This window comes from Xenopus tropicalis, chromosome 7 (genome assembly GCF_000004195.4).
Source record: "Xenopus tropicalis strain Nigerian chromosome 7, UCB_Xtro_10.0, whole genome shotgun sequence".
Lineage (NCBI taxonomy): Eukaryota > Metazoa > Chordata > Amphibia > Anura > Pipidae > Xenopus > Xenopus tropicalis.
In genome coordinates, this window is record NC_030683.2 from 78,911,566 (window position 1) to 78,983,654 (window position 72,089).

The 72,089-nt window shown below is 39.4% G+C and overlaps 3 protein-coding genes across 15 annotated transcripts in view; all 3 read right to left on the reverse strand.

Moving 5' to 3' along the window:
- arhgef12 (Rho guanine nucleotide exchange factor 12) overlaps positions 1 to 10,388 on the reverse strand; it is a 105,854-nt gene extending 95,466 nt beyond the window's left edge. For 6 of the 7 annotated variants that reach the window (XM_031905189.1, XM_031905188.1, XM_031905187.1 and 3 more), the window contains exon 1: positions 9,579 to 10,388. In XM_031905189.1, coding sequence (XP_031761049.1) covers positions 9,579 to 9,610 — 32 coding nt within the window. In that variant the 5' untranslated portion in view covers positions 9,611 to 10,388. 7 annotated transcript variants of the gene reach the window in all.
- Positions 10,389 to 19,099: 8,711 nt separating this feature from the next.
- On the reverse strand, positions 19,100 to 56,048 carry pou2f3 (POU class 2 homeobox 3). Of its 4 annotated transcripts, none has more exons than XM_031906323.1 (13): positions 55,783 to 56,048; positions 44,232 to 44,309; positions 38,673 to 38,707; positions 34,003 to 34,104; positions 29,933 to 30,035; positions 28,572 to 28,657; positions 28,256 to 28,429; positions 27,070 to 27,211; positions 25,493 to 25,629; positions 24,371 to 24,532; positions 24,206 to 24,269; positions 23,761 to 23,893; positions 19,100 to 19,664 (listed from the first exon to the last, which is right to left on the reverse strand). In XM_031906323.1, exons 1-13 carry the CDS (start codon positions 56,045 to 56,047, stop codon positions 19,625 to 19,627), a joined length of 1,521 nt encoding a protein of 506 aa, XP_031762183.1. In that variant the 5' UTR covers position 56,048; the 3' UTR covers positions 19,100 to 19,624. The 4 variants fall into 4 exon arrangements, with proteins under 4 accessions (XP_031762183.1, XP_031762184.1, XP_031762186.1 ...); XM_031906324.1 differs by lacking the exon at positions 55,783 to 56,048 and adding an exon at positions 44,703 to 44,835; XM_031906326.1 differs by lacking the exon at positions 38,673 to 38,707 and having other exon boundaries at positions 55,783 to 55,871.
- Positions 56,049 to 61,923: 5,875 nt separating this feature from the next.
- The window catches only part of oaf (out at first homolog), a 24,027-nt gene continuing 13,861 nt past the window's right edge, over positions 61,924 to 72,089 (reverse strand). For all 4 annotated transcript variants that reach the window (XM_002935011.5, XM_004916120.4, XM_012967081.3 and 1 more), the window contains exons 4-5: positions 65,613 to 65,793; positions 61,924 to 62,828 (exon numbers count right to left, since the gene is read on the reverse strand). In XM_002935011.5, coding sequence (XP_002935057.1) covers positions 62,554 to 62,828; positions 65,613 to 65,793 — 456 coding nt within the window. In that variant the 3' untranslated portion in view covers positions 61,924 to 62,553. The remainder of the gene's footprint in view (positions 62,829 to 65,612; positions 65,794 to 72,089) is intronic.

The window sequence follows — 72,089 nt, forward strand, 5'->3', positions numbered from 1 at the left end:
GGGCAGGGAATTTTAGTGAAGCAGTGATTCTAGCACGATTTCTATCATTGACAGGTATACAGATTTGCTAGACATGCACACTATATGGCAGACGCACACTTTGGTCTACTTTTACGATCACCTCATGTGTTAAGGTGCCCATACACGGGCCGATCTGGCAGGTTAAAAAATCTAGTCGGATCGGGGAACGTATCGGCTCGTTGATGCGGTCCCCGGACTGACTTTGCCTATACCCGCCTTAATAATTTGATCGTTTGGCCCCAGGGCCAAACAATAAAATTATCCTGGATTCTCCCGATATCCCCCGACATTGCCAAGCGAGCAAATCTTAAGGTGTATGGGCACCTTTACTCTGCTTCAAACAAATTGACTTTACTGCATAATACTGAAAAAACAAAAACAAAACAAAACACATAGGAGCGGATTTATTATTGCTCAAGCCTCCAGGTTCACCTTTAAGATACATTTTAGTATGTTATAGAATGTACTATTCCTAGCAACTTTGCAATTGGTCTTCTTTCATTTTTTTAATAGTTTCTGAATTATTTGCCTTCTTTGGCTACATCTTTCCAGCTTTCATATTCTTTATATTTCTGTTCAGTCCCTCCTCTACTCATGTTCCAGTCTCTCATTCACAGCACGGCCCGTTTGCTAAAGTAAAAACCCTAGCAACCAGAAAATCGCTGAAATTCAAAAAAGATAAACAAATAGCGAAATAACTGAAAAACCACGAAAAAAAATGAAAACAATTACAATTTGTATCAGAATATCAATGTCTATATCATACTAAAAGTTAGTTTAAAGGGATTCTTCACCTTGAAATGATGTGCAAGTTCCTAAACTCACGCGTAGTTACGCGTAATTACCTCAGCTTGCACCCAAACTTTTTTCCTCTAATTGGGTGGGTTTTTGGAAAAAATAAATGTAGCACCTTGAATCTGCCATGCTTGGAGGCTCAAGCAATGATTGACCTACCCCACATTGTGGTATTTTCTTGACCAATAATCATTTTCAAAACCATATTATTTAAATAATCAAATACTCAAAAGGGTGCTATAATACAATAGTTTCAGCAGGCTGTTGCATTCTGCTGAAAGAAAGCTTTGGGCAACTGTACTATGTTATAATGCTAATAAAGTGGGTCTAATCTACACAAAGATCACTTTTTTGATGCATCAGACCTAACCAAACTAAAGGTGCCTATGGTGGGCAATATCAGGCTAATTCCATCGTGTGGCCCCCGATCCGATGGAAAACTCAAACCTGCCCGACAGAGATACTGGTCAGTAGGCTCATCGGGGACGCCCATACACGGGGCAGATAAGCTGCCAATTTGGTCTGAAGGACCCGAATTGGCAGCTGAAACCTGCCAGTGTATGGCCACCATAAAGTGAAGATATATGTGTTCAGTGCCAAGCAGCACTCCAAAGCCTGCTCTACTTTCCAATTACTCACTAAGTAAGCCAGAATCACTCAAGTTTTTTTATTGAGACTTGACACTTGAAAAGTCACCAGGAAAAAATGTAAGGAAATTATCATGACTCTATTTATAAAACACCAGCTAGTTACACAACCCTTTATTAATTTATAACAAACGGGGTCTAACAGTTTAACAAATAAGCTTTACAGAAGAAATTGGTACCTAAGAAACATGTATATTATCCTCACATAGGTGATTACATATAACACATAATTATGGGTGCCATATTTTTGTCCTCTTTAGCCACTTTTTCCCCTTTAATCTTAATGCCACACAATTTGTATACCACTTGGACATGTATGTATGTGTATAAATATATATTTAATATGCAAACCTTAAAAAACGGCAAACAGCAAACTGCAGGCCTTACTTTTATAAATAGGATCACTTATATCAGTTATTCCTAATCTTATCACACACTTTTACTGTTTAAGATAAGAAGTTCTTTATTGTGTTTTTCATGACGGCACAGAAAAGCTGCCAGACATGAAAACATCATGACCTTCATACAATTAATGATTTTAAAAACCCCACACACAGCACTAGTGCAGCACTAATACTCACTGGGTAGACAATATAGTAACACAGTAGTTATGTTGGGGGGAAAAAAAGAGACATGCGTCCATTGAGTTTTTTTTTTTTTTGGTCTACATGAACTACATGAAATCTTCCTGTTAGCTGATCCAGAGAAAGGAAAAAAAAACCTTCCCCAATTTGCCTTAGAGGGGAAAAAAATTCCTTAATAAATACAATATGGAAACTGGCCCTGTCCCTTAATCAACTTGCGCTAAAGCTATTTTTAGAAACCCTGAATTTTCTTACTTACTAAAAAGCCACCCAACCCTTCCTTGAAGCTATGCAATAACAGTACAACCACTTAAGGGAGAGAATTCCACAATTTCATAACTTTTTTGAATATTATGATGGAACATATCCATGAATGCCTGAACTATTTTACAGGCAATTGAAAAAGACACATTGTGAGCCTCTGGAAGTAACCCAATTGAAAAGATTGCAAATACAAGTGTACTGTACTTTGCCAACTGTGTACTCTACAAAAGTAAATAGCACTCTGTTGTTAATATGTAGGAAGGTATAACTTCAGGCAAACGGAAGGACCTGAGGGGTCAGCCTGCCCTGGGCATACTCTATGTATGCTGCAGGGCACATAAAGGATCCACATTAACCTTTTCTTCACTTGTGACAGAAGTGTTGTTCCCAATTATGTTTTCTTTAATGAAGTGTATGTAAGACTTGTTGCTACAAGCTGACAAGTTTGTGCAAATCTTCTAAAACTGACTTAACAAAAGCATTTTAAAAGTGTATTGTTTTATTTTGTCTTTTGCTAAAAAAAAACGGACTTATTTTAGGTGGCAATTTTTACTAGAGTCTGCTAAGAATGGTATGTTGAAATTACCATTCACCTGCAGGGCAGCATATAAATTCTGCACAACAGCTGGTATGTACAGCTACTCCTCCTAATTTCAGCTTGCTTTCATGCCTAGAGTTGTACAGTCACTTGCCAGCTACATCTTTGCCTCCATTATTCTTTTCCTGCCTTCAAACAATAAGGAAGACGTAACAGCTCACAATTTCTGTTGGTGCTACTGCAGACAGGTCAACTCCTCCTATTTTACTGGGGGCCAGCCTCCCCCCATTCTCCCAAGTTTTCTCCGTTTCTCCCTGAAGTTGTGTGCGCATGCACGAAAATCCATTATTAAAGCACATGTAAAGCCTACATTTGCCTACAATGTATATCAGTTGAGCATGCCTCCCCCACCCAAATGGCATCATTTATACTGCATATATCCCCTCCACTTGCCAGCACCATCACATTTTAAATCTTAAAGGTATTAACAGAATCAGGCAACACAAGATCAATAGGAAGGGCATTACACAACCTCACTGCCCTCACTGTGAAAAACCACCGCTTTTTAAAGTGTAAATATGGGAAAAACACCTCCTTTCCTGACAATTACTGTGCAGAATATTTTGCAAAATGGTAACGCATTTCAACCTGTTAGAATCATACTAAGGATTTGTCATCTGAAGTTGGGAAGATCGAGAATAGGTGCCAAAATGAAAAAGTCATCACACTTTAATACAAGATTCTCACTTAACATTATTTACAATAAATCCATCGACTTTAAGCATCAGTAAGACACAAAAAGAATGCTTAAAACTGCTTGTATTATAGCGCAGCACACTGCATCATAACAGAATACTGCATGCTATATGCAAGAATTTTTATATTGTGGTCTCTTGCACTGTGTTTTATGTCAAGAATAATGTATGAAATAAAACAAGCTCACAAACACTGGCACTGGTCCCTTGTAGCACTATTTAGCACTCACTTCTTTAATATGCTAGTGGCATTATTTGCTTTATTTTCCCAAGACTCCCACATTGAGAAACAAGATGAATCAGTGTTTGTACAAATTAATAGCAGATTGGATAGGCCACAGGTGGACATCTAGCCACTGCAAAAACCGTTTTACACAATTCCAAAAGCTTTCACACAAAGGTTACAAATCATGCGGAGAAGCAATCACTGTAGGAGACCAATCCCTTTGGCAAACAGCTGTCTTACAGGGTTACATTGTGAAAGCTCAACTTTCTCTGAGACATACAACTAATGCACACGACAAACTGTTTCAAAGACTAGATATTCTAGACCCGTAATGATAGAATCTATAACGGGCTGACTATATTAATTATGCCGCGTGATTCCCTTTTCATGCTAGTTTATTACAAGCTTATAAGAAATCCACATGCTGAAGGGCTATTAAAAATTCATATAGAAGCTTAAAACCCCAATGTCTTGTTTTAAGAGAGGGATAACCTGTCAACCCCGACATGCCAAACCAGCATACAAGTAGAGCACCGTTGTCGGATACCCTGGATGCATGATATACTTAAAGAAGAAGGAAAGGCAAAGTCACTTGGGGGTGCCAAAATGTTAGGCACCCCCAAGTGACTAACCGCTTACCTTGTACCCCGGGCTGGTGCCCCTGTTCGCAGAAAACAGCACCAGCCCGGGGTACCTGGAGCGGATCGCATCCTGCTTCCTGCTTCCGTTGGCTGAAATGCCAGCGGTCGGCGCATGCGCGGTAGAGTGAAAAGCCGGCTTTAATGTTTAAGTTCGGCTTTTCACTCTACTGCGCATGCGCACGCGCACGCAGCGAATAACAAAGGAGGAAGCGATCACTGCTACCCCGGGCTGGTGCTGTTTTCTGCGAACAGGGGCACTAGCCCGGGGTAAAAGGTAGGCGGTTAAAGTCACTTGGGGGTGCCTTTTACTTTATTTCTCCTTTAAAAGTTTGCGCCTCCCTAAAACTTTCCATAGGCACAAGTCACATAAAAAGGTGGCTCCAAATGTCAGGAACAGGCTTAAGCGAGCCTCAAGCATGTTCCTCAATTTAGAGACTTATTTTGTGTGTTTTATGCAACAAAACAAAATCATTTGAATATTTTGTATATCAATTAAATATTTAGATTACATATAGCTGTATAGTTTGGCTAACTGGTTAGAGAATAATGTGTATTAGGGTACTGCAAGAACTGATAATTTTACTGATGTGATTAAATTAACTTAAAGGAACTTGCTCCCATGTTGCTCAAATGATATTTGTTGCCTAGATTCTAACACAACAATAAAAGGACCATCCAGCTAATGGAGCAATAGCCAAACGTGAACCTTCAACAGCCTGTCACCATTTTATATAATCAGGTTTCTGTACATGTGGTATAAAAGACAATTAATAATACTAATATTGGGTCCCTTATCCAGAAACCTCAATTATAGAAGGTCTTTCCTCACAGAGTACACTGTAAGCAAATAATTGTAATTGTTTTATACCATTTCATTTATTAAAATTCAACACCCTGCAGTTTAGTAAATGTAATAAAGAAGAAAGGAGGATCGCTCTGTGTTGCTCTCTGAAAAGCCAACAGGAGCACCGGCCTGGGGTATCACATCAGGTAAGTGATTACAAATAATATTTGGTATCCTAACTAATTACACCTTCCTTCTTTTTTATTAGACTTGTACCTGTGTACACATTAGAGCATCATTTCAAATTTGAGAGTTTAGGTCCCCATACACCATAAGACCCGCCCGTTTAGCGATGTCGCCAAGCAAGCGGGTCTTCTCCCGATATCCCCCACCTATGGGTGGGCGATATTGGGAGAATCCAGGGTAATTGTAACGGCAGGTATAGGAAAAGTCGGTCCGGGGACCGCATCAACTAGCTGACGTGGTCCCCGATCCGACTAGATTTTCTAACCTGCCCGATCGAGATCTGGCCGATTTGAGGCCAGATATCGGTTGGGCAGGCCCGTCGGGAGCGCCCATACACGGGCTGATTAGCTGCCGAATCGGTCCAAGGGATCTTATAGTAAAGGCCTGTCTACTATCAGCTCCTGGTAACAATGCATTATAAAGCATTTGTCAGGACTATTTCATCCCTAAGCACATCTACCAAAAAATACCTACCCAGTGCAGTCTGAAACAAACATTTGTACTTTTCAGAGTGTAATATATCTAAAAACAATTTTACTGCAGTTCCCAAAGATACATTAAAAAATAAAAGGGGTAAAGTTATGGTTTGAATAACCAACCTTTAGGCTGAATCGTTATAAAGAGACATACATCTTTTATTGCTGCCCTTCTTTTGTGCCAGACAAGTAGGAAATAAAAGTAGCTGCTCTTCATCTCCTCACATGTGCCATTCACTTGGAGATCTGGTATATCGGCAGATTAGATTTAACTGAATCGCCGGTACAGGTATGGAAAGCTTTATGGTGGATACTGAATACAAGATGTTGGACAAAAACACAATTCCAACATTCCTAAAAAAGTGACACATGCTTGTTTTGCAACAGATACCTTACATTTTAATAGGTTTGAATTATACTGCCACCATTCTGAGAAAAGGAAATTCTTTACTGAACAATGCACCAGTGTGACTTTTTTTTATTTAGATTGTTGGATTGTTATACATCAATCTCACTAGGAAACAGTAACAAACATAAATTATTAGCTACTATGTAAGAATTCTTTCCAAAAAATGCAAAGAACATGGTAAAAAATACATTCTTTACTGCCAAATTATGTAATATACACTAGCCTATACTGCTAAGAATATTTCAGTATCTTTTACTGGAAAGTATTGTGCTGCATACATTTCAATATTGCTACATTAACCATTGTGCCTTAAACACACAAAAGTATATGAAAGTGCAGCAAATTTTATTCATGAGTGAATGCTGTCATGTTACTTCCCTGTGCTAAAGAATTCTTAATACAAAAAAAATAACACCATCAACTAACATCGACCAACAGAGCTGCATTATTTAAGTAAAGCTTAACATACATTTAAAGATTTGTTGTTTTGGCAAAGTCGAACTCATCATTTGATAAAAATACTTCTTATATAAAATACCTCATACTCCCACAGCAATAAATAGACCATGGGTGGGTTTTAAAACTCTAAACTCACATTTTGATAAATTTGCCACTAAATCTGTGAATACAGTAATGAACATATATTGTCATTGAAAGGGAAAGATATGAAGTACAGGTATCAGATCTATAATTGAAAATGCTTGTTATGTGGGGTTTTCTGTAATTTTTAAGTTTTTACTTGATTGAAAAAAAAAAATATATGAAAATAACACAAAAAAAAAAACTTCTCGTCAAAATATTACATTAAAAGTTACCTATAGGTCATGATTGTTACTTGAAGTTCCTAAACCTGACTGTTTTGCTGACCTGACTGTCCCTACTCAACCTGTCAATTAGTGCTAATGGACAACTGCTCCACCAATATGGCATCCCCCTCAAAGAGGAACATAGGGGATCACAGAGGTAATATAAAAGCATCTGGCAAATACTGTTATCCTTAAATTATAAACACCATGCAAAGATATAGTTGTAAAAAAAGTTTAATTTCTGATGTCATTATCTCTTCAAGGCAAGGAGAAAAATGGGCTCAAGTATTTTCGGAAACCTTGGTCTGGGTTTTTTAAAGGGGAACTCCTGCATCAGAACCACAATTTGTTAAAGAGCACCACACAACAACAAAAGCCCTAATATATCACTGTAATCTGTTTCTTCAAAAAGTATGAATAAATACAATTTGGGGAGGAGGGAGTAAAACATTGATATTTCAATTGGTAACAACTTCTCCGCAGTTTACAGACAGTATGCAGGAACTTTATAACCCACAATGTTTACTTTTAAAAATGGTTAAGATGTGTTTAGGTGGAGTTCCCATTTAAAAAAAAAAAACAAACAAAATCACAAGTAAAACTTAAAAACTTATTATTTTATTTTTCCAATTTATTAATACATTCAAGATTTTCAGCCTCATTGAAAATGAATTGAACAATGTGATGACATGCAACTCTTTTTTTTTCCACGACAAAACGAGAACTCAACCCAGAGGGGGGAAAAACCCAAGATCACAGAAAAAAAGTTGGCCATATTTTGATTTTTGTCACCACGCTCAGTGGAACCTTCAGGTTCAGCCTGAAGGTCATTTAAGTTTAAAGATGATTGTTTCATAGCTGAACTATAGAAGTGTAATTGTTTTGACAGTAATATTAAGCCTACAAGAGTTAACTGCATTTTGGTTTGCATGTATTATCATTCCAAAGAACAATAATACAGTTTTATTAATTATCCCTATGCTTTGCTATGAATGTGTTTTTCACTCGCCCAAAACCCTGAAATGAAACAGACAGGTCTATGCATATGTGTGTTTGGTCTTAGCAAGTTTTTTTAAGGTGTAGAATGCGACCACAGGTTTGGGATGCATTATCCAAAATCCAATTATGCAAAAATCTCCAAGGGATGGCCATCTCCCATAGAAGCCATTTTAAGCAAATAATTTTAATTTTTAAAAGTAATGTCCTATTTCTCTGTAATAATAAAACAGTACCATGTACTTAGTCTTGCTGCATGAATGCTTTGGTGGAAAACAATCATATTGGGTTTATTTAATGTTTAAATTATTTTTTTTGGAGACAATGCATGGCGATTTAAATTATAAAATGACCCCTTATACAGAAAACCACAGGCCCCACGCATTCCAGGTAATAGTACAGTACCTGTACTGTAAATGGGTAAGTTCTAATTTGCTCCCTTGCATCATCAAGCATGCATGAGGCCCAATAGTCAAGGTTTGGAAAATTTGGGACAACATAAAAGCATGATGTTCTGTTTACAGTACCAAATTGGCCTTCCTTTAAACAATGCGCTACTGCTAGCACTTTCACCAAAGGATATAACTAGTTATTTCCTGTGTACGGAAGCTAGAAATGTAGGGGTGAAGACACAGTGGGCTACTAGAGCAGCAAGTTTTTCAAGGCTACTAAACTCCAGAAAATACCCTGCCATAGACAATACTGAGTATTGCCTCTGCTAAAACACACGTAGAGACAATTATCAGTAAATGATCAGCGTTGCCTTTTTAGTAGCCACAACAAGTAGCTGCGTCTTCACCCTAAGGGTTCTGGCACACGGGGAGATTAGTCACCCGAGACTAATCTCCCCGAATTGCCATCCCACCGGCGAAAATGTAAGTCGCCCGTGGGATGGCACAAGATTTCGGCAAATCGGCAAAGTTGCCTTGCGAGGCATTTTTGGCGATTTTCCAAAATCGCGCTGCCACGTGTGCCATCCCACCGGCGACTTACATTGTCGCCGGTGGGATGGCAACTGATGGCAACTCGCCCGCGACAAATCTCCCTATTCGCGGGCGACTAATCTCCCCGTGTGCCAGAACCCTAAATGTTACAAATCTCAGCATGCGAAATACAGATTAATGAAAAAAATGGCAAATAAACCATGACATAATTACCATAGCAAAGACTCCTTAGTATGAAATGGGAACAGTACAGAAAGAACAAATTTTAAGCATCTTTTATATACATATATATGAAAGATGCTAACAATTTCATGTTTCAAATTTAGAACACACATATATATATATATATATATATATATATATATATATATATATATATATATATATATTTTAATATGTTCTTTAAAAAAAAAAGTATCTGTTAAACATAACCATGTGCAACTCACCTGTCGGAAGCTGCAGACTGTGTTCCACTCATTGGGTCCCTCTGGGATGGTATTATTTTTTACTTCACCAAGCAAACTTACATCTTATTTTAAATGTCATTAATTCTTCAATTTTGGAAAGTGTACACCTGCCTTAAAATAGAGTCTGAAAAAGAGTAAGTTGGGCTGTTGAGGATTCCAAGTTGCCATAAAGAACACTAGGCACCGGTAAGATGATGAAGATCTACAGCATGATTTGCCAGCGTCTCTCAGTGTGTTGTACTGACGGCCAACACGTTTTCACCCAGATATGGAAGTTTGCAACTCTGGAGCAGCGGTGCAGCTTTCATTAGTATCGAAACCAACCCCAAAAAAGTGGTGACAAAAGTACAGTACTTGGAGATAAGGAGAGGTATGTCTGAAGCGGTCAACGCGGCTGATGATTTCAATGTAGAATACTGAAGAATGCTGAAGTGACCTCAGTCATGCATAGGTATATATTGTTACGTACTATAACTAAAGAACTAAGCAAAAGCACCTAATCGTCAAAATTATTGCCTTTTAATTCCGAATGAATCACAAATGAGGTAGGGTTGAGCATTTTCTTAGCCTAACACTTAAATGACAACTACAGGGGGTCGCACCGCCTTCAGAATAAGTACTATACTCATACCGACCAAAGGTCCCGCCTTTCGCGGGACAGTCCCGATTTTCTTAACAAAACCTGCAGTCCCGTATCGCTGCTAAACGTTTCGCAGCGCCATTACTGTCCTGCTCCTCGGCTCCTGCCTGACAGCTAATCCCAACGTCACGAATCTCATCTCGCGAGACGGGGCGTCACAACTATACGTATGGAAGCGCGGTGACGCAGCACGTAACTGGGGGGGCCAGTGACGAGTAGCGACGGAGGAATTTAGTTTTCCACAATTATAACTTTTTAATTATACGCGGGACTCTTTGCTCGATACAGCATTGTGCGAGTTCGTACTGACAATTCGTGTTTCTGTTCGGCTGGCAGTTCTTACTTATGTCAGGAAAAAATAAAACTATTTTCCCTGGTGTTTGCCAGCAATACCTTCTGCCAGCAGAGCCTCAGCTCCCAAAACTGGCCACAGCTGAATAATCTATTGTTTTTGTCTGGTCTTAGAACTTATGCTTGTGCCAGGGAGCTGGGAGAGGCACTTTGTTTTTGCCATAGTGGGTGTGGGCAGAACCCCAACACTGAATTTGCTTCTGTTGATCAGCTAGTGCCCCTGTCAGCAGAAAACTGCACTGGCTCCGTTTAGCTGTATGCTCCTTTCATTTTTCTTTGTGATCCCGGAGCTGTACAATATAGGTATGGGATCCCGTTATCCAGAAAGCTCCGAATTATAGAAAGCCCGTCTCCCATAGACTTCATTTTATTCATATAATTCAGAATTCTAAAACTGATCTCCTTTTTCTCTGTAGTAATAAAACAGTACCTTGTACTAAGATATAAATAATCCTTATTGGGTTCAATACAATCCTATTGGGTTTAATTAATATTTTATTGATTTTTTAGTAGACAAGGTATGGGGATCCAAATTATGGAAAGACCCCTTTTCTGGAATACCCTTGGTCCTGAGCATTCTGGATAACGGGTCCTATACCTGTACAGTGACAAAGACGGCTTTTTTTGTTAAAGTTCGGCTTTTCACTCACAGGTACCCTGGGCCGGTGCAGATTTCTGCTAATGGGAGAACCACCCTGGGGTGCCTAACATTTTGGCACCCCCCACTGATTATACCTTTCCTTCTCCTTTAACTCCCTTCTGTGCCCGCCTCTGCATCCTCCGCCCATTACTGTAACTGCCTAAGACCTTGCTCATTTTTTTAAGGACAAAATTTACTTTATTAGATAGAGCATACCATTTGATGACAGTCTCAAATTAGCTTGCAGTTCACTCACCTCCACTTTAAACTCTCACCCCTGAAACATGATATGAAGTTAGCAAACTTCTAGCTCTAACCCCAAAACATATTCCGTGGACCCCATACCTTCTCCCCTCCACCCTATTTCTGATACACTCAGCCTTGCACTTACCTATTTAACCTTTCACTTTTTACTGGTACTTTCCTTTTGTCAAACAAACAAGCACTAATCACTCCCTCTCGGCAGCCTGACATAGTTGACCACCCATTCTTCCTAGATGTTCTGTACTCAGTTGGCATTCATGACACTGCTCTTAATCTATACAACTTCTTCTGCTTTAACATATTTCCCTTGATTTTACATTTTCCTGGATTTTACACCATTTTTTCTGCCACCTCTTTAAAACAGGGTTTCCGCTGTAATGATTTAGAAGAAACAAAACAATTATCATGTACAAGGCCCACAGAAAAGATGGCTGCGGCCCCTCCATTAGGCAGCAAAACAGAGACCAAAAAAAGATTGAATAGATAAATAACAAATATAATACGGATCATTTATGAATACAACGCAGTATGGAAAGTGCAGTTTTTCCCACAATGAAGATTTTTTTCCTACAATTCCAGAGTCATTGCAGCCACATGCTGAGTTGCACTGTGCACAAAGTGACAAAGTGCTTGCTACTAATACCTTGCACATTGCAACAAATTGGGTGTTAATGGCAATAGTTTTGCATATAGTTTAATAACAGCGTTAGCACCTGAAATCCTTGAAGCCAATTGGTATCAGCAATTACTGTGTGGACCTTAGAATTCCAGGGTTCTTATTATCAATTGGCACCTGGCACAAGTACAGGTAAGTGCAAGGAGAGTCGGCACAAGAACCTTTGAAAATCGGGGGTACTAACTGGAAAAGGGGTGCATGAGGGGTGTGTAATTAGAGCAGAGTGAGGTACAAAGTGCTTGGGAACTCATTCCCTAGGGTGGGGTCACTGGTCTGGGGTCTGCTACTCATATCAGCGCACACAGTGGTGTCCACATGCCTGGGGTTTGCTACTTATTTCAGTGCTTGCAGCAGGGGTACATACTATATAAAGAATGACCACCTAAAGGCAGGGCCTGCAGTGTGGAATGCTTGAGTGGCCACCACTCTATCTTGTAAAAAGTGTGTTTTTGTGGGCATGGCATTTTCTGAAGAAATGTTGCTTATGGCAGGCACTCTGAAAGGATGGGTTCCAATTCAGGCTTTTAAAATCAAATGTATTTATTGAAGCATGGGCATACCTGTTGTCTTATGTGTTTTGTGCTACAGCTACCCCTTCTTACGAGTATCACAGGAAACACACAGACTTTTGAAACTCACAACCACCAATAGCATTGCTTGAACAATGGACCAATCACTGTCAACCAATTGCAATACTCATGTATAAAACAAATTATCTGCTTTTAAATCTAAAAAACAAACAAAAGATAATTAAAACTATATATTATTTTAAATATATTGATTCTTTCAACATATTGAGGCGAATACCATACTGGGCTGGTTTTCGGCCTGCAGAAAAACACAGGCCAAGAATCAGCCCTACACTGGCAACAGCCTGCTACATTGCCTGTGTCCTGGAAGCAGATGCGAAGTATATCGGCTGGAAATCTGAAGTGTCGTGTCTTTTGGCTAATGGGATAAATGAATGAACAGATTCTATTATCCAGGATCTGCCCCTGCACTTGAGGAATCTGCAATTTGTGCCTGCATCTGGAAGCACTGCCTCGTGCTGTGTACTTGAGTATGCAGTTTCAGGCTGAAATAGACTTTGTCTGCCTGAACCAGATGGAAGCAGTGCTTCTGGGTGTAGGCACAACTTGCAGATTTTTTTAAGTGGAGGGGCAGATTCTCGGTCTGGGGCTTATCTGCAGGCCGAGAATCTGCCTGTGTGGCACTAGCCTAACCATGCTAACAGGAAACACTGAATTTGCTATTCATAACCTATTTGTATTCTAGTTGCTAATGAGAAAATCCATTTTACTTCCATACGCTATAGTTGGTGATTGATGTCTCCTCCTCTGTTATCCATGGTTACTCACTCAATACCTATTACAGGAACTTATGTTGGTGTCTACGAGTACGCAGTCATTAAAATGTATTTATTGCATTTCTTACGTTTAATTAGATACCTGTAGATAATGTATTTAGAATTACAGCTGATAAACTGTTGGATAGAGAAGGTTTCCTTAGGAGCTGAATCACTTTTCCAAAGGCAAACATCAGATATTTCTTAGCACCACATTTGAACAATGTTTTTTTGATCGGCTTTTTTTCAGTTCTATTTATATCACTCAAGAGATAACAAATCACGCAAGGTTCTAGACCTACGTGGTATAAAGTTACAACCTTTTTATATTATTTGGTTGTATTGTATCTGAATGTCAAATAGTTAAGTTCTTCCTTATAAGCTATGCAATATGTTTATTTTGGAAGCTATAAGTCAATATACTTGAAGGACTTTTTAATCTGTTCTGCATACTGGTGCTTTTACCTGATATCTGATCATTATTTGTCACAGTTTGTTCACTCAACAAAGTTTCCCCTGGAGCCACTTTGCACTCTTAAGGTGCCATACACTCTAAAATCCGCTAAATTGGTGAGGTAGCCAAACAAGCAGATCTTTCCCCTAATATGCCCAGCTAAGGTGGGTGATATCAGAGTAGCCCAATTGTGTCACCTTGGGCCAAACAATCACATTAAAAAGGCAGGAAAATGAGCCAATGGAGTGAGAGCCACATCAATGAGCCAACATGGTCCCCTAACCAACAGGAAAATCAAACTTGCCCCAATTGGTCAGTAGGCTCATCGGGGGTCCCCATACACGGGCAGATTAGCCACCAAATAAGTCTGTACAACTTAAATCTGCCCATGTATGGCCACCTTTAAAGGAGAATGCAAGTCAAAATTTAAAAAGCATACTGCCCAATAGTCCTCCTATTGTTTAGTAAAAACGCCACACTTTTGGCTCACCTAATCAAATATTTACTCAGTCACACTTACTTCACATTTTCTAGAACAGGCAGCCACCTCTAAAAAGTATTCTCCCTTCCTTTCCCTCCTTGCTTCATACTGCACATGTGTTTCGTTCCCTCCCCCCCTCCCCTCTGCCAGATCCACTTCTGATTGGCTGGTGGGCATGTGTAGCTCAGAACAGGAGACAGGATCAAGTTACACACATGCTCAGAGAATAGGAAGCCTGCCGCTGGCAGCCTACAGGAAGAACAGAGAGATTTCAGTGATGTCACTGTAGTCTTCACACTGCTGTAGGCTGCCAGCACCATATCTCAGAAAAGCAAGAAGGGATCTGGGAATTTAGATATGCAGTAAGTACTTAAAAAGAATTCCTTTAGACTTACTTTTAATTTATATTAACCTTTCATTGTCCTTTAAAAGCACTTACTAGGTCTGTTTTCTTATAGTCTCTAACTAATAGGCAGTCTCTAAGAATACATGCCTCATCTGCCTAACTCATGAGGGATACAGGAGTAAAGTGATACAACATCAGCGGTTTCCATTCAAATGCTTCAGAAGAGCATATAAAACATCTACTGTCTTTTGAGTAACTAATGGTTGCAAAGATGCTCCAAAGTTCAGACAGGGGTTTCCCCAAGGAGCCAATCCCAGCAATAATAGCGTGTCCTATGGTGGGGGAAACTCTCTTTTTTATGCACCTAAGAAAGATGATGAAAGATTGGGTAAAAGGGGTGAATCATTTTGGGATATTCTACCGTATTTCTTCTATTGATTGTTCTGCCATTATCACTATAGAATCCTTGTGTTTAAGGGCAATGGCACATGGGGCGTTTTGTTGCTAGAATTAAATCTGTCCTACCGCGGATGACAAAACATCTCTAGTTTCCCACAGGCAATAAATTTGGTCTACGTGAGAATCCTGAAGCAATGTGTATGTTTCCCCACTGTGGATTTAAATTATTGGCAGTGGAAAAGCATTTTAAGGAGAATCTTTACTGTGCTAGTGCATCTTTACTACGGGCAACTACTCTTCTAGTGTGCCATCACCCTTTGTTTCCTTAAGTTTTTCTTCCTCAGTTAGATATTTTTTTCTATTGGTTTTGAGACATTATCAACTTTTTCTCCACTTTCTGTTGAAAGAGTTTCACAACAATTTCCTTTTGACTCACATATCTTCTGTGAAGAGGGTGAGCAGACCTCAGTAACACTTTTGTGCTATTAGAGGATTCAAAATGTGCACTCGAAAAGCTAACAAGGAAAATAATTCAATGGAGAGGCGTAGAATCAGGAGTGCAGAGCAGCAAAGGGAGCTGAAATTCCAGTAGAACAGTAGGTCATACACCAGACAAGTTAAGTTAGTGCTTGGAAGGTGCTTTAATGGTTCCATATAGAGATGCACGCAAGGCAAAATTTTGGGCCACATTGGACCCTTTGTCAAAGAATGACAAAGAGCCCAGTGTGGCCTGTGATTCACATTTTCACTAAATATACATTTTTTTCTTTGAAAATGCAAATTTTTCACCATTTATTATGAGTGAGCTTAGTTGTAAGTTAGGTGTAGAAAAATCTCTAAAATGACTAAAAATTTAATTCAGATACATGGGCCTCTACGTAAGGCTGTTGGGATTTCCATTTTATTGAAACCCACATCCTGGGTCAAAAGGATGTAGACATAATAAGGCACAATAAGCAGGGACACATAGGGGCTGATTTACTAATCCGAATCCCGAATGGGAAAAAATCGGATTGGAAACGAACATTTTGCGACTTTTTCGTATTTTTTGCGATTTTTCCGTCACCGTCGCGAGTTTTTCGTAGCCGTTACGACTTGTGCGAATTTTCACGACTTTTTCATAGCCATTATGACTTTCATGAATTGTCGCGACTTTTGCATAGCCATTATGACTTTCGTGAATTGTTGCGACTTTTTCGTAGCCGTTACGACTTGTGCGAATTTTCGCGACTTTTTCCATAGCCATTATGACTTTCATGAATTGTCGCGACTTTTGCATAGCCATTATGATTTTCGTGAATTGTCGCGACTTTTGCATAGCCATTATGACTTTTGCGAATTGTCGGGACTTTCGTATTGAGCGCTCGAGAAATTCACGCCAATTCGCGAAAAAGTCGCAAAATACCGATCATTACGAAAAAAATGCATTCAAACGCTTTTCGGACGTTCGTGGATTAGTAAATGTGCCCCATAGATTATTTTTTCCACTAATTCTGCATGCACAGCTTGTGGTTACAATACACACAGAAAGTAACAAAAAAAGAAGGGAACAAAAATCATTCATGAATCCAAAGCATAATCACACTAGTCTCTGGATTAGCAGTTATTCTGATTTTCACTTATGGGAATTATCCTACAGTGCCAATAGCAAATTTTAACCTGAAAAAGACACAGAACTGACAAATGAATGGGAGGAGGCCTAGGCCTTGTGTGCCATAAGCCATAAATGTGCTTGTATACTCTTTCGGGTTAACTAGATCTAACAGATCAGTTTTGAAGCTATGGGTACTTTTGTTTTACTTTAAGCTGATTTTTTTTCTTCTTTTTTCTAGTCTTTCAACTAGATCGCTCAGGAGGAAGCCGGAAGTGGCGAAACGCGTCAGCGGTGAGAGAGGACGCAGAGGAGGAGCACTATACAGGGCAGGACTGCTGAACCCAGAAACGACACTGCAGGTCGGGAACAGGGAAAGAAAAAGGAGCAGCCACCTGATCCATACCAGTGACTCCTGACATGCGCATCCTATACTCTGTTTGTGAGTGTATTGGGAAGTTTTATTTATATTAAAGTATTTAAGTTTTTACACATATGGCGTATGCATTTATCCCACAGTAAGTGCACAGAAGGCGAAGGGAAACAGAAAGGTCGTGGAATTAACCTAAAGTTGCTAAAGTTGGAAATTTACCTATGTGAAGTGGTTCCTAATACTGCCTGAAATTAAGAGGTGGGAAAGCAGAGAGTCATGAGCTACAAGCGAACCAATTGGATGCCATATAAACCCAAGGGGGTCTGTAAGTAGATTGGCAATCGGAAAGGGCTATCACAACTGGGCACAAAAGGGTGATATAAGTAAAAGTCATCACTGGTGTTAAAAAGCACATGAGAGTGCACATTGTGAAGTAATAACAGTATTACACTATATATTTTTTTTTTTCTTCTTTTCCTCATAAGACCTCATCGCTAAGTCTAAAGCAGAAGAGGGCACTTTGGAATTATTTATTGAATTTTTTCTTGAACTAGAACAATAAACATGTTTGTCTATCAGTACATGCTACATAAAGCAAACCCTGTATGCATTAGAAATTATAAAAAATACACTTTATAATGTAAGCATAACAGAGGTGCTTTATACTATATTACATCTTTTTATGTTTATGCACCCATAAAATTAAATATAAGGATATAACAATCCACATTCTGCCTGCCCAACTACAGTATACATAAGTCACTATACTGTAGTATTTCCTTCAAACACACAGGTGCAGTATGTTTATATCAGTGTAGAACTCCCACATACTTTATGTAATACAGAGGCCATAGAAGAAAGAAAATATGTGCTTGCATTCCCCTTTTTTTTTTGCAATTTTTCTCCCACTTGCTCCTTCAGCATCATCTTGTAAATATTTCCTTAGAACTCTTATATAGACATGTTTCAGCTAAGTATCCCTCAGAAATGGTGTACATTGGGAATCCTTTGGCCTGGGTGTACAGTATTCCGTTATTTTGTTTGTGTTATATACTATATCATGGTTAAAGAGCTGGAATTCGAATTTGACTCATCAGCCTTTAGTCCCAACTGCCCACACTGGGGGCTCCCTCCTGGTGTGGGTAGCCCAGCGATGTCAGGGGCAGATTTTTTTTTTTTTTTTTAAAAACTATTGTTTCCCTCAACCAGAGTGCGGGCTCTATAAAGAGGAAACAATATAGGGGTGATAGGTCTAAATAAGATAAATATGGCTATGGCAAAGCAATTTTATTATAGCCTTATGACACATAAAGAATATTTTCTACCACCAAAAATGCACCCAAATCCTGCAGCATTTTTATATCAGGTTTTTTTATTTTTTTCCTTAAAACTAATGAAAGACTCAACTGTTGGGTTTGAGTACTTCACTTCCTGCAGGGAAAATTCCTTGTATCCATAAACCTTAGACTAATCTAGACCTATCTCTATAACATGATAAGGATGATACATAAAGAACAGATACTGTGTGTCTTATATCGTGTTGTGCAAATATTAATACTATGAACAAAACAGCACCAAACATTTTCATGGAAGTATTTTATTTAGCAGGCTTTCGAAGCATAGATTTTAAATCAACAGCCCTTGACTCATTTACCCACTCTAGGCTCTAATGATGTTTTTCCGAAAGCTTAACAAATCATCCACGAAGCATAAATCTCTAAGGGCTCTGGCACATGGGGAGATTAGCCGCCCGCGACAAATCTCCCTGTTCGCGGGCAACTATACTCCCTCCGAAATGCCATCCCACCGGTGAAAATGTAATTCGTCGGTGGGATGGCATACCCGGCGGTGCGATTTCAGTGAAATTGCAGAAGTTGCCTTGAGAGGAAACTTCCGCGATTTCAGTGAAATCGCGCCGCCGCGTATGCCATCCCACCGCCGATTTACATTTTCACCAGTGGGATGGCATTTCGGGGAGATTAGTCGCCCGCGAACAGGGAGATTTGTCGCGGGCGACTAATCTCCCTGTGTGCCAGAGCCCTAAAAAAAAGTTGAAAATAACATAGAGAAACTATTTACAAGTGAGAATAATATACAGCTCTAACCTTTCCATAAACTACTGAAAAACAGGGCAAGGAAAATATACAAAATGGGGAACAAAAGTAAACTCTTAAAAACAGGAATTATTGTTTTGAACTTTTCTGACTGATATTTAGCCCGAAACAGGAAAGCTGTGCAGAGACATGAAAGCCATGCAGAAACAAGGGGAAGTTCTTCCTCCTGAAAGAAATCTTCCATTTTTGTACAACACTGGAAGCAGCTTTGGGTGCTTTTTATCTTCATGGTTCAGAGTAGTGATAACTTTGTAGGTACCAACCGTTATTCGGCATGGTGCATTTGCATTTGCTCATTTAAAGCATCACCTTCATACTCGCACAGAAAGAGGGCCTGCAATATGCAGTATCTCAGTGGTAATATTGTGAATGATTCCATCGATACCAGGAACTGTAGAAGAAACAATATTCATCAGTTTATATCAGTTAGAATGAAAATAATAAAATATATGGAACAGATAGCCTTAATTTGCTTATTTAGACTACCCATTGGACAGTATTTAAAAAAAGGATTTAATTAAAGGGGAACTATTGTGAAATTTAAACGCAGAGCATAATTTATGTATAAACAAATATTTTTTGTAAATATGATTTTTTTTTTTAAATTCTGTACCTTAGTAAGTACTGTCAGGCTGCCAAAATCATTGTCGCCAACTCCACCAATAGTAAGAGCGCTTGTACTTTTTCATTCACTGCTTGCAACGTTTCCTCGTATGGTCATCAGTGAGCGCTGTGTGTGTTATGTACATCACAGAGGGCTCGATGCTGAGTATGTTTCTTCAAACACACAGGCACACTGTTTCACAGTACACTTACGACACGCGATTCTGTTCTCGTGCGGCTCTTATTCTCTGAGCTGTCCGTAATGTACATGACACGTACAGCGCTCACTGATGACTGTATGGGGAAACACCTCAAGCAGTAGATGAAAAAGGAGAGTGGATTTGTCAGTATAAGGGCTCTCACTATTGGTGGAGTCAGCGGCGATTTTGGTAGCCAGCCAGTATTTACTAAGAGAAAGTTATAGAAAGCTGTGGATCATATTAAAGATGTGCGATGTACATAAAGAAAAGATTTGTTTTTACATAAACTTTTTATGCTCTGCATTTCAATTTCATGGCAGTTGTTCCCCTTTAAAAAAATGGCTGCAGCATTTCTGTAATGAACGGTACTAATAAACTACTTTTTTTTAGAACAAAGGCTATTATTATACAGAATATTCTCCGTAACACTTTTACTGCCAACGGCGTACAGTACGGCGTACATCGTTGCAGTAAAAGGCTTTATCTGCCAACGACGTGTGCCGTATGTTGTTTGGCAGATTAAGATACTCTCTGCAGAGGGGGCATTGTGTGAGTTTTTAGCGATGACAGCCCCCTGAGCAACGAGCCAAGGGGGCTGTCATGTCGGCCCTGCGACGCGATTGTCACAGGGCCGACCCCCAAGCAGCAGGCGCGATCGTATTGCATCTGCTGCTTGGTCCCGCTTCCTGCTCCCCCCCCAGCACCGGCCCACTGAGTTCCTGCGACATGAAGGACAAGAACTGCAGCACTGAGGACCAGGCAAGCTTCAGGACAGGTAAGGGTGAATATTTTGCATTTATACACACTTATACACACTTACATACACTTACAGACATTTACACACACATACAGCACACAATTTTGCAGTTTTTTTTTTTTCATTTTGCATACTTATATACACCTATATACACTCATATACACACTTACACACTGTCACACAACTTTTAACTTAACAACACATTTTTTTTTTTTTTACCACTTTGTTTTTAGTTTCTTTTCCCTAAAAACTGTTTATCTTGACAGCGTGACTATTGGATCAGATATTCTGACCACTAATTATTTTGTCATTTCACTTATTTGGACAATTTTTGTGGTTTTATTGCATTTTTTTCCCTGTATTAGTATACCTGATCTGTTTTTAGCATAGCTTTGCCAAGTGTAACTTTGGTGTAGAAAAATAACTTTACCTATTTTTAATTCATCAGAATGTGTACTTTCCAAAAATATATGGTTTTCTGGGGGTCTCTGTATAGTTAGGGGGTGTTACGGCACATAATACACTGTCAGGAGGCTCTGTGCAAAAGCTGAGTTGGCAGGCGAGAAATCCATATGCGCTATTTTCATTTTGGGGTCAGTACATACCGCAGACTTTGGTATATCTATGCATATTGGGCATTAAACTGTTCAGTAGACCTTAGGTGTTCCTATTTGGGGTAATTTGCCTGTGTATGCAAGAAATTGTGTGAGATAAATGCGGCAAATTGCAAAATTTTTAGGCTATTTTCTGAAATGTCATAAAAACCAATAACTTTAGGAAAGCTTTGCAAATTGGTACTTTGGTGTAGAAAGGACTCTTTACCCATGTTGGATTTGACAGAATGTGTATTTTCCATAGCTATATGGTTTTTAGGCGATTTTCTGAAATGTCATAAAAATTGGCAAACAGAAAAGCTTGGTACTTTGGAGTAAAAAGAAATGTGTACCATTATAGATTCGGGGGAATGTGTACTTTCCAAAAATATATGGCTTTCTGGGGTGAGTGCACTTTTTTGTAGCATTATCCCACATAAAGCATGAAAATGTGTTGATTTTGCATTAGCTGAAATGACAGATCATATGGGGGGTATGTTCCCATTGGGGCCCCTATATGTCACATATTTGGGTAAACCTATACATATTGGGCATAAAACTGCTCAGTGGACCCCTGGTGTTCAAATTTACCATGTTTTATATTGGTACCTAATGCAATGTGGGAGATAAGATGCTGCAAAGTGGAAGCTTTGTGGGATTTTTGGAAATGTCATCAAAATTGCTACATTTAGAAAAGCTTTGCGGCTTGGTACTTTGGAGTAGAAAGGCACAGGTACCCATTTTAGATTCGGGGGAATGTGTACTTTCTAAAAATATATGACTTTCTGGGGTGAGCGTACTTTTTACTAGCGTTATCCCACATATAATAATGTAAATGTGTTTATTTTGCAAGAGCTGAAATGACAGAAATGATACACCATATGGGGTTATGTTCACATTGGGGCCCCTACATGCCATATACTTAGGTAAACCTATATATATTGGACATCAAACTGTTCAGTGGACCCCTGGTGTTCATATTTAGGGTGTTTTATTTGGTTACTTTATGACCAATAGGAGATAAGATACTATAGACTGGAAGCTTTGAAGCAATTTTTTTAAAAATTTCACAAATTTTGATAAAAACCAATAAATTCAGGAAAGCATTGTGAATTGATAGTTTGGAGTAGACAGACAATAGTGCCCACTCTGGTTCCCCAGTATCTGTTCTTTCCATAAATGTGTAATTTTCTGGGATAAACCTTCTGTTAGTGGAATTTTTGGCCTTGAAATCTAAAGTATGCAGCTTTCTGAAGCAGTGCTTTGGAAATTTGGTAGTGTACTGCTGGGAGTTTTTGACCTATGCAAGTAAGAAATCTTCATAAAACTATATATATTTGATATTGGCACATTCAGGAGATATGGGACTTTCCAAATCAGTTGTATTTTTGTGCATAAAATAATTTTTGTTTCTGGTATCTCTTTATATTATGGAAAATAAGTTTTTTACAATTTTTTAGACATTTAGAAGCCTATATCTTGTTACAGAATTGGAATTGTTTTCCTGGGTAAACTAAAAGTCCCCCTGAGGAAAGGCCCCTAAAGTGAAACAGTGCAAAATGTTCAGAAACTGTCTGCCAATACAAGTTCCGCTTTGACCAAAAGGGCTGGCAGTGAAAGGGTTAAAGCTTGGCTTATAGCACACTTGACATTCTTCAGCCGTGTTTTTAAAAAGGATGCCATTGGCCTTAAAATGCCAGACCAACAAGCAGCGTTTTTATATCAGGTTTTTTGAGTTTACTAGCATGCAGTGTGCCTGTCCTTAATTATCATGTGCCGTAGTACCATTGGTTAGGGATTATGCCAATTCTTTTTAAATCTGTGAGCAATTGCTGTTTTTCAACCCCCAACTACTGTATTGTCCCTTAATGGCAGATTTCAGCTTAGTTTTTACCCAGGGATTTAGGTATGGCATCTGAAATGTATAGAACCTTGAGATATTTAAAGGACATGTAAAGTCTATTTCACTGAGGGAGAGCTAAAATGTCAGGCACCCCCCAGTGAAATAGATTGCTAGAAGTTCTTTTCCCAGACTGGTGCTGAAGAAAACCACACCTGTCTGAGTGCCACGCCGGCATCTATTTATATCAGCTCCTAGTTCCCTGGACCCTAAGCTTTCTACACATACGCAGTAGAGTAAAATCTTGGGTATATTCTACTGCACATGAGCGAACAGGAATTTGAACTGGGGATTCCTGGGTTGCTGGTAGAAAGTTAAGTAAAATGGCGGCGCAGGTTTTTCCACAGGCTGGTGCGGTTTTCTCCTAACAGGAGCACTAGCCTGGGGAAAAATACTTAGCGATCTATTTCACTGGGGGGTGCCCCAAAGCTTACCTTGAGTTGCTGTAGCTGGATGTGTTCACCGTGGGTTTGGAACTATTTAATGATGATCCTGGACTACTGGGCTGGAGACCAGAGGATGGTGAAGAAGGTCTACTGGAACTCCCAGGGGAACAGGAAGATGTCACTGAAGTATAATAGTTATATAATTGCAATGTTTTACTTAGAGGTTATAATAATTTAAGCATTTGAGGGTTTTTTTTCCCTCTGCATACTAGCATCATTTTGTGTCTGGAGACATCATAAAACTAGAAGTGTTAGAAGACCATACATCGTAGTACGAGAGGCAGCTCTGAAAAAAATGGGTGGTGTGGGTTTTCTTCACATTAATGATGATCGCAGCAGTTTCTTTTCTGCCTCTACATAATGAGTTCTAATTTATAAGTAGATGGACAAGTGTTGATATAATATACTGTTACAGAGGAAAGGCATATCTAACCTGTGCTGGTCATTGTGCTGTGCCCTGGAGTCATAGACATGGTTCCCAAAGGACCAGTTGGTGCCTGCAAAATAGAGAATGATATTATAATCTTGTCATCGCTTAATTCACTCTCTAAATTTATATAAAGACTTAGTTCAGTTAAGTAAGTGAATAGTAGCTCACCATTCTGGAGTTGTAGACTGGGGACTTTAGTGGTAGATTCATTGGGCAGTTTATTCGTTTTTCCTTCTGGCGCCGATTGCAGAACCAGACCCTGACCACTTCTTTCTCCATTACTAGCTGCTCTGCTATCATGCTAATCTCCTCAGAGCTTGGTTTGGGGTTCTAAAAAGAGAACAGTCAGTATGTATCAAATAATGTTGGTTAGCTGAAATAACTACCACACCACAAGCCTTTGAGGCTATTGTATTAATACTGCTTCAGTCATCAGTGCCCAAAACATCATGGCTAGTGTCTATGGAAAATCATGCAAGGATGCCTGTTACAAGTGTAAGGGATATCACTGGTGATGTTGCCCAATTGCAACCAATCAGCAATCAGTTTTAAACAGTTACCTACAAGTTAGAAAACAAAACAAAAGATCTAATTGGTTGCTATGGGCAATATCATCTGCAATGTTGGCTTACACATTATAATAAATATACCCCTCCCTTAATGTTTAAATTTTAGCAGCTTCATTGTTTTAATTCATATCTTATTGGACCTGCTCTTCACTGTTCCAATATGATCATTGCTGGTCCAGAGCAGAGGCAAGCGTTAAAGGGTTAGAAAAAATTCTAATAGTTACACAACTAATAATAGCACAGTGGTTCTGGGTGCATACTCATCAGAAAGCAGCTAGGAGCACAGGGGCAGATTTTTGCTCTTTGTTTATCCGCAGGCCAAGCATCCGCTTGGTGTTGCACTAGCCTTAATCAGTGCTTACTGATTAAGGAATATTTAATGAAAAGCAGCAACATAATCTTGCTTTGGAAGTGCATCATATGCACTATAGTAATCATCATATCATCACCCAACTCTGCCACCGACCACAGAGTAGTTTGAACATAGATTATACCAGAATGTTTTTTTAAATGAATAAAAATACTCTAATATAATGATGCCTAAGCTAAAGCCCTCTTCTGTATTTATTAAAGAAGCCTCTCCTGAAAGCGAAACAATGCAGGATTTTGTAGTTAACCCACAATTGGGGGGAAGCAGTTTATGCATCACTGCTCTAAAAACAAACACTTGTGATATTTCAAACACACACACACACACACACAAGAGTAGTCCCATACTCACATCCTGAAACCTTTTCTCCAGTGTAAGACGGATATTGGTTTCAATGCTGGTCCGTTTCTTTCTCTTGCGCCCAAACATTTCACTGAGCTGGGCATAGTTAGTGCTGGGAGTCAAGGCAGCATCCGAGGGGGCAGATTCTAAACAGATGAGATAACTAAAGCAGTTATAGTCTAAGTATCATGTACACAACTATGTATTTATTTATTAGAAATGTATTTGTGTATGTGTTAATCTGTAGAAAATGGTAACAATACGGAATACATTGTAGATCAGAGGTGCCCAAGAGGTAGATTGCGGTCTACCAGTAGATCACTTTAAAATTTTTGGTAGACCACAAGGTGGGATGCCATCCCACCACTTCTTTTTTCCCCCCAACATAACAGAGCTTTTGACTGCACCCATACTGCTGTGTTGACACTTGTTTAATGTTATGTGGGCATTAAATGTGAATTTGTCACTGCATTTATACATCAACTATTTTTATTAAAGTAGATCTCATAACGGAGCCAAGGTGGCAAGAGTAGATCACAGGGTGACAAACTCTGGGTACCCCTGTTGTAGATGCATCCAGCACACACTAAAAACATATCCCGTACAGATTTAGCCATCCATAGAAATGGTTCCCTTTTATCTTACACATCGCTGTATGGTTTTCACATAATTAAAGATTTAATGTTCATATTAAGTATTTGTAAATTTATTATACTATGTGCTTCCTTTCTCTGGTTTACCTGATATTTCTTTTTTTTTTTCTATGTAAGACATAGAAAACATGTAAGGCATGTAAGACAATGACAAAATCTAAGTGGGAATATGGTATGCATATAAATACAAAGCAATTGAGGTAATTAGCATGGTAAATTAGCCTTTTAAATGAGAAAAAAAGGTAAAAACTAAGTAAGCTTTATCAGAAAGGTCTATGTAAATACTGCCATAAGCACTCACAGAAACGCTGCACTGACTTCTCTGTGAAAAGATTTCTTGTGTCTGTGATTCATGTGACAGAGACACACAGCTTTCAGCTCTCTCCACTCTCCTGCTCCTCCCTCCCTCCCTCAAGAATGCTAAGAACTCACTCCCCCCCTTAGGAATGTGGATCTGAGCCAATTAGAAGGAAGCTGAGTCATAGTCTTACTAACTGAGCATGTTCACTTGGGTATGCATGTCTGTGCAGGAGTGAGGCATTATGGGAACTTTCTTTACACAGCTCAGCTTTTGTTCTTCCTGTTTGGCTTCTGATCATCTGAACGGGAGAAATATGGGAAGACTTAAGGGCACTATTGAGACAACTGAAGGTATGCCTGTAGCTTCAGATTAACTCTTTATTAGCCTTTCCTTCTCCTTTAAGTGCACAGCATATAATACCACTGTACAAACGTATCTCACAAACAGTAATTGAAACTATGTACAGGTATGGAACTGTTATCCAGAATGCTCTGGACCTGGGGTTTTCCGTATAAGGGATTTTTCCATAATTTGGATTGTCCCCTAAGACCTGCATCTATTTTGTCTCTTTCCCATTTTTAAACGTCCAGCCTAGACATTACATTTACATTACATTTTTGCCGTTTTCTTACCTGCGTCATTCAGCCATTTTTCCAGCAAGGGCTTTAGCTTGCACATGTTTTTAAAACTCAGGTTAAGAGCTTCAAATCGGGATATGGTTGTCTGGCTAAAATCGTTTCCGTAGAGCTTTCCCATGGCCAATCCAACATCACCCTGACAAATAAATTGCATTTAGTCAGACAGTTATGAGCAGAAGCTAGTTTGTATATCAGGCAGTACCTGGGGACAAATGACTTGGTCAGTATGGCTATTTGGGAGTTGCTAAATATACAGCATACCTTTATCAAGTGTGAGCTCAAGCTGTTTTGGTTATAATCATGCAGCAGAAGGCATTTGGAAGTGGACTACAATTAGTTATATTAGAACGTAAGTGCTTTTTGTACATATTGGTATAAATTCGTTACAGGGTGGTTCACCTTTAAGTTAACTTTTAGAATGGCCAATTCTTAGCAACTTTCCAACTGGCCATCATTTTTTATTTCTTCTAGTATTTGAAATTTTTGATGTCTTAATAGCACTCAGTGACCAGAGCAGCCAAAACCCATTGCTACAAATTTATTGTTATTGTTACTTTTTATTACTTATTGTCCTATTCAGGTCCTCTCCTATTTATATACCAGTCTCTCATTCAAACCACTACCTGGTTGCTAAGGTAATTTGAACCCTAGCAACCAGATAGCTAGGGTTGAGATTCCAAACTAGAAAGCTGCTGAACAAAAAAGTGAAATCATTAAAAAAAACACAAATAATAAAAAATGAAGACCAAATTGTCTTAGAATATTACTCACTGCATCATGCTAAAAGTTAGATCAAACTTTAATTTGCACACTTCAGCAATACGTCATATAAAGTGTATAAATATAAGTACAAACAATGAGAAAGGAGTTCCGCTAGCAGAGTTTGATGAACATTATTCCATTAAAAGAGGCAGGACTAAGGAAGAGGGGCCCCATCTGAGGTTAAAAAACCTATATAAATTAGGAATATCCAACCTATAGCCCCACCCCAGTTGTTCAACAACCCCCTTTCTCTCCCAATGCAGTCCCTCTGGTAGTGAGTTCCAGGGGTAAATATCCTTCCTGAACTGGCTCAGATTTGAATGCTTAGATATAAGTGTCAAAGGACATCCCAGCTTTCTAATGTTTCACTTGGGGGTAAGCCTAATCACTCATGTTTGTCATGTCAGCAGTAGGTCACCTGTGTGAATCCCAGCTTTATTCTTCTCTGCTTGAAGGTCTTTGCAAATTTCTCCAATTCTTCTAGGTCGCTGGGCTCATCTGGCACCATAGGCAAATGTTTTGGAACATGCAGGTGACCCATTTCCAAATGGGATTCTAGAGGAGAGCCTGGAAGTCCGGGACGTCCTACTGCCTGTGCATGTAGTACAGAGAAATTACTTACAACCAACCAACTACCATAAAGTTAATTTGAGAAAAAAATATATGTGCCATAATAACAAACAGGTAGAACCTTTGTATTCTTTGTATTGTACTGCTTTGTATTCATGATTTACCTGTGAAGCCAGGCCCAAGCCAGTTTGTGGCTGAAGGATTCCACCTTGCTGCTGAGAGAGTGAGAGATGATTTGGTTGCAAAAGACCTGTAGAAATGAGAAGATACATGCTTCATTTCATGTTCATTTAATTTTTTAAACTTTCTGTGACATTTCCTTTAAAGATCAATTCTATAATTAGCTAATTTGACAGCAAATAATAACAATAACTATGAAAACTGCTACCACAAGGTGGCAGCACACCCCTTCACAAAACGCTGGGTTGTAACATTTCAACATTACATCACCCTATCATCTATGCTGCTTTATGCAATTATTATTATAATTAGCACGTATTTGTAAAGCAACATATTTTTCAACGCTGTATAATAAATGTGTGTAAACAATAAAAATAAAGATTACATACAAAATAAAAAGAAACAACTGATAAAGTCAAGAGAGGCTGGAGAGCAGGAGTATTGTGCGAATGTAACAAACACAACTTTGGGAGTTTATTTAAATAACCACAGAAATAATAGCTGTTTAAGGGCAAGCACCCACAGAGTTACTTACTCGCCCTTACACATGTAGACTTTCACACGTAGCCGCCCCAAAAAGGGTTTCCACCGGCAACAATAGAAGTCACCAGTGGAAAGCCCTTCACATCGCTTCAGTTTCCGAAGTCACATAAAGTTGCCGAAGGGATGCGAAAGGCTTTCCACCAGCGACTTCTATTTTTGCCAGTGGAAACCCTTTTCGTTGCGTTCAAGGGCCGGATTATGTTAAAATGATAAAGTTGTACAGTGAAGTCTGTTGAGCCTTTGAGCAGACTGGGGCCATAGAAACCCATTGGAGGGCCACATCTGCCCCCTGGCCCTCCAGTTAGAAAGCCCTGTACTAGAATATCCTATTCTTAGCAGCTATTCAGTTGGTCTTCAATAGCTGCCTTCAGCGCTTTCCAGCTTTCAAATATGAGTAACTGACCCCCACAGGCAAATTTTTATTTTTCTGTTACATTTTATTACTAATCATTTTATTCAGGTCCTCTACCTTCCTCTAGCAGTACTTATTTTTCCAAAGGAGAGACTGGTTGATATCTGCCCACTGTAACCAGACCTGCCCTACAATGTAGGTTAAATAAGTATAAGGCACAGTGCTGGGCTGTAGTAATTGCTGAGCAGAACTTGATTAAGTTTTCCATTGTTGTTAAATGGAAGCCACAGTGTCTAAATTACCTCACTTAAAGTGTACTGACCTTAAAAGCATTTCACTGTCACATCTGTTTGCCTTCCTTTTATTGAACATTGAATAGGCAGTAATGGATAGGAGCATGACTACATGCACAGGATTTTAGGATGTCACCTATAATGTCATGAAATTTACCTTGTTGGCCACTTTGGGACTGTGACAGCAGGTACGGAGAGGCAGGTTGTAAATGGCTGGGTACCAATACCAGCTGTTGGAGAGGGTGTAAAGAAGTCATTTCCTGTAGAAAATGTAAATCATCAACCATAGTATATAAACAAAAGAATATTATTCATCGGAATTAGAAGATAGAAACACAGAACAATAATAGTAATAGTAAGACAGAAAGAATGACAGACATGTACAGAGATGGAAAGTAGATTCAAGTGTAATATTATACCTTCAACTTAACTGGAATCAATAAATAAGAGAAATCCACACTCTGATATTGCCAGAGACTTAATGTCCTTGTTGGCAGAATGTTAGAATAATGTTCCGCCGTTATCTTGTTCAAGAACATATATACTGTATATTCCATTTTTATCTGCTTTTGAGAGACTTCTGCAATCCTTTATGTTTGTACTTCAGTATTGTTAGTAATTATGAGTCTTATCATAACTAACAGACAAGTCAAGTGAGACCATAAGTAGCAAGTAGGTACTTAAAGGAGAAGGAAAGGTAAAAACTAAGTAAGCTTTATCAGAAAGGTTTATAAAAATACAGCTATAAGCACTTACAGTAATGCTGTCCTCAATCAAAAGAAACACAGGATTTCTTGACTCTTTTTTTGTAAATATAGGGGATCAGAGAACTCTGTCCCCTGATTCTCAGTCTGTGACATCATCCCGCCTAGCTACAGACTGGGGAGGAACCCAATTGGCTGGATGCCCCAGTGCATGTCTGGGAAGAGGTGTGCTTAAGTTTGGAGCCAAAAATCAAGGGGCGGGCCCAGAGTTGATAAAGGGAGCCCCTGTTGTTTTTGCCAGTTGTTGGCAGAGAGATACAGAGTGAGCAGCCAGTACCAAGTGTTGTGAGTTCAGACTGAAAGGATAAGAGTCTGCTTGGTTGCCAGTGCTTACAAAGTCCTCTGTGGAATCTCTGTGAGTGTCCCCTGGTGTGAACAGGTATTGCTCGTTTGCCTGCTACGTGGGAGCAGACACCTTTTCCAAGGGGAAGGTAGTCTGGATGCAGGTAGTGCTACCTGGGGGGACTAAAGAGCTCTTGGGGAAGGGACTGAACTGATTTAAGGGTTGGGGTCTATCCGGATGCAAGTTGGGACTAGGCACCTACAGAGACTGTGCCAGGAGTGGATGGAGTGCACAAGTTCCTCAGGACAGGAAATTCAGTTATCCCTAAACTGTTTTACATTCTATTTCAACAGTTATATAAAGTTTGATATTGCTGCAAAACTGTGTGTGATTATTCCTAGTGGAAAGTCCCTTGAGGTGTGCTCCTCAGTGTCCACTAGGTGGAGGCACTGCGCTACAATCCCAGTTCCCAGTATCTTATAATTCAAAGAGAATGAAAATCTCCTGTACTAAAGCCTATATACAGCCCAAATTAAGTGAGTGTGCCAAGAAAGGGTTACATAAACATGATGTTCCAGTGTCTGACTTCCTCTCTCAGAAATGGCCTTAATTCCTGGGGCCAGAGTCTGCTCAGTTCTCTCCTCTCTCCTGCTCCCCCCTCCCACCAGAATGCGCTTGAGACTGCAGGAAGGAAACTACCTAAAATGGCAGCTGCTATCTTATGCAAAAGGAGAAAGCTTCTAAAGCTGATTACTCAGGTATGTTAATGGTTTCTGCAGAATAAATATATTGGTGGCACTAATGTGGCAAATCTATTGGCAGTAAAATGACTTTCATTCTCCTTTAAGGATCAAGTCAAATGAGATTTAACAAGTAATAACATTCTTTTGAATAAGAGTTTTCAGGATTTTAAAATATAAATGTAAATGTATTTTTATCAATATCCTTATAAAATCATCTTGTGAATGGAAGCTAAACATCTGTTATCAATCAATCAATGTTTTAATCTTTATTTGAATGGGGGATTTCCTTTGCGTTACCTTTGTTATGTTATAGAATGGCCTGTTCAAAACAAAGTTTCAATTGCTATTTCTTTTTTTTATTTATTTGCCTCACTTATCTGCATCTTTTTAGTCTATCATTCAAGCCACTGCCTGGTTGCTATGGTAAATAAGAACCTAGCAACCCCTCAGCTGCTGAAAATCCCAAATTGTTTCAAAATATCAATCTCTACATCATATTAGAAGTTAATTTAAAGCTGGTAATTTCTATATGTTCCTCTTCATTAGCCCTGCTAACTGTCAATTTAATGAAAATGTATAACTTCAACACACTCTTATCAGAAACTGTAGTTAGTGCACATAAAATAAGTCATTTGACTTTTGCCAGCTCTAAGCAGAGCAATATCACAAGACTGTCCTCTTCTCTCTGACTTAATTTTCTGCCAACTGTCAGCAGGAAGACAAAATGAACAGCAGGTGTTGCTGTTGCATCAGGTTTATTATATTAGTAGTATAAAAACTGCTTATATCTTAGAAGCTATAATATGAAATTTGCATATGTATTCAGAAGAGCACTCTGAGCGATTTTACATTAACTATTAACTTGTTTCTAGGTTTTACATTTCCTTTCAACAAACCTGTTACTGCTTTTGTAATGAAAGACACTTTATGCGTCTTTTTTTTTTTTAAGAACCTGTGTCCAAACGGTAATACAATATTTTAACAATATATATAAACAATATATTTGTAGGGGATCAGAGAACCCTGTCCCCTGTTTCTCATTCTGTGATCTCATCCAGCCTAGCTACAGCCTGGGAGGGATCCGGTTAGCTGGCTGCCCCAGTGCACGTTTGGGAGAGGTGTGCCTAAGTTTTGGAGCCAAAAATCTAGGGGCGGGCCCAGCAGTTTAGAAAAGGAGCCCCTGCTGTTGTTTGCCAGTGCAGAGGGAGACCCAGAGTGAGAAATCAGCACAAAAGTGTGAGTTCAGACTTGAAAGGATAAAAGTCTGCTAGACTGCCTGGGAATATAAAGCCCTCTGTGTCCTCTGTGTGTGTCCCCTGAGTGAACAGGTATTGCTCGGTTACCTGCTACGTGGGAGCAGCCACCCTTTTCAACGGGGAAGGTACTCTGGGGCAGGTAGCGCTACCTGGGGGGAATTAAGAGCTCTTTGGGAAGGGACTGAACTGATTAAAGGGTTGGGGGTCTATCCAGATCAAAGTTGGGGCTGGGCAAAGTACAGAGACTGTGCCAGCCGTGGATAGCCCACACAAGTTCCTCAGGACAGGATTATCAGTCCTCCTTAAGCTGTTCTATTTTCTATTTCAAAGTTATATAAAGTTTGATATTGCTGCAAACCATGTGTTATTATTTCCTAGTGTAAATCCCCTAAAGGTGTGTTCTTCAGTGTCCACTAGGTGGAGGCACTGCGCTGTTCCCAGTTCCCAGTATCAATATTGTATCAATACTCTGAGAACACATATCTCCTGACATACAGCCCATATTAAGTGAATGTGCCAAGAAAGGGTTACATTAAAAGTTCCCATTCAAATAATTAAGATGATTCTAAGCAACTTCATTTTAAAAAGTTAATGACTTAAAAGTTTATAAATGGAACTGCAACATTTTTTTTTTTTCATCGTTAAAATGGATTTAATGTTTAAAAACATCAGCCAAAAACAACAGCTACTATACACAACAAAATTATGTTTTTAGATGAGTAAATGATTCATCTCGCTCTCAATGCAAAAATTGCTCCCCCCCCATTTCTTACCACAGGCATGAGTGCAGATGGTACGGGCTGTGACTTGATTTCTGCTACCACCTGCACAGCATATACAAGAATGGAAGGGAGAGGGAACCAGAAGCTTGGAACACATCCATTTCTTTGTAGGCTAATAAACCTATTAAATGATTCTCTGGAAAATGGAATTAACTGTTGGACATGCAGGCATGGAGGAGTGAGAAACACTCTCACTGGAATTCAGTTCTTATGATTAATACTTCCAGGTTGTTTGGATAACTCAATGTCTTCTTCTGAATTAACACAATAACCATTTGTGAATAAGAGTTAGTCTCCATGTTATGCTACACATATTTTTCACAAGTAGATTACTGCTACTTGCATTTCTTAGATCAGACCTGTAGTTCCCATACCACTGAATAAGGGTCTATTGCTTACCCCAGACATCTGTCCTCCGCCTATCATGGATCCTTGGGACAGGTGACATGGCCGATGAGGAATTCCTGACTGTAGTGCCTCACTAAAATCTTCAGTCTTGATCTAGAATAAAAGGCAAATTGTTATTCTTTGAGCCTTTATATAGGGGTGTGTATATAGTCCCTAGTGGAGAATTGCAAATTGAGTGTGTCTTTTGCTTACCTCCAGTGAGAGAAAGATAGATCTCAGCACTGGATGCCTTAATCTTAAAGGGAGGGATACCTGCATGATATGTTTCCACGACAGAGTAAGTGCCTACATAAGGTGGTATAGTGCATTCCACTAAGGGAAAGACACCTGGTTGTAGAATAAAAATAGTTGGTCTGGTCTTTTATTCTACACCAGCAGCTATAAAAGACTGAAAATTAAATGATGAGGCAGGTCGTGTCGCTACAGATTCACCACTTTAATTCCTCTAGCACTCATATGGATGCTGGGATTCTGGCAAATAAAACTATTCATAAATTATTGTGTGCAATGCTTTTGGCTTCTTGTGTTGAATTTTTAGTGTTATAGTTTGCCTATATGGACATACCTCTGGCAACTTTCACTTGCAATAGATGGCATCAGTATTTAAGTTCTTTTACAAATGAACCAAGAATTAGACTGGGCCACACAATGACATTCACTCTCTGCTTGTTAGGCCACTTTTTTCTTGTGCATAAGCCCTTGTCTTGTTATAAAGGGAGTATTGCCAGTCTATATAAAGCTTCATAAAAGTTTATTTGTATAATTTGCATTATTCTGTTTTCAGGCAAATTAAAGCAAGTTTTAACCAAAGACAAGCAGACCAATATAAGGCTAGTACTCTACTCTTATATCTTTAACTGGGTCAAGTAATAGATAGAATTGGTGCAGTCAGTTGGCTGCTGTGCTCCCAAACTCCTGACCTGCCTGCTATGAGCAGAAATTCAGAAAGTAGGCTAGTTTGTGATTCTTCTTCTTAAACGTATCTTTGGACTGGTAGCATCATCCCGATTTGTCTGGGACTATCCAAATAACCACCTTACTGAGGCAGGTGTTTCAAAAATCATGCCATCCTATTTTACACATATTTGTTCACTGTTTTGCTTTGAAACAGTTGGATATTATCAGACTGATGGCCTGTATGGCTGTTTTGTCAGTGGAACTCCCACTATGCAGGATCCCATAGCAATATACCACTCTGCATCTGTGTGCAGTTTGGAGAAATGCAGAATTTGTCTGAATTAAGGAAAGGAAAAATAAAGACCTACAAACAAAATATTTAATGTTAACAGCAGTATTTCTGGTTTTCTTGGCTCTCTTGCTCTCCCGAAACTTCAGTTATAAGGAAACAGAGAGGAGGAGTGATCCCTTAAGGGTAGGCAGTTCACCAACATGGGTCCTATCCTGTCTGAGAAATTACTGTGAAATTGCTTGGGGGAACAAATATAGGGAGGGTTAAATTTACTTTGTAGATACGCATGTTCAAAGACTAGATGTAAAAAGATAGTTCCAGTTATACTGGTTGTATATTTATTACACAGAATCCTAATATTTTCATAGCAGATGCTAACCTAATTATAAATGAGATACAACTTATTTAACTAATCTTATGCCACTATTATTTTGCAGTGCATGTGACCTATAGTATATTTATGTAGCCATATGGACATGTACTACCCCTTGTATCCTCCATTAATGCTGCAGAGCATATTATTTGACTTATTAATCCGTGACAGCAAATATGTTACCTGTTCATGGTACCATGTTATAAATACAGCCACAATTACAAATACCCTCAGAGTAAAAGGCCATAAGGTATTTAATCACCCTATTTATTTTCATGCATACCTTGAAAAATGTATCTTTATATCATTTTCTTTGCTCATTATGTAAGCTATACTGAGTCTTACTATCTATGAGAATGATAATGGAAAACACCTGGCTTGTTAAAACTTATTCCCATGAGTAAACAAACAATAAACCAAACAAAAAAGAAAAAGGAAGTTATATATTCGTTAACATTACATTCAAGTGGATATTATTGAAAACTGTGGCGGGTAAAGTTAAAGAGCAAGTATTGCTGCAAACACAATACCTAGATAATAAATTAGCCTGGGTGTCCAAACCCCGGGCTCCTCACTACACGTGTGCACAAAAGATCAGCAACAGCTTATAGGAAACTCACCACTCGATGTGTGGTCCGGGTGCTTCAAGCCCCGGACCCATAGCCCAAGGGAACTGATCCAATTCCAATCATCTACAGCTTAACGCACACCGGATAACCATGAGTTGTTAAAAGCTTACAACCTTTATTCGCATCTTAAAAACAGGGTGCCTGACGCGTTTCCATGAGAAAACATGTTTTTTTTCAAAACGCATCAGTTAAAGGAAAACTATACCCCCAAACAATGTTGTTCTCTGTAAAAATATATTGCATAAACAAGCTCATATGTAAAACCCTGCTTTATCTAAATAAACCATTTTCATAAAAATATACTTTTTAGTAGTATGTGCTATTGGGTACTCCTGAATAGAAACTTGCCATTTTAAGAATTAAGGGCCGCCTCCTGGGATTCACAATGCACACAAGCAAGCCAAGGCATACATACATACTAGGCCGCATCAGCCAATTAATAGACAGAGTTCTGCCTTTTGCTTCCACAGCTCTTCCTGTTACAGTAGAGCTGCATTATTTCTGGTAATGTGATCTCTGAGGGAGCACACAGCCCATCACTAAATGGTAGGTCAAGGGTAAGGATGTAAAAGGACAATATTTAATGATATATATTGTGAGAGGTGCAATGGAAAAGATCAGTGTTTGGTGTGTTTTCCACCAGTGTTGAAAGTGGGATACAAGTAGCACCAGGTAAAATGCCTGGTTTTACAGCAGGTAATGCTGTGTTTATGTTACTGGCTTAGGAAAAGACAAATGAATAGGTCCCTGGAGTAAATGGAGGGTTAATTGGTTAGGTCCTCCATTCCGTACTCCACAACATTTTCAGTTGGCCAGCTGTAGGGAGCTGGAGGTTGATTCTTGACTCAGAAAGTCACTCTCAGAGCGGGGCACAGGGCAGGAAGGCTGCCTGCCTGTGTCAGGAACTCCCAGAGGAACTGGGGTGCCTCCTGTCGCTGCAAGGAGCAGAGGGAGTCGTGACCAGGCGGATGAGAGCTGAGAGGAGTCAGCAAGGCTTATATATATATATATATATACAGTATATTGCAGATTCTTTAATAGGTCACTTAACATAATAGAAACTATCTGTTGGTTAAGTATTCTTTCTGGGGGTATAGTTTTTCTTTAATAGAGCTTCTCCAGCAGAATCCTGCATTAAAATCTGTTTTTCAAAAATACAGATTTTTTTAATATTTACTTTTGACATTTATTGTTATATTTCACATGGGGCTAGTCCTTGTGTTGGTTCAATAATAGAATTTTAAATGGTAGAGTGAATTATTTTCTAAGTAAACAATGTAATTTAGAAATAAAAAGAATACCATAAAAATCATAACATTATCCCTTTAAGAAGAAAGTTAGAAATAGTGTGAAAGGGCAGGGTTAATTAACACAAAGAAAACCTTACACAAAGGGCATGCTCAGTATTAGAGCCGAGTGGTACACAGGTCCGAGGGACGTGAGGAGAATAGAGAATAAGTACTGGAATGCAACAGGAAATACAGAAAGAGGAGCAGTTCAGGCAAAGCAATACCAAAATGGTAGTTACTAAGTATTTATAAATATCAGGCTTGCTTCCCCATAATTATCATATATATAAGCCTTTATTTGACACATGATTATTAACCCTGGTATTGCTGAGACAATTGGGTTTTATGATATCCATACTGGTTTGCTTAATGCCTTATTACCATCTTGGTTAAATAAACCCCTTCATAAACATTTTATAAGATGATCCGTAGCTGTTTGCATAAGTGTATAGTGTCTGCATGACTACATAGTGGTCTGCATGACTCCAGGCCACATTCGGCCCTAAAGGTTATATATGTAGCCTTCAGACTGGCCAAGGGTTCCATATTCTTTTTTGTATGGGGTCAAAAAAAGTCTAACCTTTGCCCACATCTAGTAACCCGCAACAACTAACTGACAAGTTGCTGTGGCTAATTAGACAAGTAGCAAACTTTAGACTTTTTTTTATTACATTACCCCCTCAGTCAGTAAATGAGCATGGATGTCACTAGCCCGAAAGGGGAGCTGTTCTAACAACAGTCAGTACTGTTTTTTTGTTGTTGTTCAACCTTTTCTCAAGCTGCAAACAACTTACTCATGGCATGTGAGACAGATTCCAGCAGAAATTTGCAATCAGGATGCCCAACAGGCAGACAGCATGATTTAGTTGTTTGCAGCAGGAAAAAAGATAAGGGAAGAACACTATATAACACAATAAATCGTTTCTATTTCAGAAACTGTATGAAAAAATGATTATGTAATAATAACTTTGAAATCTTGTTTTTAACCATGACAGTTTGCCTTTAAGGCTAATGGCACAAGAGGATTTGTTGCCACAGTTAAATCTGGGCTACTGCAGGCAACAAATTTCCCTGTGTGCTGTTAGCCTAAATGTTTCTTGGCTTGGTCTGATCATGTCAATGAACAAAATGTGCAGTGTTTTTACAGAGCTGTACAACCAGTGGTCTTATCTGTCTCTTACCTGTTTGCCAAAGTCCAGGGTGTCTCGTTCAGTGTCTGAAAGCAAAACCGAAACATCTCTCAGTATCAAAGAGAATTGCCCCAAAACATCAGTGCACAAATCTGACTCCCACACAACAGATAAAGCGAGGACATATCCTGATTACACACGGACCATTAGGGTCTTTCAGGTCACATAGGTGAATGGCAGTTGTGTGGCAACTTGGTTATGCATTTGAGTGTACTGATTGTGCATGCTTATGTAGAACTATCCCAGCATTCTGTGTCTTTAATTTATGACAGTGTAAATTTACATGTCTGTTAGGTTGTCTCATTTACTTTGCTTAGCTACAGCCATTCCATCACATGTGTATTCCCTGTGCATACAAATCAGCTTGTTTATATCTTTCCCTGCTGTCTGGGATTATAGTCAGGTGCTTTAAGAAGTAGGCTGGATTACTGTAGAGTAAACTCTGATGTTAGTCTTAATTTTAGAGGGGACATGCATTATAAAATTCACTAAAACATAGGGATGTTTAGTAAATCTGCTTCACAAATAGGGCCTCATTTACCAAAGCACAAAAACATATGCAAGTCTGTGCACATTTAAATGCCATTCACTATGCCGGTTGCACCTATAACTGTGAATGAGGTAGTTTGCATTTGCATTGAAGAAGTTAGGTTGGTTTGAAGAAGCTCACTAATAAATCATTTATATCTCAAGATGCACAATCAAAAACAAATAACACCTATTAATAAACAATAATAATGGAATGCCCTGTACAGTTTGGTATCTGCTTATGTTAATGACAGGTCTGTCTTTTGTTATAACAGGTATGAGATCTGAATCTATCAAGAAACCCGATATACAGAAAGCTCCAAATTACGGAAAGCCTGTGCTTTGTATTTGATCTCAACTAAGATATAATTAATCCTTACTGGATGCAAAATAATCCTACTGGGTTTTATTGATTCTTTTAGTAGACTTAAAGGAAAAGAAACACTACAATTTTTTAAGTAAAAAAGCTATTCTACCCTGCCCCAATAACTGCCCTATCCTGAAAACCACTTAGTATTTTAAATGCTTTAATAGAAAATACCTGCTAAAACTTGGCTTCCTGTCAATTGAAGTACGGCGATACGGCGAAGGAAGGAGCAGCAATCACTATGCGACAATCGATTGATCGAGCCTAGCCTTCTTTCTGTATAGGAAGGAGTCAGGCTAGGCTCGATCAATCGATCGTTGCATAGCGGATGCAGCTCCTTCCTTTGCCATATCTCTGTACTTCAATTGACAGGAAGCCAAGTTTTAACAGGTATTTTCTATTAAAGCATTTAAAATACTAAGTGGTTTGCAGGATAGGGCAGTTATTGGGGCAGGGTAGAATAGCTTTTTTACTTAAAAAAATGTAGTGTTACATTTCCTTTAAGGTATGGAGATCCAAATTACGGAAAGATCCCCTATCCAGAATACCATTGGGCCCAAGCATTCTGGATAATGGGTCCTATACCTGTACCTGTATTATCTTCTAGGCAATTTGGTAGTTTGCTATGGTGATCAATCACCATAGTGTAGGTGGTGTTTCACGGTGAGGGCAGTGAGGTTGGGGGGTTGCCCTTCCTAGTGATGTTGTGATGGCAGATTCTGTCCCTATAAGAGGGGCCTGGATGAGTTATTCAACAAGCATAGTATCCAAGGCTATTGTGATACTAATATCTACAGTTAGTATTGATGTTGGTATATATAGTTTATGTATGTGAGTGTATAGATAGGTCAGTATAGGTTTGTGTGTGCTGGGTTTACTTGGAAGGGTTGAACTTGATGGTCTTTGGTCTTTTTCAACCCAATGTAACTATGTAAAAATAATACAGGTATGGAATCTGTTATCTGGAAACCCGTTATCCAGAAAGCTCCAAATTAGTAGAAGGCCATCTCCCATAGACTGCATTTTAAGCAAATAATTCTATTTTTTAAAAATGATTTCCTTTCTTCCTGTAATAATAAAACTGTACCTTGACTTGATCCCAACCAAAATTTAATTAATCCTTCTTGGGGGCAAAACAATCCTACTGGGTTTAATTAATTTTTAAATGACTTTTAGTAGACTTGAGGTATGGAGATCCAAATTATAGAAAGACCCCTAATCTGGAAACCTTCAGGTCCCAAACATTCTGGATAACAGGTTCCATACCTACAATATATAAATATATAACGTATTGATATTCCATTATTGCAGAATGGTAATGTAATTTCTCTTTTGAAATGAATTGGACAGAATATTAAAATGTTATTTATTTATATACTGCAGCCCCTCTGGCATTTGCCAGAATCCAAAGATTATTTTATGTAAGTTCCAGTAGATGAAAAAAACATGTAAAAAAATTAAATTTTTTTTTTTTTACACACTGAAACCTGGTGATGTGTGGCGAATTTTGTTGCCCCTTTTTTTTACTCAGCATAATAAATAGGCCCCCTAATGTACAAGAAAACTGAGTGTGTCTAAATGTAAATAGTACAGAAGCACAGAAGGATACATATTATACAGATACTGATCCCCAACACAGTGGTATCTCCTCAGAAAGCTGCTTTGGGCTTATTTGCATAACCTTTTCATTTCCATACTGTTGCCTGGGCAGGAGGGACACATTTCCATAACTGAGCCTCACAGTTTTTATGACCAAGCTAAAGAGTTTGTTTGAAATTCAAATGAGGCCCATTATACCCCCTTCATAAAGAAAGGGGTAAGAAAGGGGAGAGGCGTCTGTTACACCTGTATTCATGGCATGACAATCACCTGCTCTTTTCTACCTTTGCATGCTGACAAGTAACATCAGTGCTAAAATACATGGATACCCGGATAGATAGATTGAAATTGTTTCAGTGGTCTACATTGCAAGTCTGTGCTTTCAACAAGGTTCAGTTACTTCCAGTTCCAGCTCAATTTTACTACAGGTATGGGATCTGTTGTCCGAAAACCTGTTTTCCAGAAAGCCCGGAATTACAGGAAGGCCATCTCCCACAGACTCCCATCAAATAATTCTTTCTTTCTTATTTTCTCTGTAATAACTTTGCACTTGATCCTAGCTAATATATAATAATCCTTATTGGAGGAAAATTAAGGTATGAAATAACCCTTATCCAAAAAACCCAAGGTCCCAAGCATTCTGGATAACAGATCCTATACCTATATATTGTTTAGGAGTCAGAGCCAGCAAAGCACACAAAATAAACAGCCAGACGACCAATTCTTTCTATGGCAATTGCATTTAACATGACTTTTAAAACCGCTAAAAATTGTTATAATTAATGTAGATTGAAGAGGTTCTTAGAATAAAATTTTCTTTTATTACGCAAATAAATTTGGTTGGAAATTCCCTTTAAATGTACTAAAGGTCTATGAAGAGTTTGGTTCTCTAGGGTTGATTGCTTCCAGTAATACTGCATATATCAACTATCCCCTAATTGGGCTTTTTATAATGTAGCATTTTGTAATCATTTCTATTTTCCCAAGGGCAAGGCAGGCTGAGAGTGGTGGGAAGATAATAATGAAAGCCTACCCACCAGAAAATGTGTCACTACTTAAAGGGATTCTGTCATCATTGTTTCTCCTAGTCCCATATAAGGGCAGAGACAGATGGGGAGATTAGTCACCACTGCTTTTTATTTTCTATTATTTGCCTTTTTTTTTCATTTAAGTTTAAAGTTTTATCCTCCCCCCCCCCCCCCCCCATTTATGCTTCCCAGGAGCAACTAATCAGAATTTTATTTTGTTTTAATGGTTCTACTTATGGTCCTGCTTCTTTTAGACACCATAATACATTGCAGAATGAGGTGACCTCTTTTCCTATCTGAGGAACAATGTACAGTTGGGGTATCTTGGAAGCAGCAGAAGGCTGTTCCTCTCACATATAGATGGCTTATAGACTACAACAGTACAATGAATAACACATTAGTGAGAAGTTAATGAAAGAGCATTAAAACAATGGCAATACTAGAAAAGTTAAATTAATTGTGCTGCAGTATTGTATCTCAAACATACAGCAAATCTGATTGATCAAAATGTGAGGCTCCTGAAATCTTGAACGTTGCATATCACAAAGGTATCCCATTACCTTAAATTGGGCATCCCTGTGGTAACATTAGTATTTAGTAACCCTTTTTTATTTGTGCAAGTTATATATTAGTAATGAGCTCTCAATGAGTTCTGCTCAATGGCATTAATCCTGAAAGTATAGTTTGCTGCTATTCAGAGGGAACAGGGCACTAAGGCACCTTGCACATAGGACATATTTTCTGGTGTTTTTCTGCTGGTGGAGAACCTGAAAGTGAGCCTATCATTTATTTGAATTAAATCTGTTTCACACTTTCGTGCCAGAAAAGGAACATGTTCCATACCATTCAAATAAATCATCATAAGTTTTACAGCTGAAAAATATTGGCTGGAAAAACACACTCCAATTGCCATGGTCCTAATACTTAGATTCTAGCCTAGACCCTGACTAGTATGGATCCACAATGTGGCATGGCTATTTCAAATCTAAATTGGTAATGTAATGAATAGAGAAACATTTAAATGATTTGTCTAATAACACATAGTAACCAACCAGACCTTTCCTTTCAAACAACTGACCAAAAAAGTTGATAAGTAATAAACAGAGGGACTGTTTAAAGAATTGCGCTTGTGCCAGATTGTAGCTCTAAGTAAAAAAACTGTAGTTGTCTCTGCACATATATGTAGAACAATTCATTTGAGAACATTGGCCCCAGAGTGTGGATACAATATACCCAAGTCCATTCCAGTTTGGTAAATACACTGTCTGTTTACATGCTGCAAATGCATGAACTGAACAGATGACCAGAAAATATGCCAGCGGTTTCTATACAAATGCTAATTTATGTCACAAGGTGTGGCTATTATTTCCTCTACTAACAGAATGTAGTGATCATGTAACAAGGAGATATGAAGAGTGAGCATTGCGCTCATTAGTGGCTGTTGCAATTTTATTTAGTCATATAAAGGAACTGTGCCAGGTATGGATCTCCAGAAATGTTTTAACTGCGCTTCCCAGCAAGGAGGATCTGTTATCCAGAAACCTGTTATCCAGGATGCTCAGAACTCCCAGCAAAGGATTTCATTGTACTCTTTAACAGTACAACAGTGACATGTTGCAGAGCTCACAAAGATAGATAAATGACTCCGTAGAGATTAGCGACTAGGTGATTTGGAAAGCTGTAGTTCAACAATGACTAAAGAGCTATAACTTGCAAATTCACTCCCTGAATGTACAGATAGAAGGCACAGTGAAAAACATCTATTAACAGAAATCTCTCTTTTTCTGCTTATTTGCTGCTTTTGTTTCTGGCTAGAATTATCCAGAGTTATGCCTCTTAATATGTTTAGCATTCTCAGCCAGCCACAAATGTTTTAAAGATACATTCCTAAGGTTTTTGATATTTTTTGGAAAAAAAGACACAGCTGATCAGTTAAAAAATGCAAGCTGTTGTATTTCTTGGGTTCTGTTAATGTAAAACTTTAGCCCTCTTGCATCCTAGAACCATCTACGAATTCTTTCTCCTTACCGTTCTCCAGGTTTCCGCTTCCATGTTGCTGCTCCACTGTGGAATCTGGTTCCCGGCTCATGTTAATATGTGACGGAACTTAGAATAAAAAACTGATTTTAATAAGAGTTTTCCATAGACATTAAGAAGCTCTAGCAAAACAACATGACATTACAATAAAATTAATTCGACTTTCAAATTTCTAAACACACATAGAATTATCATATTCATCAGATGGGAGGTGACTGGCTCCAAGTTATAATCTTGTCTAGTTTGTTGGTCTACACATAATTCTTCTTAGTAATCTCAAGAACTGTCTCCATAGGTCTCACAAAACATTTTTTTGGAACGAAGAGCTGCTAAGTTTTCCCAAAACAAAGTCTAACAGCCCATCGTGTCTCACAGAACTAGTTTTCTGCCCTTTATTTCATTTATTTCTAGTTGCCACATCTGCATTGCCTGCTGTTACTAACACAACCCATCACTTCTCACCTGCACTATTGCTGTAACCGTCTCTATGCTTTATTCTGGGAGCTGGGCAGAAAGTTGCTGATATGTGCCTGTTGACAGTCTCCAAAGTCTTCCTCACAGGTGAGTAGCACAAGACAGGAATCAGTTGCAGAGAAGGAATATTTTATACAAATGACACTGACCCCCCCCCCCCCCCAGGAGGGTTTTAACTCTTAACAAGCAAGTAATACAAACAGATAAAGCTTAGATTTGCATAGGCCTCAGGCACCCAGTTGCGTTTGAGCTGTCACTGAGAATTTGCATAATATAACAATGCGTTGGGCACAGGGTATTTTAACTGCTCCATATGGTACAAAAATGTTTAAACTACAATCTAACTAAAAGTTACTATGTGATGCACCTTTTAAAAAATGTAAATCAACATATAGGAAAACTACTCTGGATACAACTGAGATAGGAAAATGTATATACCCTATAAAAAAATTAAAAAATCACAAAATTTGTTTGCTGCACCACAACACACAAACATCAAACTGGGGGAAGCTAAAATCAGCCCCAAGTGAAAAAGCAAAACCCAATAAAATATGTTTGCACATAAAAAAACTTTCCTGCACCCACCACAAAATAACTGCATCGGTCATTAAGAATATAATCTAATAAATGTCCAACTGCTTATACCCATCACTTTGCCTCCAATCGCCCTCAAAAGACTTTAAGGGCTCTGGCACTCAAGGAGATTTGTCGCCGGCGATTTTTAAAAGAGCGATTTGGCGACAAGACGCCAATGCTAAACCAATGGAAATCGCCAGCGTCAAAACATACAAGGCTACTTCAAGTTGCCTGCTGTTTCAAATCGCACACAGACCCTTTTCTGAGCGACTTGAGTAAACAAGTGGGAGGGGTAACTGTTGAGTGGTACCATGGGTAGCAGATCGCCTGGAGCTCAACTCGCATGAAATCTCTTCGTGTGTATTGTCGAGGCGACTTGTCGCCAAAGCGCCGGGGGGAAAAAACGCAGGCGACAAATCTCCTCGTGCGCCAGAGCCCTAACATAGCAAGACAGAAAACAAGCAGCTGCCATCAAATTGCCAATACGTTGCTTGCCAGACTTCAGTTCTATGGAACAAGCCCCCAGCACACAGTGCATTCATCTTTTTACAGTGTTCCATCTGTAAATATACTCAGCTATTGATTCTTCTCTCTCACACACTAAAGTACACAAAGCCTCTGCTGAACTAGTGTCAAGGAATTACAGATGGAACCCTTACATTTAGTAAACCCTAAACTTGTCTAAATAATAACTGCCATCAACACTTTTCTCTACTATAGCACAAAATCCAAATTCATCCACACACTCCAAACTACACCTACCTTGCTATCTACTAAATATCCTTAAATTGAGAAAGTGAACCTTAAAGGACATGTAAACCACACACACAAAAATTTAATCAGTGAACAGCCTCTTTGAAATCTTTCAATATCTGCCACACTGGTTGTCCAGAGGTTAATAGTAAGGCTGCAGCATCCCCTTAATCACTTAGATTTCCTTCTCCTCCTGTAACCCACTCACCCTCAGGAATTTGCTTTGGCTGTTGGCTTGTGGGCATGCTCAGTTGTTCTAATTCAGATTACTAAACACGCCCCCCAGTCTAGCAGCCAGTAAAGAGATCAAGAGGCATTGCTGGTTCCCATAGAAACTCAGCTCTAGCTGTCTGCTTCAATTTGTTTCTCCTGAGCTCAGCTTTACCTACAGTGCTCAAACAAAGCAGAACTTTTATCATAGACAGTTGTGCCTGTGTAAGCCTGCAATCTTGATTAAATGTATGCTGAATACGTGTCTGTGTGTATGCTGTTTGCAGATTTAAATGTATGAGGGAAAATGGCCACCAGGTGAAAGCTGCTATTTGCTTTAGGAAAATGTGATGGTGCTGGCAAGCAGAGGGGATATATGCAGTACAAATGATGCCATTTGGGTGGGGGAGACATGCCCAACTGATATACATTGTAGGCAAATGTAGGCTTTACATATCTTTTAAGAGCTCTGTAATGTACTTTCTCTGATATACTGCTAACATGTATATTCCCATCTGTAAGAACATCAGAAACACTTTCACTAAAGAGTAATAAGAATTTCCATTGAGCTTAAAAACCTGGTTTTGAAGTGATATTAAAGGAGACATATGGGATAAATGGAAAAAAAACCTCTAATCTTGTAGGCAATAATAGATTATATATGGTGCTGGTTTCATATTATCTTTAAAAAAATACCACTTTATTGCAGCTCCTTATAGATCCTCTCAGGTCCCTGTCTGTGATTCAAACAAGGGATGGGCGTGTCCCGATAGTCCCTGTCGGAAGCACAGTAGGAGGGGGATAGCCAATCACAGCCCTGCAGTCATGGAAGCAATGACAGGTTTCAGTTCCCTATCAGGTCAGCAAAGCTACTGCTACAGTGCAGTGTGCCGAGTGCCGCTGGCCCCCCTGCACAGCCTGGAAAAGGAGGCAACAGGAAGTGGAGCAGATGGGCAAGACTAGTGGGGTTTTTGCAGACATATTTAATAAATCAGCCTAAAACAATACTTTTTAAAGCACAATCCTTCTATATTTAGAAAAGTATAATGCACTGGCACATTCTTGTTTGTATACAATATGTCTCCCTTAACACCAGAAAGTAACACTAGGTCAGACACAGCAATAAGTGCATCAGTAAAAATGGTAAGCAAGGACTATTATCCAATTTTTAATATATGTCCCCCCATGTTAACTTTGGTTACCCATAATGCATTGCAGGCAACCACCATGTAAATCCCATTGCTGACAGTGCTAATAATAGGCCTTAAAGCACGGGATGCAAAAGTAAATTGTGAGATGTGAAAAATGTGCTCATGATTTCCTAGTGGATTATTTGATACTTGAATACCTATGTTAGTAAATTAGCCTCATCAAGCTCAATTTTTTTCAACAGTTTTAAATGGTAATTGTACTGATAGCTTGGTGACTACAAATACAGTAGGGATGAGCCAAACCCAATTTATTTTATTTTGTTAAATACCAAATCCTCCACAAAAGATGAGACAGAATAACAACCCAAATCAATAGTTAAAAAATACTGCGCATGCAGTGCACTGTGAAAAACAATTTCCCCCTAACATTTAACCCTTCCGAATGCTAATTGGCTTATGCTAATTTATGATAATTAATCCTGGATTCGGTGCATCCCTAATAATAATATATCCTTGGTCCTCCTAACAGCTGTAAAAACTAGTAACCCCTTTTTTGCCCTTTATTCTAGGCTGTATTCTAGCTTGAAAACATAATTGTCCTTACTTCATGTAACATCTGCATCTCCTAATATATAACCAAAGCTATCCCTTTAACAAATACAGTGGTGGTAAGCTATACAAATCAGCTTTGATACCTGTAGAGAGGGACAGTTTTACATTGCTCTTCCCCTTTCAACCTTAAATGAAAACCCTTCTCTATATGTGAGCCTTACTTATTTTTCCATTGCTGACAAATGTAATTTGAAGACATTTTTTAAACAAACTCCCCCATATTCCAATGCATTAAAAAAGCAAGATTATTTTTATACTCTAAAGTCACCAGACCTCACTAAGGCTGTTGTGTCACATTGAGATAATGCTTGGGACAGCTCTATAAGGAACTAACTAAAACACTACATTTTAGATGTGCAGACTGCCAGTATAACAGCATTTATCATACAGTCACTATATTGATGAGAACAGGGAAAAAGCAGAAATACCAAACTCTTTTTTTTCATCTGTCTTTACAAGAGACTTGAACATTTAAAGGTAAACAAAGGTCCAGGATCAGATGGTATTCATTTCAGAGTATTAAATGAGTTTAGCTCTGTGAATGCCAAACCTCTTCACTTAATTTTTCAGGATTCATTGAGGTCTGACATGGTGCCAAGGGACTGGCTAATAGCCAATGTGGTTCCGTTATTCAAAAAAAGATCCTTTTCTCAGCCTGAAAACTATAGGCCTGTTAGTCTGACATCAGTGGTAGTAAAGCTTCTGGAAAAAGTAACAAGGGATAGGGTACTTAAATACATTGCAAATCACAATACTATAAGTTTGTGCCAGCATATAGTTACATAGGGTTGAAAAAAGACCAGTGTCCATCAAGTTCAACCCATCCAAGTAAACCCAGCACACCTAACCCACACCTACCAATCTATACACTCACATACATAAACTATAAATACAACCACTAGCATGGTTTTATGTGTAACAGATGTTGCCAGACTAATTTAATTGCCTTTTATGAGGAGGTGAGAAGGAACCTCAATGCTGGAATGGCAGTGGATGTCATCTACTTGGACTTTGCTAAAGCGTTTGATACAGTACCGCACGGAATGTTAATAAAATTGAGAAATATTGACCTGGAACATATTATTTGTAATTGGATAGAGAACTGACTGAAGGATAGATTACAAAGAGTGGTGGTAAATGGAACATTTCCTAATTGGACCAGTGTGGTTAGTGGAGTACCGCAGGGGTCAGTCCTTGGTCCTTTGCTTTTTAACTTGTTTATTAATGACCTGGAGGTGGGCATAGACAGTACTGTTTCTATTTTTGCTGATGAAACTAAATTGTGCAAAATTATAAGTTCCAGGCCGGATGCTGCTGCTTTGCAGAGTGATTTGACAAAATTGGAAAACTGGGCAGCAAACTGGAAAATTAGTTTCATTGTTGACAAGTGCAAAGTTATGCACTTTGGTAGAAATAATGTAAACGCAAACTACAGTGGCTTGCAAAAGTATTCGGCCCCCTTGAACTTTTCCACATTTTGTCACATTACAGCCACAAACATGAATCAATTTTATTGGAATTCCACGTGAAAGACCAATACAAAGTGGGGTACACGTGAGAAGTGGAACGAAAATCAGACATGATTCTAAACATTTTTTACAAATAAATAACTGCAAAGTGGGGTGTGCGTAATTATTCAGCCCCCTGAGTCAATACTTTGTAGAACCACCTTTTGCTGCAATTACAGCTGCCAGTCTTTTAGGGTATGTCTCTACCAGCTTTGCCCATCTACAGACTGAAATCCTTGCCCATTCTTCTTTGCAAAACAGCTCCAGCTCAGTCAGATTAGATGGACAGCGTTTGTGAACAGCAGTTTTCAGATCTTGCCACAGATTCTCGATTGGATTTAGATCTGGACTTTGACTGGGCCATTCTAACACATGGATATGTTGTGTTTTAAACCATTCCATTGTTGCCCTGGCTTTATGTTTAGGGTCGTTGTCCTGCTGGAAGGTGAACCTTCGCCCCAGTCTCAAGTCTTTTGCAGAGTCCAAGAGGTTTTCTTCCAAGATTGCCCTGTATTTGGCTCCATCCATCTTCCCATCAACTCTGACCAGCTTCCCTGTCCCTGCTGAAGAGAAGCCCCCCCAGAGCATGATGCTGCCACCACCATATTTGACAGTGGGGATGGTGTGTTCAGAGTGATGTGCAGTGTTAGTTTTCTGCCACACATAGCGTTTTGCATTTTGGCCAAAAAGTTCCATTTTGGTCTCATCTGACCAGAGCACCTTCTTCCACATGTTTGCTGTGTCCCCCACATGGCTTGTGGCAAACTGCAAACAGGACTTCTTATGGTTTTCTGTTAACAATGGCTTTCTTCTTGCCACTCTTCCATAAAGGCCAACTTTGTGCAGTGCACGACTAATAGTTGTCCTATGGACAGATACCCCCACCTGAGCTGTAGATCTCTGCAGCTCGTCCAGAGTCACCATGGGCCTCTTGGCTGCATTTCTGATCAGCGCTCTCCTTGTTCGGCCTGTGAGTTTAGGTGGATGGCCTTGTCTTGGTAGGTTTACAGTTGTGCCATACTCCTTCCATTTCTGAATGATCGCTTGAACAGTGCTCCGTGGGATGTTCAAGGCTTTGGAAATATTTTTGTAGCCTAAGCCTGCTTTAAATTTCTCAATAACTTTATCCCTGACCTGTCTGGTGTGTTCTTTGGACTTCATGGTGTTGTTGCTCCCAATATTCTCTTAGACAACCTCTGAGGCCGTCACAGAGCAGCTGTATTTGTACTGACATTAGATTACACACAGGTGCACTCTATTTAGTCATTAGCACTCATCAGGCAATGTCTATGGGCAACTGACTGCACTCAGACCAAAGGGGGCTGAATAATTACGCACACCCCACTTTGCAGTTATTTATTTGTAAAAAATGTTTGGAATCATGTATGATTTTCGTTCCACTTCTCACGTGTACACCACTTTGTATTGGTCTTTCACGTGGAATTCCAATAAAATTGATTCATGTTTGTGGCTGTAATGTGACAAAATGTGGAAAAGTTCAAGGGGGCCGAATACTTTTGCAAGCCACTGTATCTACTGAATGGTAGTGTGTTGGGGGTATCCTTAATGGAGAAGGATCTAGGGGTTTTTGTAGATAACAAATTGTCTAATTCCAGGCAATGTCATTCTGTGGCTACTAAAGCAAATACAGGTGTGGGACCTGTTATCCAGAATGCTTGGGACCTGGGGTTTTCCAGATAAGGGATCTTCTGTAATTTGGATTTCCATAACTTAAGTCTGCTAAAAATCATTTAAATATTGAATAAACCCAATAATTTGGAACTACCTGTAAAGTGCTGTTTTGCATAAAAAAGGGCATTGACTCAAGGGATAAAAACATAATTTTGCCTCTTTATAGGTCCCTGGTAAGGCCTCACCTTGAGTATGCGGTGCAGTTTTGGGCTCCAGTCCTTAAGAAGGATATTAATGAGCTGGAGAGAGTGCAGAGACCTGCTTTAAGGCCAGTGAGAGCATCATCAGAGGGGGTAGTGAGCAGCATGTTGCCCGCGAGCCACTAGTTGGGAATCACTGGATTAGAAGAACAGAACTTTAATTTGAAGCAGTGTAGGTGGTTTTTCATGATGAGGGCCGTGAGGTTGTGGAATGCCCTTCCTAGTGATCTTGTGTTGGCAGATTCTGTTAATGCCTTTAAGAGGGACCTGGATGAGTTATTTAACAAGCAGAATATCCAAGGCTATTGTGATACTGAAATCTACAGTTAGTATTGATGTTGGTATATATGGTTTATGTATGTGAGTGTATAGATAGTTCAGTGTAGGTTTGTGTGTGTTGGGTTTACTTGGAAGGATTGAACTTGATGGAGACTGGTCTTTTTTCAACCCTATGTAATTAAACTGCACCCATAACCTTTTGCCTGTAGACAGGTTCCTAAAGACAGATATTGTAGAATCTTCCTTAGGATGTCAGTGTGACTTTTGCTCATGTGGTACCATCCTTGTCAGTTTGCTTTAAGCGAGTTGTGTGGCCTGAGCGCATCCGGAGGCAGAGCACTCAGTGGGAACTGGCAGCAAGCCCGGATCTTGCGACCTGCCTTGCTTTGGCAAACACATGCAGTATGTTTGTCTATCAAAGAGGAGGTTAGGATGTCTGTCACAAGCTGCGAGAAATTGACTATAATAGAATGTAGCCAGTTTTTCGTTTTAACACAAAATCCCTTTTTTTTTTTTTTACAAAGAAAGCAATTTCTCAAATTTAAAAAATGGTAATTTGTTGCTACTCAGCATTTGAGGAATAATATTCTGCCCAGCCCTGAATATGAAACATAAGGATAATATCAGAGTGGGCATGAACAGAATATAAAGGCGATGTGCTACTTTTTGATATTAAAGACAATAGGAAAGAGAAAAATAGAATCATGTCATTAGTAAATGTGTGTCACATGACTCATTGAAACTTGTGTATTAGAAGAAATAATGTATCCACTATTTTAAAATAGGAATATATAAAAAGTAATCTCAGAGTTTAATGACCATAAGTACAATGAGGCTGAGGGCTTTCCAGCCTCCTGGCAGAAGTGACCCAAGTTTTTATACAAATCATCACAACTGTGAGATGACTTTTGTTATCCTTTTATTTTACAATATAAAGTACCCCATTTCTCATATATTTCACATTATTCTGATGATAAAGTCTCCAAACTCTATGCTAACTACTCTCTAAATGTGTTAAAATCTTCTCTACTATTCCATGGTGAACTGTTCCTACAGTCAGAATACCTTCTGTAGCCCAGCAAATGGCTGATGCAAATGACATTTAACATTGTTTTTATTTATATCATGCGTGATAAACTGTTTGACTAAGGTGCCACAGCGTAGTATGGTGTCTCTCCTGCATCTCATACTTCTAGTCTTCTGTGCCCAAACAGCACATCCTTACACCAGAAATATTTATCTGTTAGATATAATGGGGATAATACAACAACTGACACAAAGCTTGCTTTCACTCTAGTAGCCCATAGCAAGTAAACAGACCAGCAAATGCTACCAGCTGATTGGTTACTCTAGGATACCAGAGGAGACCACTCAATATCTGACTCAACAACTCTATTCACAACCTGACCAGTTACCTACTTCTCACCTTGAAATACATCATAGAAATGCTGCCATCCAAGGAGGGGTGGAAGGGTGGATGGCTAGGAGGGAGACAGAGAAGCTAAAAGTGCAAAATGCTTTACCCATGGCCCTATCTGTGCAATACACACATTTTCTGCAGGTACACAAACTTCTGCAAGACTCTAGTGCAAGGTATGTACAGATGCCCCCCAAAGGCACAAGGTGAAGGAATGGGGTGTCCTAAGAATTACCCAACACCATCAATACTGTTATCTATTAGCATAAGAGCATTTGCAATTAATAAATTAACATAGGAGATTATTGGAAGTTGAGTAGTGTCTAATTTAGCCCCTATGTCAAGGATAATCAACCATTAGCAGCCCCCCATCTGCAATATACAAGGGATGCACAACATTTTAGTTAAACAACACAAGAAGGGTCACAGGTTGGCAACAAAGCTTTAACTCAGTGATCCCCAACCAGTGGCTCAGGAGCAACATGTTACTCACCAACCCCTTGGATGTTGCTCTCAGTGCCCCCAAACCAGGTAGTTATTTTTGAATTCCTCACTTGGGGGCAAGTTTTCGTTGAATAAAAACAAGATTTACTACCAAATAAAGCCTCCTGTAAGCTGATAGGGTGCATAGAGGCTGCCTAATAGCCAATCTTAGCCCTAATTTGCACCTCTGTGAACTTTTATGGTGCTTGTGTTGCTCTCCAAGTCGTTTTACATTTGACTGTGGCTCACAAGTAAGAAAGGTTGGGGACCCCTGCTCTAACTCAACAGGCAATAAAATATCAGATGTGTATGATGTAGGGGTTTAGTCTAGATTACCATTATTACTGGGTGTGCAATTAAGCCTTGTGGCCCAGAGAGTTGGATTGTAATACATGTGGCAAATATATCTCTGGATGTTCCCTAAAACATTCCTATAAAGCACATGTAGACTTTGGAAGCGGTCACACAGATTAGGAATAATGCTTATCCAAGAAACGCTTGTAGTGTCTTTTCAGGGAAACCTGATACTAGAAATCTTTAATTATAAATGCTGTAACATTCCCAAACTGGCATCCCAGATCCCTAATCTGTAATATATATGTATGGTTTGTTTTTCACTCCAGATGAAGGTTTCTTTTTTTTTGCATTTACATTTTGCTCACAATTCTTTAAATCCTTGAAGTGCTGTCCTTGTTCCAGTATATATATATATATATTATATATATATAGCAGTGACTTGCATATCTGCATATTTGGCTGTATGTATCAGAATATGCTGTAAACACAACCAAACCTGGCCACCCAAGAGGGTTGATTTACTAAAGTGCAATAAGCGTTATCGTATTCTTTTTTGCGTTAAAATTGATGCGAAAAAAACACGTGATTCGCTAAAGTATTATTGCATGCGTTAAGTCGCATATCGTGTGTGTTAATTAGCACGCAACCGCATGCGTTAATTTTACCGCATTGCGTTAATTAGCATGCAGAAATAATACTAACGCATTATTCACAAACACTTAGACGCGCTAACTATCGCATTACTCTATGCAATAATTAACACCTACTTGGGGCAGGCGGTAATTATAGAAAAGTACAGTTCATGAGCTTTTGGCAACACAATATGGACTTTGCTGTGTGATTTATTCAAGTATGTGTTGGCCCTAGAGTGATGCAGCCTCCAGTTTGCAGGGAAATGGGCATTTTCAAAAAAAGTAGTTTTACGACCGTAATGCTGTGTATGGCTAATATGGCGTGCGCGTGATAAGTAGCGCACGTGTGTTAATTAGCGCGCGTTGCGTCAAATACTGTACAAAAATAGTTTTTGCGACTTAAATAACACAAACAGCATCGCGTTTAAATTAACGCAAATATCCTTTTATTGAATTGTGGGTTAAGACGCAAAAAATTAGACGCAATAAATTTTTTAACGCATGCTATAAATAGCGCTCGTTTTAACGCACTTTCGTGAATCAATCCTAATGTGTTTTCTTTTCTGCCAGTCTTAAAAGGGTTTTCAAACTTCAAATTAAGTTGTAGTATGATGTAGAATTTGTTATTCTAAGACAACTTGGTTTGCACTTATTTTCTGCAGCTCAGCATTTTGGAATTTTAGCAGCTATCTGGTTGCTAGGGGTGTAATAGCCCAAGCAACCAGGCAGTGGTTTGAATCAGAAACTGGAATATGAAAAGGAGAGTGGTAGAATAGAAAGAGAAGTGAAAAAGTAGCAATAACAATAACATTTTAGTCTCACAGAGTAATAGTTTTTGGCTGCTGGGGTCAGTGACCCCCTTTTGAAAGCTGAAAATTCAGAAGAAAAAGGCAAATAATTCAAAAACTATAAGAAATAAATTAAAAGCAATTGCAAATTTGCTAAGAATCAGCCATTTTATAACAAACTGAAAGTTAAAGTAAAGGCAAACCACTAAAAAAATATGTATTTTACAGATGAGACAAATGCTGGGAAATCCAACTATCACTCACCCAATGCAAGAAGCTCAGAAGATTCATTCATCAGAACCTACATTCTGGCAGTATATATACCTTTGTTGCCTGAAAGTTTCAGCAGGGACAGGAGACCCCGAGTGATAACAGAACAAAGCATGCCATGTTGCAGATGTACAGTGCAATGTCCTGCTTTGGTACTGTGTTTCTAATTAACTACAATAAATAACTGAAGTAATGCCTACCTGGGTGGGTGTATTGCAGGTTCACCATCATGCAAGGCAAAGATACATACAGTATGTACTCTTCTGGTTCTATGTGCTCTCCTGGTTCTATGTGCTCTGCTGGTTCTGTCTGCTCTGAGTGGCACAGAGGTGGTGAGAATGGGAGGGGGTCCAGGCATAAGGAGGGCAGAGAGATTTCGAGTTCAGCCAAGCCACCACACCCCTCAGGTAAAAGCCAACATCCTGCGCTCCTGGCTGGGGGCCCATGCAAATCATCCATTTGCATACACTGACTGAGTAGGAAGAGAAGGAAGAAGTGATGACAGCAGCTGGCAACTGGGAGACCTCCGTAACTCCCATCCCTGCCAGCTCTACAAGTGGTTTAATCCTTTCCTCTGCTTGCCAAGCAAGTGGTTCCAATTCATGGAAAATATACTGAACTGTCAGACTTGTATCTGACACTCTAACAAAGTAACATGACTATAAAAAGGCATCTTCTCACTGGGAAGCTTGGCAAATACCTCAATTTACTATCATACTCAGCATTCGCTTTCTTATTTGAAATGCCATATGCAGGTTAAAGAATGAAAATAAAATAATAATAAGATAAAACAGCACAAAACAGATTCACTAGATAGGAGTCAGAATCTGACTGGTGCAGGGATTCAGCCTTCATATGTCTGAGGGATTTGGGAGTTGTAGTTCACAAACTCCAGTAAGGCCTGTTCTAGACAGATGTTTTGGTAAGAAAGAGTGAGAAGTCAGCAAATTTATGTTCTGAAATAGTTGTACAGTATATTAAAATGGATCATGAGAAAAGTTTACTTTACAGGAGGTGGGGATATGGGGAATATAGCTTTCTGGGGGTACAAGAAGTTAGCACAGCTGGGAAAGGAATTGCTTGGGACTAGTGATGGGCGAAATGTTTCGCCAGGCATGGATTCGCGGCGAATTTCCGCGTTTTGTTTAGCAAAACGAATGAAAAAATTTGCAGCGGAAAAATTCGCCACACATCCAAAAATTGTCGCCGGTGTCAAAAAAGAATAGTCGCGGGTGTCAAAAGAATAGCCGCGGGCGACAAAAGAATAGCCGCGTGACGAAATAATAGCCGCGGGAGACAAAAGAATAGCCGCACGACTAAATAATAGCCGCGGGCAACAATTTTTTTTGCCACACAACAATTTTGCCGTTTTGCGAATTTTTCGTTTCACGGATCTTTTGAAAGATTCGCAAATTTTTAGGCGAAGCAAAACGGAACAGATTCGCTCATCACTACTTGGGACAAACATGAGGCTGAATACTTTTTATAAATAAGAATGAGTGGTAGGTGATACACGTTCAAGTGATATGATTAGCCATTATTAAAAACACTGCTGCCCTCTACTGGAGGTATTTTAAAAACTACCACATATATAGTCAATATTTATGGACTGATAATAAAATCTGAAAATAAAGGGTAAGGGCAGGTTTTGTTGCATTTTGTCAAACTGTAGAATAGAAACATAAGCTTGCTCTCAGACAGAGGAGGACCGGAACCAGAGGGGCCTCTATCAGCATTACATAGTCCCAATCCAATGCAGATCAGTTTATATATGTTATATGTAACACACAGAGCCTCCATAAGGACAAAAAAATGAAGCCATGTGCCTTTTTTGTGCCCCCAAATGAAGCATTTCCCTCTATTTAAGCCTAATTGCACCTGTTTCTAGTTACAGGAAATCTGGTAAAAATGCAGTTGCAATACCTGCACTGTCTGTAAAAGGTAAACTTCAGGGCATCACATAGGCAATGGGTGCTGAGGAAGTGCAGTTTGTTAACTTAAAAACAAAAGCACACATAGGCCCAGGGTTTCCATTGCACACTATGCCCAATACCTGAATAATAGCAAGTGTAAAGTACAGGTTCACATAGGTGGATTTTCAATAAGATTAGGGGGGGCTAAGCCTCACCAAATCTGCTTGGCACCTTGAAAAAAATGAAAACTCACTCAATTCTGCCTTGCTCTGGAACCTAGAACTTGGTGGAAATCTTCATGCACTCCTGCAAGCTCCAGTTCTGTTGTAATCAGTTATGCTCTGATAGGATCTTTCTTCTAGTGGCTTTTTCAATCAGAGCACAGTTCTCTAAACAGACAGTAACACTGACCAATCAAGGCACAGATGCAGACAGGGCTCGGGGAGATATTACAGACTGAATTTAGTGCAGTGCAATGAATACTGATAATAATCTGCAGGCTGTAACTTTATCTAAGAACCTCACCAGCTCTGAACTTTTGCTGCAGATTTCATCCCACTCCCACAGGTACTATACAGTTTTAAAGGCTGAATCACTAGCTGAAATTAAATAGATTTTTGTCCCCTGGCATCTATAATATCCCTATCACCCTTGCTCCAGTCCTAAATTAACTCTTTGCCCCTGGAAAAAGCTAATTTCTCTACACTCTCTGGCTTGTAGGGGTAGTAACTAACCCATCGGTCAGGAACCTTTTTGGCTGAGAGAGCCATAGACACCACATATTTTAAAATGTAATTCCGTGACAGCCATACAATATGTTTGGCCGCGGATGCTTCGGGGCAAGGTAGGGTGGGTCCCAATGATGCCGGATGTGGATGCGATGCAGAGGAGGGCGTGGCCTGCGTTCGGCGGATAGAAGACGTGTTCTAAAGCTTAGAACACGTCTTCTATCCGCCGAGCGCAGGGGCAAGGTAGGGTGGGTCCCAATGATGCCGGATGTGGATGCGATGCAGAGGAGGGCGTGGCCTGCGTTCGGCGGATAGAAGACGTGTTCTAAAGCTTAGAACACGTCTTCTATCCGCCGAGCGCAGGGGCAAGGTAGGGTGGGTGCCAAGGAATGCCGGATGTGGATGCGATGCGGAGGAGGAGGGCGTGGCCTGCGCTCGGCAGATAGAAGACATGTTCTAAGCTTTAGAACACGTCTTCTATCTGCCGAGCGCAGGACACGCCCCCCCGTTATTTTTTTTTAATCAAAGATTTGGCAGCGAGCCAGATGCAGCCATCAAAAGATCCACATCTGGCTCCCGAGCCATAGGTTCCCTACCCCTGACCTAACCTCTCAACTCATTTTTTTTATGATGGTGTCTTTTGTCTTTTATATGTAAGCATGGTACTTGTAAGATATTTTCACAGAATTATGATTCCACAGCATATGAAATGTATACCTTCCCTGCTTGGGAAAAGGACTGAGCACGCCTTTTAACATATGTTCTTGCCTTTTATAGATACTTATGGGGTAGGGACAAACTGACACCCAGCATATATTCTTGGGCACAAGTCGCTTGCTCTCTCTTCCCAGGAGGGACAGACACATCTCTTCTCTCTTCCCTTGAGGGACAGACAGGTCTCTCTTCCTGAGAGATGGCCACACATCCAGGCACGCACACACATATATGAAACATATACACATATCACATATACTTAACATTATTTTTATATGCATTAATTGTACAGATTACTCCTGTGAGCTCTCAAGGGTATGTTTAACAGCTGTTTGTACTTTGCATATCATTTGTAACTCCACACAATAAAGATATTTTGTTATTACCTTGGTGAGTGGTACTTTGACCATAATACTTACACAAATGTTTTTATAATAAATAGATGATAATCTACAGTACTGATCCGTTAGGCTGACTAGCTTCATGTTATGCCGGCTACATTGCGCCAAGGACTCACACCAAGGGGCTGATTTACTAAGACACGATTTCGAATCCGAATTGGAAAAATTCCGATTGGAAACGAACATTTTGCGACTTTTTCGTATTTTTTGCGATTTTTTTCGGCGTCTTTACGATTTTTGCATAAAAACGCGAGTTTTTCGGCGTCTTTACGATTTTTGCGTAAAAACGCGAGTTTTTCGTAGCCATTACGAAAGTTGCGCAAAGTCGCGATTTTTTCGTAGCGTTAACACTTGCGCGCAAAGTCGCGCCTTTTTCGTAGCGTTAAAACTTAAAAGGCGCGACGTTTCGCGCAAGTTTTAACGCTACGAAAAAATCGCGACTTTGCGCAACTTTCGTAAAGACGCCGAAAAACTCGCGTTTTTACGCAAAAAACATAAAGACGCCGAAAAAATCGCAAAATTACCGATCATTACGAAAAAAACGCAATCGGACGCATTCGCATTTCTCTAAATTCACAAACAGAAATCCGCCTAAATTCCGACTTAACCGCCACTTTTCAGTTTTTGGTGAACGAAAGACAGTTTACAGACACTTTTATGAATTTGTTGCTTTGGTAAATTTTTAGTTTAACAGCAGTGCCCCCTTTAATCACTTCACTGACACTTGCCCCAACTTATTAGTGCCCCCATAGCATGCCCAGAACTACAGAGCTGCTTAAAGGAGAAAGAAAGGTAAAAACTAAGTAAAGGTCCCCATACACGGGCCGATTCTAACTGCCGATATCAGGCCCTTAAACCAATTCGGCAGCTGATCAGCCCGTGTATGGGCACTACCACAGGTTAAAAAATCTAGTCAGATCGGGGACCACATTGGCTCGTTGATGCGGTCCCAGGACCGACTTTGCCTATACCCGCCGTAATAATTTGATCGTTTGGCCCCAGGTGGGGATATCGGGAGAAGATCCGCTTGCTTGGCGACATCGCCAAGTGAGTGGATCTTAAGGTGTATGGGCACCTTTAGCTTTATCAGGAAGGTCTATGTAAATACAGCCATAAGCACTCACAGAAATGCTGCACTGACTTCTCTGTCAAAAGATTTACGTCTGTAATTTATTTGCCAGAGACACACAGCTCTCTGCTCTCTCCCCTTTCCTGCTCCCCCCTCCCTCAAGAATGCTAAGAACTCACTCCCCCCTCTCCCTTAGGAATGTGGATCTGGGCCAATCAGCAGGAAACTGATAGTCTTACAAACTGAGCATGTTCACTCGGTCTGGGTGTCTGTGCAGGAGCGAGGCATTATGGGAACTTTCTTTACACAGCTCAGCGTTTTTTCTTCCTGTTTAGATGATTAGAAGCCAAACAGGTGAAATATGGGGAGACTTAAGGGCACTATTGAGAGAATTGAAGGTATGCCTGCAGCTTGAGATTAACTCTTTATTAGCCTTTCCTTTAACAGCATTGGCCCCCACTTTTAGCTGTGCCCCTTCTGTTCCCAGCAGCCATCTTGATGATCAGCAAGCAGCACATGTACCCCAGTATCCCAGTGTGGGTGCCAGTGTGCAAGGTTGGACTGGCCACAACAGGGGACTGGATAAAGACCCGTGGACCCTAGTTCTGTTGAACCTCTTTTCACCGGGCATGTTGGTGTGGGGGCCGGATTGCTGTTGACCAGTAATGATTAGGGGCTAGATAAGAAGGTATTTACATCCTTAAATCTTGTTACAGAAGTGGAATTACACAGAAATATCGAAACTGTTACAAAGCCCAGCTTTTCCTGAAAAAATTGATGTATAGTCTTCCTAGGCAAACTAAAATTACCCCTCAGGAAATGCCCATAAAGTGAAATGCCAAATTAAATGCAAAATCTGGGTCTGGGTTTGATGGCACACTGACAGATTTACTAAGAGCCAAAGACAAATTTATAAAAACAATGACAAAATCTGAAAACTGTCTGTTTAAAAGACAAAATGCACAAAAGTGGAGATAGAGATTTGTGAATAAAGTGGAAAATCTGAAAAATGTATCTCCACTTTTATTTTGTCTCAATATCACCACTTTTGTGAATTCCCCGCTAAGAGTTGCTGTTCATATGTACATGGAAAGGGATAGAAAGGTTGGCTTGTTTGCTTGTAGCTTGTGCACCACATATAAGTGTAGAATGACAGCAGCATAAGCATGCAAACATGGAAGTATAGTGAGTGATCCTGGCAAAAAGTTGGCATTGTTTTATTGCTTCAAAACGGTCTTACTCTTCTACAGCATACAGAAAAATAAGCCATAGAAAAATAAATGAAAAATACCAAATAATTACTATTGTTAAATGGGGCTTATCAGAGGCTATCAGATTTGTGGCCTTGCAGCTGTCACCAACTAAAACCCCAAATCAGTTGGAATTCTGGATAGTATGACAACCCAACATTCAGTGTGTATTGTAAATTTCACTTTTGCACATTAGGTGGCGATATTCCCCTTCTTATGCTTTCTTGTACTAACTCCCAGACATACTATTGCATATATGAAATGTATTCCATGTCTTAAAAATAATTTTATTTACTTTACAAATGATAAATATTTTGTTCAAAGGTTTCTCATTTTAATTTTGATAAAAAAATGAAACTTTCCCATACAAAAATAGCTGAACTATATTAAAATGAACTGCAGAAGGTGAAAGAGGCACTTGCTATGGTCTTGTTTCACCTCCAGTGACATGTTATTGGCTCCTCTGTCAGGATTGGGGGTAATGAATACCTTGGGAAACAAGTTCACAGTTTATTTTAACACTGGGTGACAAGTAGGCCTTACTGGAGTGCAAAGGAAAGCCTGCAATTAAGGCAATAAATCACTTCCAGGGGCAGGGAGTACAAATTCTAGTTTGTAGGACATCTAAGTGGTAAGGAAGGCACTTATTGCAGTGCTGCTTAGTTACTGTGCAATAGAAAGAGGGTAGCCCGGTCTCCTTTTACTATTAGCAGGAAGCGCAAGGTTTGTGGTTGTGCGTGGGCTTTTCTTCGGAATGTCGCAGGAAATCCTAAAGCTTCACAGTATAAGGCAAAACTAAGGCGGTAGGACTAGTCACATCCCATGAGACATACTGGTCCCATCTCACATGTTTGGATGTTGGCGCAGTGATCATAGTTGTCCCAGAAACACATTCTTTAGGTCTCCTCATCCCATAGGCAAAGCTGTTTCTGTGTGACATAAAAATGGAAACTGAAAGCTTTTTGGCAGCTCCTGATGCCACACCTGTAGGAAGTGGTCTTGCCAGAGGAGTCACGATTCTTGCAATATTTCAGGCTACATGGAATCCACTCTAGGCTGAGATGGTATGAACAAATGCAGGGTTTCCAGTCCCGGTGGCAGAGTTTGCAGGGGTGCAAAGGAGGTAAGGAGGAGGGCTGAGGAAGAACTTCAAACATGGATCCATCAATACCTAGCAACAAAGAGTAGGAGAGAGCAAGGTTAAGAAACTGAACCAACATTCTGTATAGTCCCCACCAGTGAATTTAGTAATTGCATTAAGAAGAAAGCCTGCAGCCACAGCATTTGTGCAGCTACAGTACTTACGGCTGCAGTAAGATGTAAGTGACTCTTTACCACTTAAAGGGGCACTAAAGTTACAAAACCTATTCTGTTACTAAAAAATATTAATTTATCTGGATATATATGCTCCTCCAAACTTCTTCCAGCTTCGGGTCCCCTCTGCAGTAATAGTCCTGCTATGTGTGTACTTTAGCAACCCAGGTGAACACCAGTTAACTCCCAGTGAGGAAAGCCTCAACTCAACTGGAGGTTAGAGTAAGAAGTTCAATACTTACAGGGCTGATCCCAGTCAGGTAGAGATGCCCTATGGATGAGGGACCTGATCCAACTAAGGTTTCTGTAGGGCTACAGAAATCTTATGGGCAGATTTATTATGTGGTGTAAAAAAAAACTGCAACAAAACTTGGCACACATCACCAGGCTTAACTGCTTAAAAATGGGGTACTTTTCTTACGCCTTTTTTTCTTAGAGTGTCTTCCACTGGAACTTATTTACACAGGGTCTGAAGCGGCGTAAAATAATGGGCATTAACGTTTAGACATTTATTTTACACAGCTTTTTTTTTTGGTGAATTTGCTTACAGAGACAAAGAGGCCCCTAAGTGCACTTAGGGCTCATATACAAGGTTTGATGCTACCTTGCCCCTATGCTATTTCCTGTTTTTGTTTTTAGGTGAGGACCTCACTAAATTGAGAAGAAAGGGTTGCACTGGTTTCTGTATTTGCCGGACAGTAGTGGCAGAAGACGTTAGGATGTAGGAAGCTTTAGCAGGCCTTAAGTGCTCCTTGGTGGCTGCACAAGCTGCACTGGATTTGAGCTGAGCAGAGACTGGAGGATGAGCAGAGGCACGAGCGAGAAGTTCATAGGCTCTGAGGGGCACAATGAGTAATCTTCAACTGAAGGCACATGGGCTGAAAAACACCAGTACTAGGGCAGTCAGGGATTTCCCATCGAAGTATACAAGCACTTTAGGGCAGCAAATGCTGGCAGAGAAAGGGCCCTGTCTGCCAACAGCTTTAATGTAAAAAGCTAAGTAACAGTCTGCAGAGCCACAATTAGCTGAACCGATTATCAAAATTGCTTCCAGTCTGTTAAGTTCTCATATGGAAACGCCTACTTCAAACCAAATGTATAAACTCTCTAATTATCCCCTGAAAGGATTTTAAAAATCGCTTGGTGGCTTATTTAATGTAATATCTTGGTTATCATCCCCCTTCTCTTTGTCTCTGTTAAACTTTTCAGAACATCTGGTGCTTTTAGAAGTGTTGCTGCATCATTAGAACAACCTTTTGTAAAACTTAACAAAGCCTTATATTTGCTCGGTGACACTTGCTTTAAGGTTTCCTGCACATGAATGTTTTCTGCATTAAATACATTTCAAACCAAAATGCCTCCACGTGGAAAATATTTTTATGATTAATTTAAGTTGCATGCACCACAGTTTAACCCATAACTACTTTGTGCTCCCAGCCTTCTCCGAAATGAATAAACAGGCTGTAAGTCTATTTGTCAGCCAATGCCAGACTGCAGGTTGCCCTTTAAAAAACCCCTCCAACAAAAAGCTAAGGATAATGCCACATGGGGTTCATTCTCAGCCTGTGGTTAAACCCAGGCCAAAAATCGGCCCCTATGCTGGCATCAGCCTTCCCTGTACCTGCACCCGGGGCCATTGTCGGCCCAGTTGCAGGCACCCAAAGTATGTTTCAGCACCAAAATGCATACTTCTGCTTTTCTGCAAAATCCGCTCTATGCACCCACACCAACTCATTGGTTCAAGGTACAGGCTGGGATTATCCACAAGCAGAGAATCAGGCCTATGTGGCATTAGCTTTATCCTGACTGGCCATCGGCAGCAAGTAAGGAGAGACAATTGTAGCTCCGAGCATTTGGTATATTTGTTCTACTTGCAGACCCTGAGCTGGGAGGGTTTTTCCCAAGACGTAATGAGGGAGGCGATCTACAGGTGGGGGTTGCAAGAAGTGTCTGCAACCATATCTCATTGCTAGTTTTATATAAAAGGCATCCACTAATCCCATTATTGTGCAGCTGAGTGTCCTGTTACCCCAAAACTATGACCTTTATTGAGAATATGCGTACGAAAAACAGAAATACTGTTATTTATTGACATTTATTGATCAAAGCAAACAGGTTTTAAATACCCTTTGTTTCTGTCAAATATTCTCTCAAGGTTACACCTACCACTGGCTAAGAGATAAGGATTAATACAACATCTATTCAGTCAGGAAAAAGCCCCAGGCAAATGCAGCCCCAGGCAAACTACGTAGTCTGCCTCTGGGAAAAGCAGACCAGCAAGTTTTTATTTTCCGCTGGGGTGACAGTTAACCTTTTGCTTTACATGCACACGCCCTTTCCCACGCTGTATCCAAATGTTGTTCTGGGGAAAGAAACTACTAATTTGGCAAAAGTTTATCTTTCAGCAATGTACAGTTCTATTGATCTATGTGTCAGTATCTAGGTCTTGGACATGAGGACGCCCTCTATAGTTCCCTGCAGTTTGTTCTGCATTGAATTGACATTTAAACTGTTTTTTTCTCCAGCTAAGAACACTTTCTTTAAAGATAAAGGATATGATGGAAAGGATTCTCCGAACATATATCTGCTTCCAAATGGCATCTCTAGGCACCAGGCACTGGCACCTCACAGGCAATCTTACCTCTTTCCAGCCACAATCGCACATCTTCTTGCCGTGTGTAGATAGCTTCTTTAGCCTCAGCACAGATATTGTGGATGTGGGGGGTGAGTTGCACCCCCTTAGTAAAATTAACGGCCACATCCATCTGTAGAGTGTCGGTGCCTCTCATCTCCTCTGCCTGGCGCACTGCATGTGGGTTTTTCTGCAAATAAGAATAAGAGAGCTGTTAATAAGTGATCCATAGGAATGGGTTATTCGGCGAAATTATTCATAGACCTATTCAACTATTCCTGCAAAAACAGAATCCAAGGATCATATGATGATAAAGACACAGTAATAGGGCTTGGGATACTGACATTAGATTGGTAATCAGCTTGAAAAAGGAACTAAAATGTTCTGAAAGCTTGCTATGATTATCTCAGTTAGCCAATAAAGGTATCACCTTTTATACGACTTTTGTTATTTTTTTATTTCAAAAGGGTTACCCTGTGAAGATAGTCTACAAATCCAGCAGTAAATAGATCAGTTGTACCTTACATTACCTTTACATTATAAAGTACACAAGCTTACACATACATAAGAGAAGACATGAGTATTCTGCTTTCCATAGCACAGGTATTATCAATAGAAACCAAAACAACCATGTATTCACAAGCACTAGATAGCAGGTTACATCATATAGCTGCTGTAAAAGAGAAGCAGTACAGAAGCCCAATATAAGAAAATCCAGTGAGACATTACTGTGGTTTTAGTTACCCTTTTTAAAATTCTGAGCATATAAGTAATAAGTTGTACAGGTATGGGATCCCTTATCCGGAAACCCATTATCCAGAAAGCTCCGAATTATGGAAAGCCTGTCTCCCATAGACTCCATTTTAATCAAATAATTCAGAATTTTAAAACTAATTTCCCTTTTCTCTGTAGTAATAAAACAGTACCTTGTAGTTGATCCCAAATTAGATATAAATAATTCTTATTGGCTGCAAAACAATCCTATTGGGTTTAATTAATGTTTTATTGATTTTTTAGTAGACTTAAGGTATTGAGATCCAAATTACGGAAAGATCCCTTATGCGGAATACCCTTGGTCCCGAGCATTCTGGATAACAGGTCCCATACCTGTATAAGTTGTTGCCTATCAAAAGTATTAAAGTGTCTAACCTAGAGCCTGGTCTGTAAAAAGTGGCAGGATTAGTTCTCCTTTATCACTAAAGATTCAATTAAGGTACAGGTATGGGATCCGTTATCCAGAAACCCATTATCCTGAAAGTTCCAAATTATGGAGAGGCCATCTCCCATAAAATTATTTTCTTGTAATGGAGTCTAATTTTTAAAATGATTTCCTTTTTCTCTGTAATAATAAAACAGTACCTTGTACTTGATCCCAACTAAGATATAATGAATCTGTATTGGAGGCAAAAGAATCCCATTGAGTTTAAATGATGAAAATGATTTCTTAGTAGACTTGAGGTATGGAGATCCAAATTATGGAAAGATCCCTTATCCAGAAAGGCCTGGGTCCCGAGGATTCTGGATTACAGGTCTCATACCTGTACATGTAGCAAAATGTATTGCAGCTACTCAAATAGACCTAGGCAGATGAATGTCACCTGAACACATTGCATCATAGGGATAGTAAGGAGAAAATAAGGTTTAAGTCAAATTTACTAGTGAAGGCATGGCTTATTTTAAGTTTGGTACAAAGCATGTGGGTTAGGGCACTGACCTCTGGCAGTTCTGCCCCAGTACTGTTCCCAATTCTATCTTTCACAGAGGGGTACAAATTGCAGATTAATATCCATCAGTGGGAGTGATGGCTCATTTAGGAAAATTTCTCATATCATGATTTCTTATTATCAGAAATTATATTAGCAACCAATTATATAACTGTTCAGCAAAAATGCAACTTGCTGATTGGTTGCATTGGACCTCTTACATTACTCCATTGCCATTTTCATTTGCATAAATCTGTACTTTGCATTTACCTTTATTATTCCTATTCTTTCTGTATATAGCACAGACATATTCATGATTTTTGGTACGAGTGTGTGTAAAACATGGGTAGTTAGAACAGCAGGTAAAAGGGAAAGGACATTTCTTATGCTTTCTTTCTATTGCATACATTTTGTAGATATGTGTAGAAAGTCAATTTTTATCTTTAAAATGTGTAGCCTATGATTTGTAGTCAAACCAAAGAAGGTTTCATGCTATTTCATTCACTGCCACATTTTGAAATTAGGATGCCCCTTTATATAGATACAGTAGGTAAATAACAGAAAAAGCTCCTTTAAATGTTCATTTTACACACATTTTCTGTTGAGTGTTTGTGCTTCCCAAATGAAGAATTATACAAAACTGCCCATGAATATACGAAATAAAAGTAAAAGCCCATCTGCCTAATGTTTGCGATTCACAAAACGTAAGTGAACGTAACCTGCATTTGGTGTACGTAGAGCTTTTATGAGCACTTACAAGCAGCATTTCTATAATACCAGCACAAGGTCATTCTACAGCAAGGCAAGCTCTGGCTAATGGCATGCAATGAGGAACATTTATATTTCCAATGCACAGAACACACACTAACTGCAATGATGCCAGCAGTTCTTGGTAATGATAGCTAAACTGGGACTGCTTATAGCATATAATTATCCATCATATAATTAATCATCTGCAGCTAATTATTTAGAAAAAAGCATACCCAAATGAGCACTTAAAGGGTGCAACAATAAACTCAGTTAACAGACATAATAAGGAGTCATCATACAAATAAGTACTGACGTTTGTGTATAGGATAATTTTCTTTTACATAAATGAGGCTGAAGGGTGGTCTGTTCAACCCCAGGGGCATGGATTAAAAAAAAAAAAAAACACCTAACATGTCCTTTAATGGAAAGGAACCAAATGAGTATATCTTCAACAAATGTGGTCACCTACACACTGGGCTGGGTCTTTGCCACAGCCCTTTTTTACTCTACTATGCACACACACAGCCCAGACCAGCCAGAAGGGATCCCTGGGACAGGCAATGACATGATGGTGCATCACTAGGGTTGCCACCTATTCGGTTTAAAGCAGACCACTGTTATAGTGCAATATTGGGCAACAAAAAAAAAACTGCCTAATCACAACAACATGATGTCACTTGCCTGGCCTTAATGTCACAAACCTGTATGAAACTGGTTTGTCCCATCACGGCCCTGCCTCCCAACATCCCCTCACATGCCCTCTCAACATCATTATCCCTCCCCCTCTTTCTGAGCTCTGACCCTGGCAAAAGTAAACATGTGGCCCTCTCCAGGCCAGGGTCTGAGGTCGGTGATTATAATGATTAGACCTTTCCTTCTCCTTTAATAAAACCTAGTTATGTGCAAGGATTGTTAATTATCACATTTATGTCGCCTTTGTAATGTCAAAGGACATCTGTATGACACAACTAAGAGAATTGTTGCTGCCAGCTGACATATACCTTAATTACTAATCTTTGGTACTTTCTCATGAACCTCCGCATCTACACAAACATATTGCCTACTTTTACCCTATTTGTAAAAGCCTGTCTCTTAAGCATGTGCAAGAGAAAGCACTGATGCCACCAAGTGCAAAAAGCTGTATTACCCTCGATCCTACTGCAAACTGTTTTTTTCTTAAAAGCAGAATGGCAACTTAATAACGTGTCCTCAGCACATGCAGGTAAGGAAATATAGTCAACTTTTAGGAAAATTACCAGTCATTAGGCCAAGGGCAACTTTAGTCACATGACAATCTGCTCATGAGGCTTGTGTTTCTAACAATTTCTAAGGTTCACTTATTTTGTCCTCCAAACATCATGTGAGCTGCCATAATGGCCCCCAGCCTAAATTCCGTGCAAAGATATCTAAAATGAGGGTCACCAGCAGTAATTATTCACTCATCACCCACAATATGAACAGCAGCCAAGCATCACTGGCACAGATCCCAAACTAATGGCACTAAATTCATGGTTTATATGCAAATAAGTCCACATCCTGTTCAAATAGGCGTGCACTGTGTACAAATTAATTATTGTGGTCTTCAGGGCTGGATTTTAAAGTTAAGTGCCCCTAGGCCAGTGATCATTTACCCAGGCTGCTCCCCCTTCCTTGCCAGACGTGTGCCCATACATACACACACTCACACAAAAGGAAGAACCAATAGGGGGCTGCGGCCTCCGCACATGTAGCCCTGCATAAGAAACAGGAGCTGCACCTGAACAGGACATTTTAAACCTGTTGCAGTCTTGATGCAGCTCCCCATTATTGCAGAAAGTGGGTAGCATGCTGGCTCTAAAACTTTGCTGCCCTATGCCCGGGCCTTTGTGGCCTTCCCACAAATCCAGGCCTGCTGGTCTTGTCTTTAATAGGCACAGAACCCTTTATTTTAGAATAAATACATATTTTTTTGCAGCTAATTATAATGAAGGGCCAGCCATTTATGATGTGCATATTATGTGCATGAGTGCATATTATACACACACAGTGCTTACTTTGACCCCGATTAGTTAACTCAAACCTTCCAGCTCTGCCCATGAACAAAAGAATTTTCAGACCATTAACAAATTTTATAAGAAAACAAAAACAATAGCATGCCTGTTACATTTTGCCTCTGAATTATCAGAGAGCCGTATAGAATAGTCACACTAACACATAACATACAGTATTAAAACTGTGTAATTTATTTTATTATTCCATTATTGTATATAATGTAATCTGTTTGTCAATGCCACTTACAGTGATCCATAGGAAATGTGTTATTTAAAGGAACAGTAACACCAAAAAATGAAAGTGTATAAAAGTAATTACTATATAATGTAATGCTGCCCTGTACTGGTACAACTGGTGTGTTTTCCTTAGAAAGACTACTATAGTTTATATAATAAAGCTTCTGTGTAGCCACGGGGGCAGCCATTTACAGGAGAAAGGGCACAGGTTACTTAGCAGATAACAGATAAAACCCCATTATATTCTACAAAGCTTATCTGTTATCTGCTATGTGCCTGTGCCTTTTCTCCTTTTTCCCAGCTTCAATGGCTGCCTCCGTATTGACATAGCAGCTCATTTATATAAACTATAGTAGCGTTTCTGTTGCAAACTTACCAGTTTTACCAGTGCAGGGCAACTGTACATTATATTTTAATTACTTTAAAACACTTTCATTTTTCGGTGTTACTGTTCCTTTAAGGCAGACATTGAAGTGGTGAAGCAAGATTCTGAGTGGTGGTGCATCTGCCTTGCTATGTTTGCTTTGGGCAGCATGCATCCCACATGTCAGGCAGACATTTTCCCTTTTACCCCCAAATATTACAAGATATGTTTCAATCAAAATTATACCAACATAACCAAGGAACGCTTATGCTAGCAACAATGAAGAACTTTCCAAAGAGCCAAGAAAACTGTGGTTTCTGTGCAGAACAGATGAACATTTCCGAACACATTCACTCACTGCTCTGACCTTGAATATATGAGCAGACAGTTAATACAGCCTTTCCTGTAAGCCCATTTTTCATAATAACAACCTTATGGGTTTAATAAAAATGATTCATGATGCCCAGTCCCAACGAAAATCTGTTTCCATTCATGTGCATAGATATAATTAGCATCTGGTATTAACTTCGCTATTAAGCTATGTATTCTGGGATAATGGCATTATATCTACACCTGAGAAAGATGGGAAAGTAGGAGATATTCGTTAAAGATAATCATGCTGCATATTACTTTAGCAGACAGTCTGATCTTTAAGGAATCTTTATGGACTAAGACATTAAGCCTCCTGGAAACTATGTAGGACTACTAACAATCCTAAACTTCATCAGCTACAGACAGATGCTTAGGAAGTAAATACACATAAAGGGCATAATTGTATCTGTGCTACAGCAGTCTTCATTGAATATGGAGTTCTGGGTCATGGTATGTAAATGAGGAACATTCCCAGGGCATAATTACACATTGTATGTAACACAAATGTTACTATGCTGTGCTATATAAGTAAGCACTCAACAGAAAATTATATAAATGCAGAAGGTTGATAAGGGTTGGGGGGGGGAGATGCAGCACAATTGCACAAAAACACAATCTGGTGAGTTATTATTATTATCAACATTTATTTATAAAGCGCCAACATATTCCGCAGCGCTGTACAATAAGTGGGTTTCATACATTGGACATACAGAGTAACATATAATGCAATCAATAACCGATAAAAGTGGTGACAAGAGCCCTGCCCAAAAGAGCTTACAATCTACAAGGAGAAAGGGTTGAGACACAAGGTGTGGGAATGGGCATGACCAGAGTTGTGAGAGGTGGGGCACAGGGTATTGCTTTTAGCAGCGCACTGAGGTTATGTTAAACTAGATTAAGGTAAGCTTCTCTAAATAAATGTGTTTTTAGAGATCTCTTGAAGGAAAAGAGATTGGGAGAACTCCCACAGTTTGTGAGAGTGAATTCCAGAGAAGGGGGGCAGCCCTTGCAAAGTCTTGTATGCCAGTGT

What these genes read in the sequence shown, in the direction of transcription:
- pou2f3 (XM_031906323.1), bottom strand. Translation starts at nt 56,047, where the DNA reads ATGCAAATGGATGATTTGCATGGGCCCCCAGCCAGGAGCGCAGGATGT. An exon ending in TGGAGAAAAGGTTTCAGGAT is followed by an intron (nt 24,533 to 25,492) that starts GTGAGTATGGGA and finishes TTCTCTTTTTAG; the next exon opens with AACCCCAAACCAAGCTCTGA. An exon ending in CAGCACAATGACCAGCACAG is followed by an intron (nt 23,894 to 24,205) that starts GTTAGATATGCC and finishes ATTATACTTCAG; the next exon opens with TGACATCTTCCTGTTCCCCT.